The sequence below is a fragment of the Quercus suber genome, unplaced genomic scaffold, assembly GCF_002906115.3.
Source record: "Quercus suber isolate HL8 unplaced genomic scaffold, Cork oak 2.0 scaffold_553, whole genome shotgun sequence".
Classification (NCBI taxonomy): domain Eukaryota; kingdom Viridiplantae; phylum Streptophyta; class Magnoliopsida; order Fagales; family Fagaceae; genus Quercus; species Quercus suber.
In genome coordinates this window covers 29,378-84,003 of record NW_027070001.1, presented here as the reverse complement: position 1 = coordinate 84,003, position 54,626 = coordinate 29,378, and the positions used below count along the sequence as shown (strand labels likewise).

General features: G+C 37.0%; 3 protein-coding genes across 3 annotated transcripts; 1 reads left to right on the top strand and 2 right to left on the bottom strand.

The window, feature by feature from the left end:
• Positions 1–18,770: 18,770 nt before the first annotated feature.
• LOC111999951 (MDIS1-interacting receptor like kinase 2) lies at positions 18,771–22,973 on the bottom strand. Its single transcript, XM_024032057.2, has 3 exons — positions 20,037–22,973; positions 19,435–19,827; positions 18,771–19,041 (listed from the first exon to the last, which is right to left on the bottom strand). The coding sequence occupies exons 1-2, from the start codon at positions 22,492–22,494 to the stop codon at positions 19,451–19,453; spliced, it is 2,835 nt and encodes a 944-aa protein (XP_023887825.1). The 5' UTR covers positions 22,495–22,973; the 3' UTR covers positions 18,771–19,041; positions 19,435–19,450.
• A 3,936-nt stretch (positions 22,974–26,909) lies between these two features.
• Positions 26,910–36,060, bottom strand: LOC112035908 (mitogen-activated protein kinase kinase kinase 1). Its single transcript, XM_065764343.1, has 8 exons — positions 34,654–36,060; positions 32,672–32,756; positions 32,447–32,509; positions 31,234–31,391; positions 29,488–29,560; positions 29,298–29,357; positions 27,735–27,845; positions 26,910–27,336 (listed from the first exon to the last, which is right to left on the bottom strand). Exons 1-8 carry the CDS (start codon positions 35,685–35,687, stop codon positions 27,124–27,126), a joined length of 1,797 nt encoding a protein of 598 aa, XP_065620415.1. The 5' UTR covers positions 35,688–36,060; the 3' UTR covers positions 26,910–27,123.
• A 6,013-nt stretch (positions 36,061–42,073) lies between these two features.
• On the top strand, positions 42,074–45,941 carry LOC136063658 (uncharacterized). The gene is made up of 5 exons (XM_065764345.1): positions 42,074–42,181; positions 43,412–43,576; positions 43,663–43,989; positions 44,602–44,792; positions 45,836–45,941. Exons 1-5 carry the CDS (start codon positions 42,074–42,076, stop codon positions 45,939–45,941), a joined length of 897 nt encoding a protein of 298 aa, XP_065620417.1.
• Positions 45,942–54,626: the final 8,685 nt, after the last annotated feature.

Here is a 54,626-nt window from a genome sequence, read left to right as displayed (position 1 = left end):
CTTTTGAACTCCTCCAGCGGGTAAAGTGGTGGAAGCTAGGGCTTGTTCAAAGCTCTGAGAGGCTGCTCCATCTTTGGGCCTCTCACCTGCCTGGTCCGAGGACTTGTCTTTGGGCACCTCAGGCGCCTTGTGTTGCTCCTGCTGAGTGAGAGAAGGAAGATTTTGAGTTTGGGCTTCCTTGGCCGAGTCAACAGCTGTGGAAGACACATCTTGAGGCTAAGAAGAGGGTCCCGAGGCCCGTATAGGTAGGGGGAAATAAACGCTATCTGGTCTCCTCAACTCGGATGAAGGGTCAACACCGGCTCGATTGAAAGCTTCTGTCCAAGTCTGGGCACAATATATTCAGCAGACAGCTGGCACCTCCGTTCTGAATTTCTCCTCCATCTCAGCTATACCGATGTCGTACCCGTCCTGCTCAGCTTTTTCTTTTTCTTTTTCTACCTCGGCCTTTGTAATCTCTACCTCGGCTTTTGCCTTTTCAGCCTGGCTTCTAAGCTTCTGGGTTTCCTCCAATTGTTTCTTTAAACTTATTATCTGCTCGTGGGAGGTTGCCAGTTGGTCAGTAGCGTCGCGTAGACGCTTCCTCTGATCCTCGGCCTGCCTGTAAGTGCTATCCAAAGCTAAATCGGCACTCTTTCAAGCGTGCTCTTCCTTATCCAGCTTCTTCTTCAGTTGTACATTGCTGTGTTGAGCAAGGTAAGTGTTTGCACAGCTGCGGCTCGCATCTTCCTTTCTTCATCCAACTACTGGCCGTAAGAGTTGGTGATCTCCTCCATCCTGAAAGTGGCTTGGACGGCCTAGAGGGAAGGAAGTTAAAGATGCAACGAATAAAATCATGTGCAGAACATTTACAATTAAAGAGGCAAAGCAAGTAAGATGTCATACCATGCCTAAGTATCTCTTGGCATTTAGGAAAACTTCGTTCCTCCCTACACCTCTCAGCTCTGTCACATCTTTGGGAAGCAAGAGGGTTTCCTCAAGGGCTGAGGCAACGTGGCACCCAACTCCGCCGTTGAAATTCCTAAGGGATGCATCCACCCTTAGGGGCTCACCACCGAGCATGGGTGCAGGAAGCCATGCCTCGGGCTCTGAGGATGAGATGGATGTCTTCCCCGCAGCTCGTTGGGATCTGTGGCTAACCTTCTGCTGCTTTAAAGCTCGTTGAGCCTCATCTTCGGGGGTCGATCGAGACCTCCCGGCTTCCACCACCTCCTTGTCTTTGGAATCTCTCCTCCTCTTCGGATCGGTAGGTTCGATCGCTGGTGGTTGGGACGGTTGATGAGGAGGAAGAGGAGATTTGGGAGGAGGGGGACGCCTAGATTGAGTTAACTTCCTCGGCGCACCCTTACCAGGCTGGCTTTCAATCACATCCAGCAAACTTCTCTAATTCTTCCTCTGGATGCCTATTTCTTCAGAAGTAACCTCGGGAGAAGGGGGATGATTGAACACTTCAAATTCGTCCTCTGAGTCCAACAGTTGCACAAACCCCTCTGAAGTTTCTTCTTCTTCCTCTTCTTCTTCTTCTCCTTTGTCTTCCTCTCTTCCTTCCTGATGAACAGGGCACGACGAAGAAGCCCTTACAAAGGGTGTAGCCATGTGTAATGGCTCGGTGAAAGGGGTTCCTTCAGGGATCGGAACGCCTTTGGGGACAATGAACCCTTCAAAGGCTACACTAATACAATGAAGCCGAGGGTCTTTAGCCTTTATCACACACTTTGGGGCTTGAAATGCCAAGGAGATAGGCTTGTATCCGAGGATGATATGTACAACTCTAAGTTGGCCGTCAGATGGGTTCACGTATACCTCGGACCGCAGGAGCCTGTCCAAGTTTTCCCTATTGACCAGTCCGAACTACGGCTTGGTAGCGCGCTTATCTGTAAAGTCATTAAAATAAAAAGAAAGTTTTATTAGGAACAAAAATAATTTGAACTGAAAAGCACAAACCAAGTTATATAAACTTATTACCAAAGACCCCACCTGGCTTTCCCTCTCTAGTCAGGCAGGGTAAACCGTCATGCCACTTCCCAGAAAAGATTAAAAAGTCATCCTTAAAGCCCTTGTTCGATGTGGGGAGACATTGAATTAACCTAACTTCAGGGTGCCTCGACTTAAGGTTACTACCCTGGCCTTTTAGATGATTAAGGTTATACAACCAGTTCACATCGTGAAGGGTCAGGCCTAAATTCATCTTCTCGTTTAAGACCTCAATACTCCCTAATACCCTAAACATGTTAGGGGCGCACTGAGTAGGAGATAGCCTAAAAAATCTAAGGTAATTTCTAGTGAGATTACCCATAGGAATGGTCATTCCTCCCTCCATAAAGGCAATCATAGGGATGACCACTTCTCCGGTTTTTCTATCTTTCACCCACGTTTCTGGAGAAGCATACCTCATACCCACAGTTGGGGGAATCCCATACTTTGATCTAAAGGCCTCTATTTCTTCCTCGGACTCAACTAAATGTTTAAACCTACCCATTTTCTAAGAGCTATGAAGAAAAACTAACTAAAAAGGGAATGATAACTAAAAAGGTTCAAGGAGACTTACAGGTTTAAAAAGGAGATCCTCAAACAGGGTTGTGGTATTTATGAACACGCGATGAGGCGAAAGAAAGTAACAGGTTCAGTGGATGTGCACTATGATAATGTGATAGTTGTAAGTGGAAGGCAGGACGACTCAAAAAGCTATTTATAATGGTGCGGAAATCGCGAGCGGGAAAAATCCCGCTCATAAATACCAAAAACCCTCCACTGTTGGATTAGCATCTTGCCGTTGAACGTGGGGGATAGAGAAGCCGCTATAATTTAATGAGGCATGCTCCCGAGGCCGAACCGTCAAAAGGGCGCCTTGGGCAGGTAGAAAGGCGTTCTAGAAATTAGGAAAGGAAGATGATGGCAAGATATCAAAATCTCCCTTCTGCCGAGATGACGAAAAGTGAGATTTCGAGGGGCTATTGTAGGGCCAGTTATATAAGGTGGTATTGGTAAGTCTGCAGGGAATGGGCCTGTGGCCCAATGGCCCAATCCGAGGACAGCAATCCATCCGAGGATGATTTAATAAAAGCATGATATGACTAATATAAGAAGGAGAGCCGAGAATTGCACATGAGAATCCAAATTATGTCCGAGGATGAGATTCACCTCGGAACGATAGTCCGAGGTGGATGTAACTATCTGATTACCCTAGGTAGTCCATAAGGTTGAATTATAATTGAGAAACGGATATGGGATAGTTCAGGCAACAAATATCTTCTGACGTTGCTACCTCCACTTTAAATACTTCCCAGCTAACTCTCTGGCCGCATTAATGTGGAGGTGATACCTGAATAGTGATCAAGCAGCCTTATAATGACTGGTTTAGGATTCTAGAGAGGGGGGGATGGGATAGAAAAGAGTTCCCATGATAGAACCTACACGTTTACGGCGAAAACAAGGGGAGGAGCATAGTATATAACATAAAGAGGAACAACATTATAAGGGAGAGAAAGAAAGAAACTAGAAAAAGATAGGTTTTTTCCTATCATTTGGAGCTAGTTCTTTCACCCACTCTCTAAAAATTTATTGTTTGGGCTTGTTGGACCGTCTTTCCTTTTGATTTCAGAAGGCTTTTCCAAATTGAGTCCCTACATATACTAATTCAATTTTTTGATAAATTTTTTTAAGGATAGTTTTGGAAACTTATACATTTTTAAAAGGTAAACAAGATAATAAATGATGTTCTCTTAAAGAGTTTAACTTTTCAAACAGGACAAAAAAAATAGGATGGAAGGAGTACTAGATAACAATTATTGGTAGGACTTCAAACAAGTCCTGCAAGCTAAGTATTAAAAGTTCGTGTTTGTTCATTTAATTTCATGAACACAAATCAAACTCGAACTCATCACTAAAAAATATTACATATTCAAGCATGACTCATTTTTTTTGTCGAACAAGTTTGAGCTTGTTCACAAGTTTTTTTTTTTTTATTTTATTAAAGTGTTAGGAGTAGTGGCTTAAAATCCAATTTATATGACATTTTTTTAATTAATAAAAGTGTTTTATTTTCTAACATTATTTACGTATGAGCTTTTTGAAAATTAGATGTAGTTCATCAGATACATTGTATTGTATGTGATTTAAGTATGAAAATCAGATTCACATACAAAAAATTTAAATTATAGGTTCCTTATAAACTCATTTATTGGGCTTGCAGGCAGAATTAGGCTGCACTCAGGTGCTCTGGGGAGAGTAGTAAGAGGCCCAAGTTATATAGACTTATAATCATCTAGAGATACCCATATGCCTATAAATTAATAAGGCCCAAAGACGTTCGCTATGCTAATCTAGCCTGCATTTTCTAGCTTATTCTGGTTTTGGTCCAGCCATTTGGAATTGGTTTAACTTTGATAATTCAAAAATTTGCTATGCAGGTAAATTGTAAATTACACCTCTAAAGTTTGATAGTGATTAAATTTTACACCTTAAAGTTTCAGAAGTTGGATTTTACCCCCTGAAATTTGAGGTGTTTAGATTTTACATCATAAAATCTCAAAATTTAGATTTTACCCCATAAAATTTGTGAGTGTTTGGATTTTACACCCTAAAATTATGAAACTTTAAGATATAAATCCAAACACTCTCAAACTTTAGGGGTAAAATCCAAACACTCCTAAAATATAGGAGCTAAAATTCAAATTTTGAAATGTCAGGAGATAAAATCCAAATTTTCAAATTTCAGGGTGTAAAATCCAATCACTCCCAAACTTTAGAAGTGTAATTTGTAATTTACTCTAGATAATATATTGCAATGGTTATTCACGTTAAATAGCTATTTTCCTCTGAAAGGTAATATTACCAAGAATCAAGATGATTTACTATGAATCCTTAATTTAGTTTAAGTATATTCAAATTAAAAACTATTGATCCATTTTTTAAAAATATAAGATTTCCTCCCTTTTGTCCAACCGCTTGAAATTTTGCACGATAGACTCATCTAGTGGCGGAGCCAAAAAAAAAAATTCAAGAGAGGCCAAGCTAGATATAAAAAAATCATTTAGGAGCTATCCAAAACCCAAACAATTGCACAATGTATAAAATTTTTGTTCTAGACTAATTCAAAAGGATTGAGGGGTTGAAGGCCCAAATTCTAAAATCTGAGGGAGCCAATAATAACATTTTTCTATAATTTGTACTATTTTTATAATTTGAAAACTATATATAATGGAAAATTGAAAAATCTTTTTTGGGGGGTGGGCCTGGCCCCCCTTGCTTCACCTACGGACTCATCCAACATGTTCCCTAGTCGACCTTCTACCAACAATGTGCAAAAGTCATCCAACCCCATGGACAACCACATAATGACAAAGGTGTCAAATATGGAAACTCCCGCATGAGATATTAGCCCACTAACTCATGTTACCCAATCAACTGCATGAATCTCAAGAATTTCTCTACCATTATTCCCACACCTTCCATCATGCATTAGTTATGAAAAGCAAGTTTATGTAGAATTTTGAAGGTTTAAAAATTCGAGGAAGAGGACAAGCAAAACTTAAATTTGAATCAAGGCCTATATCACATTCTACAAAACAAGAAATAATGAATGGCCCTTTTTGTTTTTGGGAACCAATTTGACTATAATTATTGACAAAAGTGAGCGATTAATATAACATAATTGCTAGAAAACCTACATGCTTAAGCTATTTTTAAAGGGCAAGACTTAGGTACAGTACTAAGTGTTGTTCTTTAGATTCCCCTCTTAAAATTATGTCATGCGAATTTTTTCTTATAAGATGAAACTTTACTTTTTAGTTAAGTATCCACGTGTCAGAATCTTAAGAGAGAAATCTAAGGAACTGCATCTAAAGTATCGTACCTAAGTTTTGTCCATTTTAAAAACCCACAAGCTTTTTTTTTCTTTTTTTTTTTAAACTCAACTATAATTGTTAGAAGTACATAATATGAAACTGTGGATAAACATCCTTCATCCATACAGTTAAAACACTTGCATGTCTCGCATACTTAGTTAAATTTATGAGCTACAGAGTAACCTGATCTACGAGTATGGAAAAAAGATATATAGATTATTTTACAAAAGCAAACAAATGACTAAAGAAGATGGGTAGGGTTTTCCGGTTTGAATCAATGTGGTTAAAAGATCCAAGATGTGAGGCTATTGTGGAGAAGGGATGATGGATTACTTGGTGGGTCGGATGATGTTCTTAATAAATGCTTGGAGAGTTGCCGTGCTAGACTTGAGGTGTGGAATGGCTCAGAATTTGGCAATGTCGGGAAAACAGTGGCTGAATTGCAGAAAAAGTTGGAATGGTTAGAGTTGCAACCTTCAACACTAAATATGATTAGATCTTTGAAAAATACTAGAATTGAGTTGAATTGTTGGATGGACAAGGAAGATGATATGTGGAGGCAAAGATCAAGAATTAGTTGGCTGCAATCGGGAGATAGGAACACTAGGTATTTTCATGAGAAAGCTTCTACAAGATACAAAAAGAATTTCATAGAGGGTTTGTTAGATGAGAATGGTAGGTGGTTGGAGGGAGATGAGCACGTGGAAGAGTTGATGTTGCAGTACTATGGGAGGCTTTTTACCAGCAGTGGTCCTACAGATTTTGAAGAAATCTTAGATGCAGTCCAACATAAAGTCACCCCAAGGATGAATCAGATACTTGTTAGAGAGTTTACTGAAGTTGAAGTGAAAAATGCCATTAAGCAAATGTACCCGTTGAAGTCTCCTGGACCGGATGGCATGCCTCCATTGTTTTATCAACACTTTTGGCCCAAGATTGGTGTTGTGGTTACTTCAACTGTTTTGGCCTTTCTTAATTCAGGTATCATCCCACCTAATTTTAATCATAGACATATTGTCCTTATTCCTAAATGTAAAGAGCCAAAATCTGTGACTGATTATAGACCGATTAGTCTTTGTAATGTGGTCTATAAAATTGCATCTAAAGCTATTACTAATAGATTGAAAAAAGTACTTCCTTCTATTATTAGTGATACTCAAAGTGTATTTGTGCATGGTAGGTTAATCACTGATAATGTTCTTGTAGCTTATGAAATGATGCACCATATTAGTCAAAAGAAGAGTAGTAGATGGGTGATTTGGCTCTAAAACTTGATATGAGTAAGGCATATGATAGGGTAGAGTGGATATGGTTGGAAAAAATTATGCAAAGGTTGGGTTTTGATGAGAAATGGTGTGCTCTGATTATGAGATGTGTCACTACTGTTTCTTATTCAGTGAAGATTAATGATAAACCTAAAGGGCATATTATTCCAAGTAGGGGAATAAGGTAGGGTGACCCATTATCTTCATATCTATTCTTGCTATGTGCGGAAGGTCTTTCTGCTCTTATTAAGAAAGAGGTGGAGAATGGAAGGTTGGGGGGAGTTGCAGTGTGCCGTAGGGGTCCCATAATATCCCATCTTTTCTTTGCCGATGATAGTCTCATTTTTTGCAAAGCTTCTTTGGAGGAGTGTGATGCCCTTCAAAGGGTGTTGAGGGTTTATGAATGTGCTTCGGGCCAACAGTTAAATTGTACCAAAACTTCTCTGTTTTTTAGTAGTAATACTCCTATGGATATTCAAGAAATTATTAAAGAGAGGTTTGGGGCTCAAGTGATTAAGCACCATAAAAAATATCTTGGTTTGCCGTCATTGGTGGGAAGAAATAAGAAAAATACTTTCAATTCTATTAAGGACAAACTAAGGAAAAAGCTTGCTGGTTGGAAAGAGAAGCTATTGTCTAAGGCAGGAAAAGAAGTGTTGATAAAAGCTGTGGCACAAGCAATACCAACGTATACTATGAGTGTTTTTAAATTGCCTGATTCCCTTTGTGAGGATTTGACGTCTATGATACGTAATTTTTGGTGGGGGTAAAGAAATGAAGAGAGGAGGATAGCTTGGATGAGTTGGGAAAAATTATGTGCTCCAAAAAGTTGTGGTGGGATGGGATTTAAAAAACTTAAGGAGTTTAACTTGGCTTTATTGGCTAAGCAAGGGTGGAGGCTTCAACAAGGTCATGATTCATTGGTGTATAAAGTTTTGAAAGCTAAGTATTTTCCTACATGTGATTTTTCACAGGCTATTTTGGGTAATAATCCCTCATTTACTTGGCGGAGTATTATGTTTGCTTAACCCCTTGTTAAAAATGGCCTACGGTGGAGGCTTGGTAATGGTGAGAGTATCCGGATTTGGGGTGATAAATGGCTGCCTAAGCCTTCAACTTTCATGGTTTCATCTCCTAGATTGTTTATGCCACATGATATGAAGGTTGGAGAATTGATAAATAAGGAGGAGGCTTCGTGGAAGGCTGATGCTATAGATGCTTTGTTTATGCCGCATGAAGCAGAGGTTATAAAAGCTATCCCAATAAGTTCTCATTTGCCCGAAGATAGACTGATTTGGGCTTGGAGCAATAATGGAGTGTTCTCGGTGAAGAATGCCTACTGGGTTGCTTGCCAAATGTCAATAGTTGATTTTTCTGGTTCAAGCTCTGATGGCAGCCAAGAAAGGAGTTTCTGGAAACGTCTATGGCAGATAAATGTGCCTCACAAAATAAGGCACTTTGCTTGGAGGGCTTGTCGGGACATCTTACCATTGAAAACTAACCTTGTTAAAAGAAATGTTTTGCAGGTGGCTACATGTGATGGATGCAATGTGGAGGAGGAGGATTCGATCCATTTTTTCTGGAAATGCAGCAGAGCAAAAGAGCTTTGGTCATCGTCCAAGCTGGTTTTTCCAAATATAATGGACCGGTTGAGTTCTTTTAAGGAGATGGTATGGTGTTTATTGATGGATGAAAAAAGTTCACCTGAAAATTTGGAGTTGCTGCTAACTTGTGCGTGGGTGTTGTGGGGAAACCGAAATGAAGTTAGATGTGGCGGAAAGCGAAAAGATGGTAGGATGCTTCTTCATTGGGCGACTCAATATCTGGAGGAATACCGTTCTGTCATGGTTTTGTCACCAGTTACAAACACTTCTGTTTCTCATGTTCAAAGATGGAACCCGCCACCCACTTCATGTTTTAAGTGTAATGTTGATGCTGCCGTGTTTGCTGATATGAAGTCAGTGGGAACTGGTGTGATTGTACGAGACTGGCATGGGCACTTTGTAGCAGCAATGTGCAAGAAATTACATGCACCACTGGGACCTCTTGAAGCGGAATCGAAGGCTGTTGAAGTTGGTATGCAGTTCGCAAAGCAGCTGGGTTTATCAGACATCATCATGGAGGGTGATTCGCTAATGGTTTATAGAGCGTTGAATCAGTCATCCTCACCTTCAGCCTCAATTGATGCGGTAATAATGGGGATTAGTTTAGCTTCATTGGAGTTTCACAATGTGTTTTTTTCTCATGTAAAGCGTAATGCTAATTCCCCAGCTCATTTGTTAGCAAAATATGCCAAGGGCATAGTTAATCAATGTATGTGGGTGGAGAATTGTCCTAGTTTCTTAGAACTTGCAATTCTTCATGATGTAAACTCTAATGTTGTTTAATATTAAGTATGTGATTTCCTATCAAAAAAAAAAAAATTATTGAAAAACTGAAACAATTTGGTGTTTTTTTATTATTATTTATAATTGTACAATATATGGGTATGGGGGCATTTGTAAAAGAGGATACTTCCAAGAAATTTTCCACCCTTACGTGACGTATTTGGCTTCTCAGTACAGAACTCTCTCTTTCTCACATCAGACTATTCAGAACTATAAAGTACATAGTGTGGACATTTAAAACACCATAAATGAATTGTCAAATATACATTCATACAATATTCATATTTATTAGTGGTGATGGTGGCCACCATGTTGTTCCCATGCATAGCCATGGCTATGCATGGGAACAACATGGTGACCGGCATGGTGATGGTGGTGACCGGCGTGGTGGTGACCGGTACTGGCATGGTGGTGCTGATGATGGTGTCCTCCATCCTGGACTCCACCTCCTCCTCCACCATCTCCTCCACCGCCATAGCTGTCTCTCCTCTTCCTAGGTCCTTGGAGCAAGCAAATATGACCGTTGATCTAATAGAGAGGGACATGCATGGCACCGACCAGAACACTAAAATCTCTCGCCATTCTTGGGGTTTCCTTCTCTCTTGCTATAGCCCTAGCTCCAAGTCTGACAATGTATGTTGTGATCATTGCCATAAACAAAGCCCCATTTCTTAATTAAATTGATTAGGGCAGAGCTAGGGCTATTTTAGTAAATGAGTCTACACCCAACATTTTCTTTTGCTTTGCCCAATTCCCACCGACTCATTTTCCTAATTACCTGGTAGCCGCCTTATTATTCAGCACGTACGCATCCTAGCTATCTCGATTCTCCTTCAACGTGAATCAACGTGCATTAAGTTCACCATTTTGGAATCAAGTCAACTATCAACTATTCGCACCAGGGATTCTAATCCTCACCAGCAAGTTGAGTTCAAGACTATTGTTGATTAGATTTTGCAGGCATGTTTGAGAGGTTTTGAGGAATTTAGCGTCGAAACTAGCTAGTTCGGAGAAAATTTGGGTTAGCTGGTTTCCAATAATTAAGGTAGTGGAACTTATTACTTCACAGTTCACACATATTATTTCACAGTTCACATATATTACTCCATTTGCAGAAATTAACACAAAGCACAGTAAGAATTTTCAAATAAAGTCCAAACTCTAAACAATTAGAATTTAAAACAATTTTTTCAATTAAAATTTTTTACTTATTTTATAATTTATTATTACTATTTATTTAATATTTTTGTTTTAATTATTTTAAAAAAATAAACTTATATATGAATCTTTATCAAGTCGGCACAGAAATAATATTAGTGTGAAAAAAAGTAAAAAAATTTGAGATTTAAAAAGTTATAAATAAAAGCTAAAAATCAAAAACTGAACTTATAAACTCTAGCCTAACAGACACGTATAAACAGTGAAATGGAGGCAATGTAAACAATTACCTCCACTCTTTACAACCCAAAAAAGAAAGCTTAATTAGCAGACTAAATTAAGGACATGGGGAAAAATTCCAATATACAAGACAAAAATAACATGAAAGTAATTGTTTTTTAGCCTTCTTTAGTGTCAGCAATGCTATGGTCTTCAGTCCAGAGAGATGTCAGAAGCTTCAATTGTAGACCAAGCTCGAGTGAGTTGTCCTTTGTGGTTCTTAGCTATGGATGCCAAACATATATGATTGGAGACAAGATTCATGCACAAAATTCATATAAACATCATTTCCCTAGCTAGTGTCATTGAAGAAATGTAACATATGGGTTCTAAAAATAGGCATTTTTCTTATCAAACTGACTTTGTGAAAATCGGTTTTTTTTTTTTTTTTAGCTGAAAGACAGAAAGAGAAAATCCTCCATATGAATGTGTGTGTATGTGTGTATATATCTTTTAGGCATGACTTAGAATGAATTCATTGTTTTTTTGTGATTTATACACTTGTGTACATAAAAACTTTGGCCTGATTTAGTTGTGTGATAGCTCTGTTTAGTTTGATTGATTAGAAAAAAAATTTCTTCATTATTTGTAGGGAGCATCAATATTTTCTTTTGAAACATACTAAATGCTCTTAATTCCTAATTTGGGAAAATAAATGAAAAAATCTTGTATGCGTTGATTTTATGAGACTGACTCAGGAAATACTTTCTTAAAAGAAAATGATGTAAAGTTTAATATGATGTTCTCTGACAAATTGCTAATTTCAAAAATAAAGGGAAATGTTAACTAATAAATATTTTTTTGAAACTATTTTTAGAAATATTTTTTTTGAGAAAATGATAAAATAATAAATATTGTTAATAACTTTTATATTTTCTATGAAAATGATGTAAAAACTTTCCTATCATGATTTATTAATAATTACTCTAAAAGCATCTGTTAACATAACCCAATTTTAAAAACAAGATTTTGGATTTTGGAACACTACCCTACAAGCTTGTGGTTTTTATTTTTTTAAAACAAAAACAAAAAACAAAGCCAAAAGATAAGAAAGACATGAAAGGAGTTGGACCCAAACTCTATACTGGCGTTTTTAAAGTACACAAGCCAAGTAGCTTCACTGGAAGAGCAAAGTCAGTACCCTTTTAGAAAAGCATAGACCTCCAAGCTCCAACAGCATGGAGAGTAAAGTGGATTCTCAATTTTGTCCGAATTCGTCTCATTTCCAAGTCTACGAATGGAGAGTAAAGTAGGTTCGCTTTTAATTCTTGCTGCATTTATGAGTTTTATTCTACTGGAATTAAATGCATAGCATACGCCACCGTCAAACTAATGGGCACAAAAGCTGACCAGTCCGGATTATCAAAAAAAGCAGACCAGTCCGGATCAAATCAGATCTTTGAAAGATGGAACAAGGAGCACCTTTTACCAGTTGAAACTTGAAACTAGTTTTCAGGTTTTTGAGCGGGTAATTAGCTTTTCAACTAGGACACTGGTACACAGGGATGAACTCAGGATTTAAAGCAAAGGGGAGCAGGAGATAAGTGAAAAAATAAAAATAAAAAAAATTCACAACTACATCCATATATGGTGAATTTAAATCTTTACTTTTGAAAAAAAAATCAAATATTGTAATTGATTTTCTCATGATCTACAAATAAAATAAAAATTATATTTATTATCTCACAAAAGGACTAATCAAACATTGACAATTTTATTTTGATAAATTTGTGTCTCTCTCTCACACACACACACACATATATGTAATATTATTTATTTCATTTTGTTTCTTTATCTTTGCCTTTTTATCTTTGTCATTTTGTCTCTTTATCTTTGTCACTCATTGCCCCAAACACACCGATACCCCCACTAATTTATAATGCATTACGTGTCTTTTATCTCCTTTTTTCTCTTTATCTCTATTGCCTATTCCCAACATTGCCCCACTACCAACAAACAGTCAAAGTGTCAAACAATCAAATGCTTTATATATTATCACTTTATAAATCACAACTCACAATCAAATACTTTAGCAAAAACTATATATAAATCACAACTCACATCTCACTTTATCAACTCAAACTCTCCCACTCATAAATTGCCAAAAAAAAAAATGCACACACAATCAAAGATTCCTACAATCATCCTTAACCACAAAAAAAAAAAAAAAAAAAAAAGACCACACAATCAATCAATCACAGATTCACAACACAAACATTATATCAATGTTATATTAGGTTTTCAAGTTTAAAGAGAGAAAATTACTTGAAAGGGCAGATTGGAATTTTGGGATGGAGGTTGGAGGCTGCACTTGCCGGAGACAATGGTGGCTTGGGCAAATCAAGCTACCGGAGGCACTAAGGGCAGTGGCAATGATGTGGGTCTGTGGCGGCTGAGGCTAGGCAGCGTGATGGTGGCCTGTGGCGATGTCGTGTGAGGCTGACGGTCTGTGCAGCGCCGTGGCTGACCACTGACTCCAGTCAATACTCAGTACTCACTCTTAATCTCTCCACTCCAATCACTCTCTCTTAGTCTCTGACTCTCTGTCTCTCTCGACTTTCTCTCTCTCTCACTTTTAAAAAAAAAAAATTATCTTAATCAATTTCTAGGGTTAAAACTTAAAAGTGATAATGGGTTTAAAAAAAAAAATTGGGTTGGGCTTGGGGGGCCCAGTAAGGGTTGACTAGGCTTAAAGTATTATATATAACAAAATTTTTTAATTATTTTTTGGGCCAAGGGGCCTGGGCCCCTTCCTGGTATGGGTACGGGTACGACTCAATGATATGAGCTATTTTTAAAAAATTGTAACATAAAATGAATGGTACGACACGAATATGACATGGGTACAGCATTCTAAATGAAATTTCCATACTTCCTAAATTTTCAACTTTGTCATTGCCACATATAATGTGCATCAACAAAAATAAATTTTATTAGTTAACAACTCCTAGTAGGACTTTAAACGAGTCAAGCAAAGTTAAATATTAAAAGTTCATATTTGTTAATCTAATTTTAAGAACACAAATCAAGCTCGAACTCATCATCAAACGATATTACATATTCAAGCATAGTTCATTTTTTCTTGTCAAACAAGTTTGAACTTGTTTAAAAACTTTTTATTTTTATTTTTTTGTGTTAGGATTAGTGCCTTAAAATCCAATTGGTATGACATTTTTTTAATTAATAAAAGTGTTTTATTTTCAGACATTATTTATGTATGTGCTTATTGAAAATTAGATGTAGTTCATGAGATACATTGCATCTGATTTAGGTATGAAAATGAGATTTGCATACAAATTAAATCACAAGTTTGCTCTAAACTCACTTATTGCAGGCCGAAAATCGGCTGCAGTCAGGTGCTTTGGGGAGCGTATCAACAGGCCCAAGTTATAGACTTATAGTCATCTAGAGATACCCATAGGCCTATAAATATGGCCAAAAACGTACGTTATGCTAATCTAGCCTGCATTTTCTAGCTAATTCTGGTTCTGGGCCAGCCATTTAGAATTGGTTTAACTTTTTTTTTTTTTTTTTTTTTTTTTTGAGAAACGAACTGGTTTAACTTTGATATTTCAAAATATGCTATGCACGAATAGATAATATATTGCAATGGTTATTCACANAACCCAAACTCTCTCTAATCTCAAAATCTCATCTCCGCCACCGTTGAACTCGTTCAAGACTCAGTGATGAGGTCGCTGCTACCGTCAAAGAAAGAAAACCCATCAACCAATCGAACCCATCAAGAAGGTCCACCTCAAAGATGAGGTCTTCGCCACCGTCAAATTTGACAATAACTCACCATAGTCGCCGATTCAGTAGTTTTGTTTCTATGTAGTTATGGCTTCGTTGTATGAAACCCCTGTCACCGATTCAATACTGAAGCCCAGATCAATGGTTGTGAAACCAAGCTCAGTGGTTCTCACACCTCTTTCTACCTCGCCATCTCTCTTTTCCTCTCTTTAAGGTTTATTTGGAAGTTTTTAGCTTAGGATTTTTGTAGATTTGATGTTAAGGCTTTGCTAGTTGTTGGGAAATTTTGGAAGATTTGATTCGATGGTGTTGCTTTACTAGTTGCTGGGCTTTTATTCTTTTGCTTGGATTTGATGTTCATGTTCTGTGATTCGGTGGTGGTGATTTGGGGGTTTTTGTTTGTTTTTTCTATGTTTGTTTGCCAAGAAAATTTATGAGTTTGAAGGCTAAGGTTTGCTTTGCTAGAGATATGGGTTTGGGGTTTGGTTAAGATCTGGATTTGGGGTTTGGTTCTTTGCTAGAGATTGATTATGGGGAAGAACACGAAGAACATAAACATGTTCTTCTGAAAAAATAATGAAAGCAATAAAAATAAAAGACAAGAAATACGTTTAATTAATTTATTTTGTTTTGATGTGTTTGGTTATAAAGAAAGTACAAGAAAGACAAAGAAAATTATAGGAAAATAATGATTAATTTGCTAAGAATATGAATCATAGAGATTGGAATAAAAAAATCATTTTAATTAAAAGAAAGTAAAATTTTTGTTTGAAAAAATGTAAATTTTTTTTAATTAAATTAAAATTAAAATTGGGGAATTAAAATTTTTATAATTTAAATGCTGACATGGCATTTTAAAAAATGCCAAATAATTTTTTTAATAATATTTTAATGGCTACGTCAACGCCACATCAACAAGTAGGGCACTCAATTTGTGACGTAGGAGGTTTTCGTTCATAGGTTAACGGCAGGAATTAAAATAGAATCAATTTTCTTTTTTAGGAACTACATTAATAGCAAAATCAATTTAAAGATCAAAATGAGAATTTGCCCAAAATGCAGAGACCAAAAGTGTATTTTTGCCTACTCAAATTAGCAAAACAAACTCTAATTAAATGCTCACTACTTTATGAGCTTCATTCCGCTCCATTTAACCCATAAAGCCCTCTGGCCATTGGCCCAGTAACAAATATCAACCAACTCCAAATTTGTTTATTAAATTTTTGGGTAAAATATCATTTTCGTCCCTAAACTATCACAAAAGTTCGTTTTTCGTCCTTAAACTTTCAAAAGTTCGTTTTTCGTCCCTGAACTATCACAAAAGTTCGTTTTTCGTCCCTAAACTTTTAAAAGTTCTATTTTCGTCCCTAAACTTTTCCAAATGTATTGATTTTCGTCCCTCTCACATCAGCACACTGTCAAAGCCACGTCAGCAATCCGTCAGACGGAGGGACGAAAATCAATACGTTTGGAAAAGTTTAGGGACGAAAATAGAACTTTTGAAAGTTTAGGGATGAAAAACGAACTTTTGTGATAGTTCAGGGACGAAAAACGAACTTCTGAAAGTTTAGGGACAAAAAACGAACTTTTGTGATAGTTTAGGGACAAAAATGATATTTTACCCTAAATTTTTTTAATCACTTATCCAAGAAAAAATACATTAGGTATATCTTACCTATTTTGTTCAATTTCCAGTCTACTCCACCCCCAAATTCTGCAATATAAATTGATCAAAAGTCTAGGGTTCTCTGAGAAAATATAAAAAATTTCCTTTTTTTTTTTTTTTTTTTGGCACTAAAGTTATATGCCTTTAGCTCCTCTATCTGCCAATCAAACTACATATGCACTCCACAAAGAGATGTAAATGAAACCTTTATGTACAATTGGATATGCCAAATATTTGCTTCTTCTGGATGTTATAGTTCTATTCTTCTCAATGAGATTTACTCGTTAGTTGGTAGGGTTAACACATGGTCATTGGCTCTATTATGGAACTACGTGCTATACTTTGATTCTAATCTGTATAGACCCATTGGAGTGAATGTCATAGGTTAAAATTATCTCAAAAAAAATCTATATTGACTAGTCCTCTCTCTCAATTGGGAACAAATACTGAAGAATACCATTTCAACTAAGTGCATAATATTATTAAACGATTCAATTATGCTAACTACATTATTTTTTGATATATATATATATATATATATATATATATAGAGAGAGAGAGAGAGAGAGAGAGAGAGAGAGAACTTTGAGTTAGGGGGGACAATTTTACTATTGGCTGTGTGCGACAATTTCAACCTTTAATTTTGCTACTACTTAGCTGCTGAGATATATATATATATATATATTTTTTTTTTTGTATGGGGAAGAATAAAATTATTTTTGTTTAGAGTTTTTTAAAGGGCATGATAGTTTATTTTGGATAAAATTGGTTAATTGAGCTTAATTTTTTTAATTTACTATTGGTAATTTTTGTTGTTGAGTTTTTTTTTTTTTTTTTTTTTTGAGCTTGTATATTTTGTTTTAGATTTTAGATCTATAAATTTTTTTTATGATCACTAAAATGAGGAAAATGCTAGAGTTACAAACTTTTTTATAAATTACTGATGTGCTAAAGAGATGTGAGATTGTGATCGGAATGGAGGAAAAAAAGAGAGGTGAGAGTGGAGAATGACTGGAACGGAGGAAAAAGAGAAAGAGAAAAAATAAATAAATATTATTTTAATGAGAGGGAGAATAAAAAATATTATTTGATTTTAGTAAAATTTTTACCTATACCACCATCAATGTAGCACACTTTTTGTATATTGTAGTGCTAAAAATAGCAATTTAGCTTTTTAGCACCACCAATACTAATGCTCTTAGAGAGTAGAGTTTTCACTTTCCATTCTGAGTCTCCTGTCTAAAAGCACAACATGACTTTACCGATGAAACTCTTTAAATGAAAAGGAAAAAGAGACAAGTTGACTCAACAAGTCACTATTTTTAATGTGACTTGTTAAATTACTCGTTCTTTTCATCATTATTTAACATAGGACTTCACTCACACGTGTATATTCAACATAAAAAATCTTCAAACTAAATAAATTCAATCTCATAATAAAGCACATATTTATTCATCTAATCTTTAAAATATCCAAATGATCCAAACTTCACAAGATTTAAACATATACGAAAATCTTAGATAACTCCTCACAAAACAGTCTTTTAAATTAAAACTTAAAATCCTAACATATAAGAAACTTCTTCAAGAAAACCTAGGTGCTTAAAATCTCAATAGCTACGAGCCTACGATCACGTTCTAGCACGCACTTGTCCCTATGAACGTGAGCTGCTTATCTAGCACTTCCTCACTCAAGTTTTTTCTCTGCTTTTGCTCTTTACCCTCTTTGTTCAATGGCTCCCAAATTGAATTATGAACAAGCCCCAAGTGAAACACAAATTTTAATAAATTGCTTCTCACTTTTGTCTACTATATTATGGCCGTGAATATCGACAATGAATAACGGAGAGAAAAAAAAAAGTCTTAAATTGAAACGAATTCGTAAAGTTGGTGCTTTAATCTATAGAATTGGGATAGAAGGAGCAAAACAGTAAAGCTCTGTTTCCTTCTATAGGTGTTACTGTGACCGGGTCAAAAAATATTCTAGTGATAACTACTCTCACTTGCTCACAGAGTCACAGTGTACATTTTTCTTAGCCTTTTGTAGCCACTCTTGGCGTGGCCTCACGTTCAAAATTTTGAGGACCTTGTTAAATTTTCTAAATTGTTGTATGAATTTTACTTCAACACTGTAATTTGCTGTTTCTTTTTATGAAAATATTTTTCATGAAATGTGATTTACGTATTACTGGAATATATATTAACTATGTGCTTGTAGCTTGAAGACAATGCTTTGAAATTTGCATTAGAGAGTTTGGCATTGAAACATGGAACTATTAGGTCTTAGGCTTTTGTGGAAACTTTCTTGTTGAAGGCACTGAGATGAATAGTACCTGATGGCAATCAAATGAATACTGTTGTTGCAGTAGATGAAGCTGTTAGGTACCTCAAGTAAAGAAGCCAGCAGTGATATCAATTTAATTAATTTAGTTAGGCGTAGAGGACGTTATTAACGAATTATTGTGGTAATAAAAAGTCACACATTTGCAATCCTGGGAAAATACAACTTATCAGCATCCTGGTGGTGTAGTAAGGACAACAATGGTATGAGGTATAAATATAGAAATATACAACAAAATCATTATTCAATAGTCCACCCCTTTTAGGTAATTGGTCAGTGCTAGTGTTGTCTTCCCGGTATGGATGGCTTTGTCTACTGCACCTACTGAAGATGGGTCACCAAAGACCTGCAATTAGAAATTAGAGCAGGAAGGAAGCTATTATAAGAGCCTTGATTAGTTATAAAATCAATAACAGCTTTGCAATCAATTATGATTTCTAAAGTTCGTTTATTTATGTTTTTCTGATAAGATGATTTCTAAACTTTAGATGTGAAGGGTAATACAGCAATGCCTAAAGTTTGGGTTGGATACATGAAGCGGCTCCAACAATTTTTTTATAGGCTTTATTATGCTTTCATGTTGCGTCTTGAAGTTTTTTTAAAACCTACTAGTAGTACTAATGGTTGGTACAGCTTCCTTTGTGTCTACAACAATGTAGTCATGTAATTAGTATTGATGGCATAATCCATTTTGCTATAATATATTTAGATAACATCCAAAAGAAAATAGATTACTCACCTTATCTAAACATTTTCTAATTTTTGTCTACCAAATATACTTCTTGATTCATCAACTCCCACATTGAAATTTCATAAAACGGCTTGAGTAGTGGCGGCTTCCGAACAAGGATTTCTTGTGACACATGTTTCATTGTAGGGCGAGATTTAGGATTTGAACGTAGGCAGGCCAATGCTAGTGTCACAACTAAAACCACATTTTGAGCAATTGTTTGGTTAATATGAGGTGAAAGGCGAGGATCTAAGACATCTTTCAACATGATATGTCGAGCAGATGACGATGCTAACGAGGATATAAGCTCTCCCGGATGCCTTCCCATTATTGTTTCAAGCACCACTACACCAAAGCTATAGACATCACATTTTTCGTTCACAACCATGGTGTAGGCAAGTTCTAAAACATGACACAAAAAATTGTGAGCACAACTAAAAGACTCAAAGAAAGAAACCTGTAAGAAATATCCTCCTATACTAGGACAATTATGTAGCCAATTTGGCACATATCATCAATTTAATCTTTCTAATATATATGTGAACATATGATCAATCATTAATCTCATGTTTCCTAAAAAGTGTTTGTGTATGTAGTAGCTAAATATTTACCTGGGGCAATATATCCGTAGGTGCCAGCAAGTGTGGTCAAATTGGAGGAATCAGGATTTAGGGGTCTAGCAATGCCAAAATCTGCAACAATAGCCTCAAATTCTGAGTTCAGCAAAATGTTGCTTGTGGTCAAGTCTCGATGGACAATTGTTGGAATGCAATCATGATGCAAGTATGATAAAGCATTTGCTATTCCTTTAATAATATTCACCCGCTTCTTCCAATTCAGTTCCTTTGCTTCAACATCATTGCTTATGGCATAAAATAAGCTTCCTCTTTCAATGTATTCATAAACCAAAAACATGCATCGGTTGTGTAGACAAAACCCATAAAGCTTCACGATGTTTCGATGACGAACTTCAGACAAGACTTTGGCTTCATTCCTAAAACTCTTGTCAAAAGCTGGCTCCTGAGCTTCTAAACGGTGAAGTTTTTTAAGGGCAATCACTTTTCCACTTGGTAGTGTTGCTTTGTAAACACTGCCATAACCACCAGTTCCAATGCAATATTTGATATCAAAGTCCTCTGTTGCTATAATGATGTCTTCGAATGCAATATTTCCATCGTAATTCCATATTGAGAATAAATTTCCATTCCTCGTTGCTTTACACTCATTTTGATTATTCCTAATTACCTTTCGGCGAGAGAGGAACACAATTCCAACTCCAAGTAATAAGAAGCCAAGGATAACAGGGGCAAGAATGATCTTAATCAAATTTGAGAATTTCTTAATCCATGTGGAGCAATGAGGTATTCCTGGGATGTGGTCACTGCATAAATTCTTGTTGCCCATGACTGACGTGAGTGTATTATATCCCCAAAAACCATCTGGGATATGACCTTCCAAGTAGTTGTAAGACAAATTGATTTGACATTGGAAAAAAAATGTGCTAGGAATGTGCCCAGTAAGAGTATTAAAGCTGAGATCCAGGTGTCCAAAGTTTTTGCAGTACCCAAGTTCAAGAGGTATATTTCCACTAAACGAGTTATGACTAAGGTCAACAATAGTCAGGTTATATGAGTAAAAAACTTCAGGAGGAATGGTTCCACTAAACGAGTTATGACTAAGGTCAACAATAGTCAGGTTATATGGGTAAAAAACTTCAGGAGGAACGGTTCCACTAAAGCGGTTGTAGCTCAAAAACAATTGACCCAAAATACGGCAATTACGAAGTTGAATTGGAATGGATCCGCTCAGATTGTTGTGGGAGAGGTCTAGAACAGAAAGACTAGAGAGATTATCTATATTAGGCAGTATCTCACCAGAAAGTTTGTTCAAGGAAAGATTAAGATACTCCAATCGGGTTAATTGAGTTAACTCATGTGGAAGGATTCCAGATATGGAGTTATTTGATAGATCCAACTTTTGCATAGATTGCAAATCTCTCATTGTTGAATTTATGGAACCATTTATTTGATTTGAATGAATATCCAAATATCTTAAATTGGTTAAATGACCCACGTATGGAGGAATTTCACCAACAAGATTGTTGACACCAAGATTTAAAAAATCCAATTTGGTCAAGTTCCCCAGAGTTGAAGGTATTAAACCAGTAAGGATATTATTATGGAGATCTAAGAGCCTCAACTTTCTCATGTTTCCTATTTCTAGGGGAATGGGGCCACTGATTTGGTTGGAATCAAGAGAGAGAAGGGTCAAGTTTGTCAAACAACCCAAAGTATGAGGAAGTGGACCAATGAGCAAGTTATGAGAAAGGCTTAGAGAAACCACATTTTTCAGGTTTCCAATTTTTGAAGAAATAGGACCAAAAAGATTGTTATTATCAAAATGCAGAGCCATCAAATTCTTCAAATTATATAATTCAGAAGGGATAGTACCGTTGATTTGATTTGAATGTAAATCAAGATAAGTGAGACAAGTCAAAAGACCAAGAGTTGAAGGGATCGTACCATTGAAGTAATTTCCACCCAGGTATAATTCAACAAGACTTCTCAGGTTTCCCAATTCTAAGGGAATTGGACCGCTCATTTGATTGAAAGAAATATCAAGCTTCTCTAATTGAGTGAGTTTTGCGAGTGAGAGAGGTAGTTCACCAGAAAGACTACTCCAAGATAAGTTAAGGTGAGTGAGTTTAGAAACACTACCAATCTCTGGTGGGATGCGCCCATATAGGCAGATTCCTGCTAGCTTGAATCGGACCAAATTTGGGAATGAAGAGAAGTTAAAATCGCTTAAGTAGAGTTGCGGATGGTATTCTGTATTGTTTATGTTGATCTCTATCACGCTTCCACCATCATTGCAAACGATACCGTCCCACTTGCAAGGACTTGAGGTTATTTTTTCATACCACCACCAATGAGTCTGGTTCAGAGCCTTTAATTCCTGGGCTAGTGAAGATGATTGAGGTTTTGCAACAGTAGTACTCGCATGGTTTATGATTATGATAGTAGTAATCCAAACGTATATAACAAGGGAAATGGAAACAGAGGATGGCATGTTTAGTGGATGATTGATGATTGCTTGGGTTCAATACAGTTTTACTAAGCAAAACAAGTATAGATTCTGATCAGAGCAAGGAAGACAATCTCGTACCGTACCGGCTGGTATTTACCGTGCCAGAACCTTCGCCGGTACAGAAACGCTAGCATTTCGTACCAGTTTAAATACCGGACGTACCGGAGATGTTTCGGCCATACCGCGATATATACCGGATTCCGGCCGGTTAATTGATACCAGACCGGTACAAAATTACACAAAATGCTTCTTTCCCTCCCCCTCACGCAGCCATACTTTCTGCCTCCCTTCGTTTCTAACTCCTCTTTACACTAACGATGAAGTAATGCCATTTGGTGGAGAGCGGCGGTACCGGTAAATATGCAGCAAGCTTTGAGTCCTTGAGAAGGGGCTGAAGGTCTGAAGCTTTAAGAGAAAGAGAGAGTCTGAGGTGAAAGATAGAGAGAGCTGTGATGGAGGTGAAAGAGTTGAGCTTTAAAAAAAAAAAAAAAAAAAAAAAGGTGGAAATGCCCAATTCTGAAATGAAAAGAGACATAAAAAGAATTTGTAAGGAAACAACGAGTTGTAGAGACTCAGCAAAGTCAGAACCACAGAATAGAAAGTGTAAATGCCCAATTCTGAAATGAAACAAGTAGTTTTTTGGCCTGAAAAAGTTGAGGAATTTGAAAAAAAAAAAAAACCCTATAGAAAAACTAGACTGTGAAACTGTTACTCATGACAATAGAAGAAAGGAAACAGAGCAACATAATGAGGTGGTAGGGACTTCTGATGTTTTAGCAGTTGAATCTCAGTGGATTTGCATAACAGGCAGTTCTTTAAACATCAAGTGTGGTTCACAGATTGTTTTTAATAGTCATGTGATTGGTAAAAAGTACTTGGAAAATCTAAAGCTAATTGATATTTCAAAACTCAGCAAAGCCGCCTGAATTGAATGCTTATTTTTGTTCTGTTCTAGTCTTTTCTTTTCTTGTCTTTTCTGTTCTAGTCTTAAGGTGATTATAATTTGTCTTAAGGCGAAGAAGTGGCTATCTCTCAAATTTTTAACCACTAAGAATATTGCACACAATAAATTTGAGTAAAAAAATAGTATGGGCAATTCTTTATCATTGAATCCTTAAGAGTAGAACAGATTTTCTTTTCATATAAAACCTTTAGCAAAGGAAGATTCTCTTATTCTTCTCTTCAAAACTAGTTTTGATTTGAAAGTTGTTTTATTATTATTATTATTATTATTATTATTGTGGGGTTAGGATTTGTGACCCAAGCCCAAAACAATAAATTTGTAAAGCGTGGATGATAGAGCTAGGTTGATTATGGAATTAACAATGATTGGTTACAACCTCCAAGTATAAACCAGCAGAAAGATACACGTAAAGCCGAAATGAATTGAAGTCCGAAGAGGTTCATGTTAAATTGAGTAGTGATTTCAGTTCTTAGAGCTACAGTAAAGCCTCTCTCCCTTTCCTATCGTATATTTTCCTCTCCCCCTTTTATCAAGAGCCCTTCTTCTTTATATAGCATCCTTCCCCATCATCCCCATCGTTCACTTGTTCTTCATCTGGGTACCTACTTGAATGTATGCCATGTCATGTATCTTCTTTAACTTTTTGTGAGTGGCAGTAGCTGAGGTTACACTGTTCAGGAGTTTTCTCCACATAAACGCAGCCAGAAAAGTTGCTGCAATGCATTTAATACGGTGGTAGCAGCTTTTCCTTTAGATATTTCTTCGTTCTTATTATCTCCAGACATACTCAGAGCTTATCTTTATCATTGGGGTTGCTAGGAAGATCATTCGGACTTTTCACACGTTTGATTAATCAAGACTATTCGTATCCAAGGAGTAAGACCTTTTCGAACCGCTGGTGACCTTTTCGGATTGTACTCCTCCTTCGTTTCTAGGTATCTTTCTTCCAGATGGACTCCATCTCAACCGGTTCCTTCTCTTTGGACACACAGTAATCCCCAAATAGGACTTTGGGCTCAATATATAAGTTTGAGTTTCTACCCTCCACAATTATTATTATTATTATCAAGATTTGAAAGTTTCAAGGATATAAGTTAGAGAGAAACGCATGAAAAAAAATTTAGGCTTTTGTGTATTAATCAAAGCTCTTCAAAAGATTGGTGCTTTGATGTTCAAAGGAGTGTACCTATATTTATAGTGCTGTTTAAGGAGTTTGATATGATTTAGCCATCTGTTTAATTATTTCAATTGTAAATATGTTTAAATAGTTCTAGGGAAAATTACACATTACCACCCTAAACTATACACTAGATTACACTTTGCACCCTAAACTATTCAAATGCACATTTTGTACCATAAACTATCACATCTGTTACACTTTGCACCCCAATGTAAGTTTTACCATTAAGTTAGACGGAAATTAATAGCATGTGCCTGGCATGTGATTTTTGCTTGGGTGACACATAGTTTAAAGACAAAAATACCCTCAACACAGACAATTAAAACAAAGCACTCTCACATGTGTAGCATCTCCTTCTCCCCTAAATCAAAATCTGTCTAACCCTAAATCCCCAACAGCTCTCACGCAGTTTTGACACCAAAGATTCATGACTATCCGTGGACTGTAGTCTATTGACTACAAATTAAATAATAAGTCTTTGGAATTTGATATGTAAGATGGATTATTTTCTTTGGCTAACAGAGAAGAAAATAAATTTAATAATAAGTCCTTGGAATTTGATGTATATGATGGATTATTGTCTTTTGCTAACGGAGAAGAAAATATTCAATCATTAGATTTCATGATGGATTTCAATATGGGAGTGCTTTGCTTCGATAAACTTCTCATAAGCTCTTACCTTTCAAACTCATCATGTGTCTTCGAATGTAGCAATGACTATGATAATAGATTATCGCCCTCTTCAAAAAAATATTTAATATTCTCCAATAGATGTTTAGCAAGATTTGGGGAGAGAAGCAACTGAACAATGAAAGCTGCTGGCCTAGAAAGAGGGAAGAGCTGTTGGCCGAGAGAGGGAAGGTCTGTTGGCCATGCGTGAGAGCTGTTGGGGATTTAGTGTTAGACAGATTTTGATTTGGGAGAGGAGGAGATGTTACTCACGTGAGAGAGAGATTTTGTTTTAATTGTTTGTGAGGATGGTATTTTTGTCTTTAAACTTTGTGCCACTTAAACAAAAATCACATGCAAGTCACATGTTATCAATTTCTGTTTAACTTAACAGTAAAATTAATATTGTGGTGCAAAGTGTAACAAATGTGATAGTTTAGGGTGCAAAACGTGCATCCGAATAGTTTAGGGTGCAAAGTGTAATCTGGTGTATAGTTTAGGGTGGTAAAGTGTAATTTCCCCTAATTATTTTAAACTAACTTATTTTGTATATCCTAAAACAAATATTTAACACCTTGATTTGAAAATTTCAAGAATTTGAGTTCAACAAAAATAAGAATAAAGTTAGCCGCACAACAAAATGTCACAAAATTTTTAGAATATTCTTAAATTAGCTTACCAATTAACACATGGGCCCACCATAATCTCTAATTAATTTTTTTGTTTTTTTGGTATACTAATTTAGAAATGTGAAATTGTTGTGACATTTTGTTGTATACCTACTTACAAAAATAATATTGGCACCTAAACATAATCCTTAACCTCCTATAAAAAGGAGAACAAATAATAACAATAAAAAATAGTCCAAATAACAGTAAAAATAGCTCAAACAACAATAGATGACCAAAATATTTAACAAAAGTCCGTTCAAATATGTAACTTGTTCAACCCATTCCATATAATTAATCCCTAATTTTATTTTTCCTAAAAAATGTTATCAAGAGAGATACTGTGATCATTCTCAAAAAAAAAAAAAAAAAAGAAAAAAGAAAAAAAGAAAAAAAGAAAAGAAAAGATACTGTGATTGTGAGTTCTCCTTGGCGGCCATGACAACTTTATTCTCCTTGCCAACTCGGCTCATAGTCACAATAGGTGTCATTGTTGCTCTCTGTCTCTTTCTCACATTCTCTATTTTTCTCTTCTCTATTGTCATTTTTATACTANAGAATAATATCATGCATAAAATTTCTTGAATTAACCCAGAATGTGATAGTAACATACGAGTTTGTCGGCAGATATGGGAAAACTATGAGTAACTCTCAGGTATCTTTTTGGCCCTAGGAGGATGGATAAATCTCTCACGTTAATTAATGGGGAATTTTTCAGCTCAACAACTCCAATCCAAACGACAAAGACAGGACAGTTTAAATCCAATGCCCAGCTTAGTAAATATAATGATCATAGTGGTGGAAATTCAGGTTCCTAAATAGAAAATATTAACAGTTATTCCAAGTGTCTTAGGGTTCTTCTCATGTCTTCTAGTAAGGAAAAAGGTTCTCATGTTGTGACAAAGATGAACACCCATGACAATGTCTGATACTCTAATTAATAGAAAGGAATTTCTCAATTATTCAGGTTTCAACAACATGCCAGAGGTAACATTCATGTTCAATTTTCCTATTCTGTTTACTTCCACTGTCATGGAGTGTCAGGAAGAAAGAGCAGGCTACATAAAGATGTTAAAATAAATAATAACTTTCACCTTATCATCTTTCATGGATTTGTGAAGGAAAATATTTCAACCCCGTCTACCAAGACTGCGAGGAGATGCTGAGCCTGAGGATGTGGAGAGTGGCCTCTTTACAAAGGGATGGTCTAAGAGCTGAACAGCAGTGGGACGATGATCTGGATTAACTTTAAGGCACTGCAGGATAAAATCCTGTGCATCTTTTGAGAGAGACTTAGGAATAGGGGGTGCCTCACCCTTTCCAATTTTAAATAATGCTGCAAACTGCCAAGTCACAAAAGTAAACAACACTGTTAATCTCACAAAAGCAACAGTCATGCAACAAATAAAATTGCATGAATAAAAAAAGGAGTAAGATATATCATGCAGGTTCCACTCAAGGGCATTGCATCAGCAAAGAGAAAATTATATAAATTTTTTAATAAAAATTACAAAAATAGAATACATGCATACGTGCATGTGTGTGCATGCATGCGCGTGCAAGAAAAATTGACTTCAAACTGAAGTGTTGAATACCATAGAATTTTCTCAAAATCAACCAAACAAGTATATCTAAAAAATTATAAGAGAAGAACATGTTTAACCAATACATAAACCACATCACCATCATCATAACAATAAACACCAAGGAGAAAAAAAGAAAAGAAAAGCATGACACGCACACATTCCAATTCTGCATATGGAATCTGACGGGTTAACATCTCCAATACAGTGCATCCAAGACTCCATATATCAGCTGGAAGTCCATAACCCTGGTTCTTCCTATTAACAACCTGTACGTGCACAGCATGATAATCAGAAACAATTGATACTTTTTTTTGTAGATATGAATAAAAATGAATTCCTTAGAAAAGTGCAAATAGGTGTAATTGATAAAACTTACTAGACATTATATACTCCATACAATCAGCATGCAATCTCCCCAAAAACAAATGGCAAAGTTTATAAAATGTGTAATATCTTTTAAGTTCAATTCTTTCAAAGGCAAACAAATGTCCACTAAATATATGTATGCCTCCAAAAAATAGCATTAGGACATCTAAACAAAAAAAATTCTAATTGGAGATAAAGAAAAGGCTGGTATTACACAAATTTTGTGATACTCCACCAAAAATGCAGCAGTATAAAACCCATCATCAACCTTCAATGTCCATCAACTTATTGAAATGATCTAGCTCAAATATATATGATGTAAAATTATGGAAAAGATAAGTTCAGATGCATGACGGCGAGCTTATATATATGACCTATTTTTTCAGTAGCCTATGAAAGATACAAAGAAGGCCTATGAAAGACTCAATAGTAACTAAAGCAGCCTATGAAATACAAAGAAGGCCCCACATCGAAACAAGACAGCAATTATTGAATTGTTTGATGTTCAATGTTGTTTTCCTCAAACTCTTTATTGTTTGCATCAAGTTGGTACTAAAGGTTAGTTAAGTTGTGCTTTCCCTGTGTAGTTCATTTCTAGAAAATAATTTCACATTAAATCCAAATGATCTGAGATGGGACAATCCACAACTCACAAGGAAGGTCACCACACCAGACAGGCTCTTAGGTAAGTAGCCAGGTCAAATGCATAAGGTAAGGTCCATATGGTTACCGAACTGCAGCACTTTAGATTCAATTAGGATGAGAAACAAGGTTATCAAGTACAAACACAAAATATCAAGATTCTGTCAGAACTGCAATAACGAAATAACATAATCATAATGGTACCTCAGTCTGATACACACTATTTCACAGCACACTTTGGATTGCCTACATTTTCTATGATTTATAAGGCTATTTTAGCTTTCAATCCAATTGTCTGTTACCAATATGAACTGGTGAACTCAGCAACAGGATTGAGTCTATGAAATGAATCTATCAAATTTCAGGAAGAAAGGAAAATTTAAGAGCCATCCAAAAAAGGTTTTCCTAAAAGTGCCAAACTCAATGCTTCCAACTGCAATTACCATCGATGCTGGTTCCTAACTGAAGCAGTCAAGCTATACAGACATTATAAAGAATGCCAGTCCATGACTTACACACAAGTCCTAACAAATAAAAGAGCAAAATTATAATGCATCAGCAATAACTGTTAACAGAGCTGACATGCACTCAAATAAGATAATATTTTAAACCATGTTTTCTCCAGTGTTTGAAACTGACCATAAGAGAATTCATTGTTACAGGAACCACTTGTTAGTCTAAAAACATAAAAGAAAAGAGCAAAGCCAAACCTCAGGGGCCATCCAGAATGCAGTCCCCTGGCAAGATTTTACATCATTCAATTTGGTAGCCTGAAAAATGGTACACACAGCGATATTAGATAAAGAAAAGAAAACCGTTTCAGAAGTTTTTTAAGATGATGGAAAAAAACATGATAGAGGAAGCAAAAAATAAAAAATAAAAAATAAAAATAAAAAAAACCTTTGCCAATCCAAAATCTGCAAGCTTCACAGATCCGCTTGCATCCACCAAGATATTTGCACATTTAATATCCCTTCAAAACATGAAAGAAAGAGATAAGTGTCTGTGTGTTTATCTCTACATAGTGGAACTGCCAATCACCTGTCAACCTTTGCTCTAGAAAAGGCATAAAAAATAGTGATTTCCTAAACAATGGTTTTTTTTCAACAAGTAACCAAGAATGTTATTAGATAAGAGGAAGCTCACACAATAGCCTACTAACATTCACAATAGTAGATTCCAGCGGTCCATGAACTCCACCAAAGAATTACAAGATACTCCCCCAACAATGGTAAAACATTCAAACAAACAAAAGAAAATAGACTTTTATCTCAATAGTAGTCACTAGATATCCCTGTGCCTTCAAAGGTTTGTTGTTTTACTCTCTCCAACTTGTCCACATAACAATAAGGAGTTGCATTCCAAATGACACTATTACTATGCTGGCCATACAACCCTTCCAGCAAAATTAAACATCTATTAACTTCTTTGGCATCACCCAATGAAACCAAATGCAGAAAACACGACCACATCTCGTGAGCAAGTGAGAAATGTAACAATTGATTATCCACAAATTCACATTTGCCCTTAAACATGCAATGCCGGTTAACCAGAATATTATTATATTTAATAGATTAGCCATATTAAAAATTTTACCCAATGCAGTTGTGGCCACAAGGAAAGCCACTTTCTTAGGCACTTTGCTGCCCCATACACACCAAATGGCTACTACTAGCACCTCTTAAACATTCATAATGAGAGCATACAACAAATTAACAGTTTGGAACCTATCACAAGTAACAGTTCCACAACAAACATAAAATTAGGATACAACAAACCCATTAGGGAAACCACCCTCTCCAATTTCCAATCATGAAAAGCTTGAATAAATCAATAAAAAGGGTTTTCAAAGTAACTAAATTCAGTACTTCAGAGATCAGGTGAGAAAATGGATAATCTAGAGCTGAAATAAGTGTTCATCAAGAAAAACCAATCACTCAATTCCAGGGACCTCTGATGGAAGTACCAAAGGCTAAGGATAAGCAAGTTTAAATAACAAAGAAATTTCAAAATGAGGTATAAATTCAATATGAGGCCTAATTCAAGGCCTCCATGCTAATACTGCTTATTATGGTTAAGCAGGGGATTATGTTAGCAATTTCTAGATTTCCCAAACATGGACCATAGTTTCCTATTTCAGGTCTTTTACATATTTTTGTTTGGCTTCACTGACTATATTAGGAGACCAAGACTAGGAGTAGTAGAAGTCAGGATGAATTAATGAAACACTTCAATTTTATAAAGAACTTTGGTTGAAAAGTTTGGGGCATATGACACTTTCTTTTGAGGCTGAGGTTCCAATTAAATTCACCTAGGTGAGGCCTCTAGAAGGCCATGAAGCAATCACATCATGTATGTAACACAGCATCCCCCAACTTGAAAGGGGGGGGGGGGGGGGGTGGTGGAGGAGGGGAGGTTGAGACACCCAAAAAAACAATTGGTCTGGTTTGTGGCAATGGATCTGACTTATGATGCAGCTCACTGGGGGCAAAGATAAACATAGAACTTGAGAACAATAAAACCAGATATAAGGAACACATATCTAAGCAATAAAACAATGTCAAAATCAGGTGAGAACAGGATAACCAATATAACTTAAGGATCACATGTAAATGCAGCACAAATGACAGAGAGAATGATTTTCACCTGTGAACAACTTTTCTGTCATGAAGATACTTCAAACCATGCAGAATCTGTCTTGTATATGCGGAGACTTGGGAATCTCGAAGATGATACCTCCTATAAAGCATTTGGAGGGAGCCCTTGGTTACAAGCTCAAGAAAGATATATAGTTTTGATTCATCCTGCAACCACCATAGATCAGAATGTCAGATAGGCTTTAATGGGAAAATTTATGTAAAACAAGAAACTATAACTAAGAAATGTGACTATTGTGGATGGAGCAAAATAGTTGGATTTTTGAAGATTCGGAAAGATCAAGGTCCCAGTTGGAATTATTTTTTATTAGATCTTTGTTTGATTTGAGTTGTGCATACAAATTGCTACTCCCTTTTAGAATTCACTTAAATTTTGTGCATAATTCTTTTAGGTTACAGTATGCTCATTATTGTGAGCATGAAGTAATTATTCTTTTTAATATAATATCATACTTATAAAAATAAATAAATAAAAAAAGATGATCAGGCATCCTGCAAAGTGCTTGGCAATGCAGTATCATCCTTATATAAATCCTGATACATGTGGATACAAACACAAGGATAGAAGAATGACTGACACCACAGCTGAAGTCATCACAAGCCGGGAATTAGATGTGAGACAACAACATATGAAATTCTGTACTTGCATGTCCATCCACCTATATTGCATGTATATTTTTAACCATATTTGTATTGGTAACTGGCAAGTAACTATGAAAGAGGATGAAATTATGCAGTAATAACTTGATAATAAATTATATAGCAGACAGTACTACATATTAATATTTTTCACTATCAATACATAAAGTTGGACTCTTTTATACAGGTGCAGACAGGCACCACAGGGCAGGAGTATCAAGCCAAGAAGAGCATGACAAGTCACTGTGAGGAGTTTGCTTAAATATCATGACATGAATATAAGCAATTTAAACTGCCACTCAGCTCTAGGTCAAATGACAACTCTTCCCCTTATAAAAGCAAGGTGATGTGAGGTCGTGCATTGTAGACCCACTAGATGTGCGTGTAACTACCAATCAAATATATATATATATATATATATAAGGAATTTAAACTTTGAATAGCGATTTTAAGAAGCATAATTAGTTCCAACAGTGGGTGCATGGTATGATGAACTGTAACGACAACTTTCATATTATGTGGTCTAGATTCAAGACTCAGAAAGAGCATGGGAAAAAACGTACCTTATCTGTGCCATAGTATTGAACTATGTTCTCATGTTCAAACTGACTTAAAAGACTGATCTCCTGAAAAGGAATCACAGGATGAAAAAAATAAGAATCTCACCAAAAACACAGGAATAGAATACTTTTTAGTCCCAAAAATTTACCAAGATTGTCAGAATATCAGAGAATATCAATACTCAGGTCCAAAACATTGCACCAGATCAATATAAAAACCCGACTCACCTGCTCAAGGTAATAAACACTTTGCTTTCCCTGACTTCCTTGATCAAGAAGTGAAACTTCCTTCACAGCAAAGAAGAATCCATCGCTGCAGAGGGGGCAGGGAGAATTAATTATAACCAAAGAAGCACAAATAACAAATCAAGATCCATTCATAATAGAGTGACTAAATTTTACGCTGGCCGTCAACCTACCAAACCCTCCTCCTTTTTCCTGGGCTTGGGACCAGTTGTGAACCAATATATAACACTATGCACAGACACAGGTGGAGTTACAAATAACAGTTTAGGACCAACAAAAAATAAAGAAAGTTCTTGATTTGATAATATAAAGATTCTGGCATTTTAATCCATCTTTTGTTTAAGTAAAACCATGGTTTTTATAGAAAAGCCAGGAAACTATTCATTTTGACACAAGTATAAAAAATTTATTGGAAATAAAAGTATTACAATGGATAGAAGATATAACAGAAGTGGGAGGTGAGCAAAAGAAAACGTTAGATGGGAGTATATACCCTAACCCCAAAAATAAACAAAAGGAAAAAAAATAACAGAGTATGATCCCTCTTAAAGCATTTCATCATCAAAATGCCTTAAGACAACGAAGTAATAACTTCAAGACATGTTGAAGCCTAATGAAATGGGAAGACAGAAGGGAGGGGAAGGAGCAATCTTATGTCTACAACAACTAAGCCTTAGTTCCAAAACTTTGGAGTCATATCCTCAATAGACTAATCACAATCGTCACATGTTTTTTTTTTCTTGCATTGTAGTAATTGATATGTCTTTTTTACTTTTTTGACCAGTAAGATGTTCTTTTTTACTATTTCTACTAATGTTATTTTAGACCTTCCTCGACCACTTTTTTCATTTCCTTGAATTGAATCAACTCACTCTTCCTCACTTGCTCATCAAAATTTTGTGTCTACTATCTAAAATTCTAGTACCTTCTGAGAACCTAACAAGGCAAACAAGCCTAAAATCTCATTATCAACCACATGGCCTTCAATATAAGGGCAACAAGAGGTAACCAATGAGTCTTGGCAGGTAGTAATAGGGTAGGATGGTTTTGTAGTAGATCTTAGGTCCAAATAATAGGTTCAAACAATGATCCGGAAACTTGAAGATTGCAGTCATAAACCAACGAAGCCAACCTACCAAATATAGCATGTGCGCACCAATCTGCTATGCAGGTGGTAATGGGGTAGGACAGTTTTGTAGTAGGTCTTAGGTTCAAATAATGACCAGGTAACTTGAAGATTGCGTCATAAAACCAACACAGCCAACCACCAAAACATAGCATCTGTGGATCAATCTGCTTTTTCATCACTTGTAGGGATCTAATCTAAGCTTTCTAAAAGCATCAGCAAAAGGTTCCAATTTATATCATCAATGCCAAACAATCTCTCAATCTAGATCTTTCTCTCAATTGGACTTCGTCTATCATAACGTACTCACCTTAACTAGGTTTTCATGAGCTGCCTCAACTTTCACAAAAATAGTGACACATTACAACTATTGCGGTTTCATGTTTTGGAGAAACTACATGGGTTTTTTTTATTACTTTTCCTAATAAAGAAATAATCAATCGCTAGCTTATACGGAAGAGGAAGCCAAGAAACTTGTAGCTCAACTAATTGGCACTCCTAATGTTTCCAAATGAGACATCCAAGGTTCAAATATCCTCTCCACCGTTGTAACTATCAAAATCGATTTAGAGGAAAATCCCTAATTTTAGTCGCATGACATTTTTAATAAGTCATGTTACTTATTCAAATAATAACGTGGATAATAACGTAATGGGTTGGAAGAGATTCCTCCCAACGAGTTTATAGGTGCTCAGTCATCTAAAAATCATCCACGTAATGGGGTTGGAAGAGATTCCTCCAAACGGGTTTATAGGTTAAAACTTTGTCATCTAAAGAATGCAGAGCTAAATAATGTATCATAGTCATAGCATAGTATAAACAGCATTGGAAAACTTACTCAGAGATTCCTTCGTACACAGATCCAAAGGAGCCCCGTCCCAGAAGTTCACCCTTTTGCCAATACGCAATAGAACGCCTAAATCTCCCATTGGGAGAAATACTAGACGTAGGGTCCGTGGTAGTGCTAGACGAATCGTCATCATTCGTAGTAAACGAACACGACGACTCCGATAGCAACTCTCTCTTCACCGTAGCCGCCGCCGCCGCCGCCTCAACTTCTTTTTCTCCTCCTCCTTTGTCCTCTTCCTCCTCTTCCTCGTCCTCCTCCTCCTCCTCCTCCTCTTTCACTTCTTCATCTGATGAAGAACTTAACAATCCGCTATGAACCGTTACCGGACCACCATCGCCCGCAAAGTCCTTCAACAGGTCCCAAGTCGAGCAAGCCATATCGATAGCCGGAAGTCTCATCCCAGGCGGTGGCTTTAGCACCGGCGGCCGAGTTCCTTTAATTCCACCACCACCACAACCGCCGGTCACACAACAGCCACTTGACTCGGCTGGATCAGACCGAGTCAACTCAGTTTCATCCACTATTCTAACAGTATCAACAATTCTCTCACAAATCAATTCAGCTACAGCTACAGCTACAGTTTCAGCTTCGGCTTCAGCTTCGGACTCGGTCCTCACCGCCGTATCTTTCACTTCCTCTATTTTCGGACTATCCAACCCTTGCAACCTAGACCTCGGTAGGAGATCCGAAGACGATCGTATCTTCCGTGCTTCCCACGCCGCCGCGGGTATCGCAAAGTCTTCGGGTCCCGATAGCCCTAACCTCTTGCATATCACATCGAACTCGCCCTCGATTCCTTCGATTCGGAAGCTCGTGCGGTCCGATAAATCCAACGATCGCGTGTGGAGAGAAGAAGAAAACGAAGAAGACTCTTCCAGAGAGGAAGAGGACGATGCGGCGTCGTACTCAATGTGCTTCACAGCATTGCGGCGCTCTAGCTTCGGTTTCCTTGAGTTCTTTCTCCGATCCATGCCTTTGCTTTGCTTGCTACTATGGCCGAAAAATCGAGGTAGGTGATGCATCGCGAGCCAAACCCATCGAAAGTTCACCACTAGGGTTTTTGGTGGAAAGTGCGAGAAACTTCTCTCTGAGTATCCTCTCTCTCTCTCTCTCTCTCTCTCTCTCTCTCTTCCAAGAAAATTTTTAAAATGAATCAAAAAAAAAAAGAAAAAGTAAGAAGTAATTTATGTACTAGTTGTGTAACTTTACCGAGAAAATTTGGAGAGAAAAGTGGTAGAAAAAGTTTATGGTATTGAGAAATGGAGGAGAGGAAAAGAGAAGAGGCTGACCAAAGAGACGCGAAATGGTTGAAGAATGAAGAGAGAGAGACTGGTAAACGCCGTCGAAAGAGAGAGGGAAAACGCGGTGCCACATGGCCGCATTGTGTATGACTAGGATCACTGAATTGGGATAAATAATTTTATTAAAAAAATATATATAGTAAACTGTATTTTTTTTTCTTTTTCTTTAAAGGGTTTTAATAACGAAATATAACTATTTATCTTCAGACACCAACCAATTTAGAGTGGAAGTCAAAATTGAGTAATAGTAAACTCTAATTAATTGTGCATGTTGAGTTACACACTATCAAATACAGTCCACTTAAAAACAATATTTCACCAATATCAAATAATTGTAGTTAACTTAACTGATAAAATTTTTTATTTTTTAAATCAAATAGTGATGTCTTGGACTTAAATAATAGTCATTTCAAACCTATTTTTAAAATAGTAATAAATAAGTAATGTGTACCATATACACAGCATGTATGTCAATGTGTAACTAATAATTATCACCCAGTTATAATTGTAAAAGAGTAATACTATACAAATATTTTGATAACTATTTTTTATATAGATTGAATTAACAAATTTTTACTGGTTCTTATTTAAGTTCATTATTAATATTATTTTATTTATTTATCACTAATAATTGGTTGATATTAATATTTGTGTGATTTATACTTTTTCACGGTAAAAATATCGCAAGTATACAAAAATGTGTAACTATCACGGCTCACTTTTATTCTTCTTTTGTTTGCTGGTTCGTTGGAGGTTCCTTTTATAAAAAGAAGAAGAATCGACTTTAAAATTCACGCCCAACGCCCACGGAACGCAGGCTGTTCTTCAAAATCAGATTTTTTTTTTTTTTGTCAATTTGTGGTTTGCTGATATTTTTGTAGGATAACATTTTCTTAAAAAAGGAAAAAAGAAAAATAAAAAATTGGCTGGTAGGTAGAACGAGGTCTGAAACTGTGGTCAAACGCAACCCCCACACGATAAAATATAGTTCCCACGTGATAAAATACAGCTCATTTTGGAGCATAGTGTTATGCATTTTTATTATTATTATCTTCTGTCTATTATAAGAAAATTCTAAAGCTTAATTATGACTTCTTAAAATATTAAAAATTATTTCTAATTTAATTAAATAATTCTTATTCTTAAATAATAAAAATATTTTTAAAATAATAATTTTAAAAAAAATTATAAGAGAAACTTTTTTTTTTCTAAAAATTAGCACAGTCTATTTTTTCTTAAAAACTAGCACACACTAAATCTAGTAGATAAATTTAAATTGAAAAATTATGTCAAACTCAAAAAAAAAAAAAAAAAAGAGCCTCATTGCACGTGTAAAGCGCATGTAATGAGGCTAATTATTTATACTATTACTCTATATTTCTATACTATTATTTAAAGGGTTTCTCATGTTTGGATTCTTTAACTTCCACTAAAACGTTATCTAAAAAATAGGATCACTCTCCTGATAATTTTTAAAATTGCTTTATCCACTTATCAATTAGATTTTTTTTTTTTTTTTTAAAAAGCACTGAGCTTTTTCTTCGATGAGAAACCCATCTCTACATTTCTTTTCTATTTTCATTTTGTAGTTTGAATATTGAAAATGGGTTTTACTATTTGAGTGTTGTTGCTTAAAAGATGAAAATTTTTCAGGAACCTAGAAGAGATCCCATGGGTCAGGCTGGAGTCGACTTTGTGGTTGAGTCCACTACTGTTTTTACCAAAAGGAAAAGGTTGCTGCCCATTTGAAGGTTTGCCTTTCTTTTTTATTTAGTTGTAAGAAACTGTGTGTTATACATCAAAAAATGTGTTTATGTTTTAATATCATTATATAGGGTTGTAAAAATATGGGCTTTTCTTAGTTTTTTAATAAAATTCAATTGGATTTGTTTTTGAAATTCATTTTGTAATTTTGTGATATTAATTGGCAGCACAAGAACAATAGTACACCTTCCTTTTTCTTTTTCTTATCTTTTCCTTAAAAATTGAATTCTTCATAGTCATCCTTAGTCTCCAACAATGGAGATTCTGTTTTTAGGGGCTTCTCCTGTTTAGATTCCTCAATTTTTTGTTCAAAAATAACCCTACACTCCTATGTTTAAGTAGAGACAAAACTAAAGGACAATCTGGTAAAAAGACAACTTTAACTTCCACTAAAATGTTGCCTAAAAAATAGAATCATTCTCCTGTTAATTTTTAAAATTGCTTTATTTACTTATCAATTAGATTAAAAAAAAAAAAAAAAAAAAGCACAGAGCCTTTTCTTCGGTGAGAAACCCATCACTGCATTTCTTTTCTATTTTCATTTTGTAGTTTGAAGATTGAAAATGAGTTTTATTGTTTGAGTGTTGTTGCTTAAAAGATGAAAATTTTTCAGGAACCTAGAAGAGATCCCATGGGTTAGGCTAGAGCTGACTTTGTGGTTGAGTCCACTACTGTTTTTACCAAAAGGAAAAAGGTTGCTGCCCATTTGAAGGTTTGACTTTTCTTTTTTATTTAGTTTTAAGAAACTGCGTCTTATACATCAAAAAATGTGTTTGTGTTTTAATATCATATGGGGTTGTAAAAATTTGGGCTTTTCTTAGTTTTTAATAAAATTCAATTGGGTTTGTTTTTGAAATTCTTTTTGTAATTTTGTGATATTAATTGGCAGCACAAGAACAATAATACACATTCATTTTTCTTTTTCTTATCTTTTCCTTAAAAATTGAATTCTTCATAGTCATCCTTAGTCTCCAACAATGGAGATTTCGTTTTGAGGCACCGAGTCACCATCAGTGGAGATTAAGAAAGTGGTTTGCAATAAGTGTATCTCTCTCACTCTAAGTACGATTTTTTTTTTTTTTTTTGGGTTATAGTAATGGGTTTTCATAGGTACTTTTTGTGAACAGATGTATACATTTCTTATTTGTTTTAATTTCATGTTATTATTGGCTCCTTAGATTTCTACTTACTATTTGTAATTAAGGAGGCCCAGAAGTTATTCAACAAAATATCCCATTGGATGAGTATTTTTTCCCCTTACTATGTTGTTTAGATTTTTATATCATTATATTCATTGGATCTGGTATTTTACATTTTTTGTTTGAATGGGTGGGAATTCGAGGAACAAATTGTTTCTCAACATGGTTTTTAGTAGGGTGATTTTTTTTGCTAGCACTGATTGAAGACATTGTAGTTTGGTTAATATTTTGTTATTCATTTTCATTATTCCTATTTTTTTTTCATGACTTTTGTTTACTCTAATTATAATCTATCGAATAATAGATTTGGGTTTAAACATTTCGAAATTTTGCTGTGAGTGAAATAATTTTTTGGTATAAAATCATCACACCCCTTGATATTTTATGATTTGAAAATGTCTTCGAATTATGATGAATGAACACTATTAATTTTTATACAAAAAATAGAAGAGTCTCTATTATTATTATTAATTTGATTGAGTAGTGTTCTATTTCAAATTTTCAATCCTACTCCTAATAATAATGGTGGACAATAATTTCACGTACACATTTTTATTTTTATTTTTTTGATACCCATTTCACGTGCACTTCAAAAACTCTCACACCATATAGTGTACTTTAATAGGAAAATGTTTGAAGTTATAGGTAGTGGAGTAAATAAACTCAATTGTTTATAAATAGTTTATAATTCAGGTGATGCTACATATTCAATAACTTTTACAATTTTTTCGCAACAGATAGATTGGCAACGGCAACTCAGCAAGTATATATTGGTTCACACTCATCGCTGACCACATTTTTACCTATTAATAATAATTTGTTACTTCAACATTTTGTGAATTTTTATTTTACTCTAAACTTATGATAATAATTTTCGTTTGGTTTGAGAAAAAAAATTTATATTCATTTATTTAACAAATAAGTGTTTCTCAAAAAATAAAAAATAAAAACAAATAAGTTAAGCTCAATCCTAATTTAAGCTTGACTATCAAAGAACGCAAGTGTTTCTGCTAACTATTAAACTAATTAAGTTCTAACATAATTGATTCTCAAAAAAAAAAAAAAAAAAATTTCTAACATAATAATGTGCTCATAAGTATGAAGCTCAATTATTTTATATGTTTATATGTACAAATATTTAAAATATAATTATTTAATAATACGAGATTGGGAATCTGATTTTTATAAGTTTATAAAAAGCATTCTATCTTATTAATTCAATTAATAAAATTTCAATTATAATTTAGTTATTAATTACTGTATTAGCATAGTGTGGGGAGTGGAACAGTCGCCACTCGAGTTTTAGGCCCAAGAAGTAATTAGGCCACGGGGAAAGAATTGGGCCAAGCCTATGTATTGAAGGGAATGCTCAATGGGTAATAAACCATGAAAGAAAGAAAGCTAGGTCATCCCAATTACTACAGAAAAGATGAGTGACACAAGAAATCAGTTCCCGTGGAAAAGGTAAGGTGCCAACTTACCCAAGGTATGGCGTATTGATAATCCATGTGTGATTTTTAGGAGATTCCTAGAACCACAAGAAAACTTCTAGAACATGCAAGAAGGTTGAATATATTTGCCTCCGCATTAATGATGGGGTTCTTACCTAACCTGTGCCACATAAAATACAAGTAAGACAGCTTGAATAGTATAAACGACCCCCAAAAGTCAAAGTTTCAGGATAAGGGTAGGGAGGAATCCGATAAAATTAAAGAAAATATCCCTGAGGCTCTGTCAAGCAATAGGACAACTATGGTGATAAGAGTAAGGATTGAAGCTATAAAGGGAAGAAGAGAGGCAAAAGGTGGGGATCTAAAAAACAGAGAGGAAAATAGGAGCATAAAGAAGAAAAATCAACCAAAGAAAGAGGGAGTAAAAATAACACCGTGGGAACGTGAGAGTTATCTATTGTAATATATGAGTTAAGAAAAATCAATTGCTTGAGTTTCCCATTGTGGAGTGTTTTCCCTTGTTATTTACTTATATGTATGTTGTTTGAATAGTTTGAGTGAGAATTCGTGAACTCCACGGGGACCAGTTTTTATGTCCCCACAATTGGCGATGTCTGTGAGAAATACTTTACTAAGCAGAAGACTCAAGAATTGATTTGTTTTAGACTATGGCGATCTGATCACAGAGTGGCCCTGCTCATCTGAAGCAACCTAGCTTTTTAGAAGAATCTATTCATTTGGATCGACATATGAGATCTGAAGTTCATAAAGAGAATCAACGGCAACCTAGCCCACCTCCGCAAAGAGAAAGGACTGCTACCAATACAGAAGGTCCATCCTTCTATGATAGGGATGGGGAGTTGGAAAGGTTGAGAGAGTAGGTGGTGTTGCTGCAGAGGAACGCCGAGAAGGATAAGGAGTTGCTCCGCCGTAAAGATAGAGCTTTATCATCGGAGAGGACCAAGCTCGGCACCTAGTTACTCCCGAGCAGATGAATGCGTACTAGAGATCACCCCCTACCCACAGAGAGCAAGGCAATCTCCCCACAGGGAAAGGACAGTCTCTCACCTCACAACAAGAATAGAAGGGAAGAGCAAGACAAGGAGTAGTATAAAGGACCAATTCCTCAATGCTCATCAGCCCCTCAATCTCATGTCCCCCCGGTGCTAATGGTCTCCAGTGATGATGCCATGGGTAAGGCACTGCATCAGATATCTCAATCCCTCTTCTCCGAAAGAGATTGAGAAAACTGACTTACTACAAAGACTCACAAGGCCAACTTTCACTATTTATGATGGTAAAACGGATCCCATGGAACATGTCAATCATTATAACCAAAGCATGGCCATATATTCTAAAAACGAGGCTCTAATGTGTAAAATTGTTCCTTCAAGCCTGAGGCCAATAGCTATAAGATGGTTCGATGGGCTAGAAAAGGAGCTATTTGAGGATATGATGAGCTAATCTGAGCGTTCGGGACGAGATTTGTGATGTGCAGTAGGACCTTGAAGCCTTACACCTCACTCCCTCTCATTGGCTTTGAAGGAAGGTGAAACCCTCAGAGCTTATTCGGATCGTTACTGGGAATTATACAACGAGATCAGGGGAGATAACGTGGGAATTGCTGCAAGTACCTTCAAGGTAGAGCTCCCCATCGATTCCAACTTTAGGGCTTGTGGCTTTGAAGCCAATCATGGATATGAATAAATTAATGGAGCAAGTGGAGAAGTATAAGAGGTTAGAGGACAACCAGTTGCAAGATAAGGCTAAAGCAAAAGCACTCATCGTAGAGAAGAAAGAGGTTAAGGCAGATCAAGCTCCCCAACCTTAAAGGGACTTTTTCTTTCAGGCTCAGAAGATAAGGCCTGAAATAGTTAGTTCATTATACAAAAAGCCTGTATACCAGATTGTGGAAAAAACAAAGAATGAGCCATACTTTCGCTGGCCAAACAAGATAAGTGGAGATGTAACGAGAAGAAACCAGAGCCTTTATTGCTCATATCATCAGGATCGGGGGCATACAATTGAGGATTGCCGAACCTTAAAAGACCATTTACACCAGCTTGAAATGGCAGGTTATTTGGGAGAATTCTTAGTACGGGAAGATTCTCGTCCACAAGACTTGAAAAGGTCAACCACTTTAAGTACTTTGACACCAATTTAAGGGCTCATAGGGGTAATACACACGATCAGGAAACAGGTGGAGACTGTGAGAACTCTACCAAGGATATTGACCATGAACTCAGCTTCTGACTCAGAGTTAGAAGGCCTTACACCTAAGAAGAGACATTAGGAAGACAAGTGCATTGGCTTTACGGGAAAGGACCTTATGGATACATTTTAGCCCCATGAAGATGCACTGGTAGTTACACTGTAGATTAAGGGTTTTGATGTAAAAAAGGGTTATGATAGATCAAGAAAGTGGGGCAAAAATAATGTACCCTGACCTATATAAAGGATTAGGACTTACCCCCGAAGATTTGACAGAATATAACAGCCCCTTGGTGGCCTTTGACGGAAGTATCGTTATGCTAGCTAGACAGGTGACTCTTCCTATGGAAGTAGAAGGAAGAAAGGAAATGGTCTACTTTATAGTAGTGCACTTCTACTCCCTTTACACAGCAATTCTTGTACGTCCTTGGATTCACTCCATAGGTGCAATTCTTTCTTCTTTACATTAGAATGTAAATTCCCTACCGAGCAAAGCATTGCAGAAATATGCGGAAACTAGAGTGTGGCATGGAGATGCCAGACAGCCGTTGCGGGTCACGAGAATGAGGGAAAGCCTGGACCGGCAAATCCCTTGTAGTAGCTATAGCTTCCACCCAAGGACATAAGTGAACAATTGGAGAAAATACACATTGACCTCAGGGATAAGTACTTCCAAGTAGGAGATAACCTTCCTATCTTGGAAAAAGTAGAATTAGTCTTGTTTCTAGTAAGCAATCTGGATGTGTTTGCATGGAGTTCATATGAAGCACCTGGGATAGATCCAAATTTTATCTGTCATTGACTTAATGCTAACCCCTAGTGTCCACTAAAGAAGCAGAAACCTCGCAGGTCCTCGGATGTACACACCGGGGTAGTAAAGGAAGAGGTAGATAGACTCAAAGAAGCTGGGGTAATTAAGGAGTTCTTTTATCCCGAATGGCTAGCTAACACAGTAATGGTGAAGAAGAAGAATGGAAAGTGGCGAGTATGTGTAGACTTCACGAATCTGAACAAAGCGTGTCCAAAAGATCCTTTTGGGCACCCTAGAATGAGTTTCTTGATGTGTTTCAGGGGTACCATCTGATAGCTTTGGCCCCCGAAGACCAAGAGAAAACCTCTTTCATTTCCCCTACAGGTAATTTTCATTACAAAGTCATGACATTCGATTTGAAGAATGCGGTGTCTACTTATCAAAGAATGGTTACCAAGATGTTCAAGCAGCAATTGGGAAGCAATATGGATTCTTATATAGATGACATGGTGGTAAAGAGTAAGGTCGTGGAGGATCACCTTAAAGATCTCGTAGAAACCTTCAAGACATTGCAGAAGCACCGTCTGAAATTGAATGCTTCTAAGTGTGCCTTTGGGGTCAGCTCGGGAAAGTTTTTAGGTTATCTGGTGACTCATCGAGGTATAGAAGTTAATCCAGATCAAATTGTAGCTTTGTAAAGTTTGAAGTCTCCTAGGAACCTTAAAGAGGTCCAGCAACTTACTAAGATGATTGCAGCTCTTAATCGATTCATTTCGCAGTCTGCGAATAGATGTCGACCTTTCTTCCAACTGCTGAAGAAATGGAAAGGCTTTCAGTGGACGGATGAATGCCAGCAAGCATTTGATGAACTAAAGTTGTATTTATCTTAGGCTTCCATCTTGTCAAGGTGGGTACCTGGAGAAACATTGTATATGTATTTAACTATAACTGATCATGCAGTGAATGTTGTCCTATTAAAGTTAGATCAAGGAGTTCAGAAGCCGATCTTTTATGTTTGCAAGACTCTTGTAGAAGTAGAAACACATTATCTCCCTTTGGAAAAAACTGCACTTGCAATAATTCATGCCATACAAAGATTGCCCCATTATTTTCAAGCCCATACAGTAGCTATGCTAACCAAGCATCCCTTGCAAGCATTGCTCAGGAAATCAAATTTCACGGGAAGGATAGCCAAGTAGGGGGCCTTTTTGGGAGCTTCTGATATTCAGTATAGGCCTTGTACTTCCATCAAATGGTAGGTTTTAGCTGATTTTGTTGCCGAATTCACTCCCGGGAAAACTGAAGCTTTGTTAATAAAGGGAAGCAGGGCAATGGAACCATGGGAACAAATATGGCAGGTGTATGTGGATGAAGTGTCAAACTGCCAAGGGGTAGGGGTTGGAATTATACTTATCTCTCTGGAAGGAGTCAGAATGGAAAAGTCATTCAGGTTGGGTTTTCCTGCCTCAAATAATGAAGCAAAGTATAAAGCTCTCCTCGTTGGGTTCAGAATGTCTAGATAAGACAAAGTATAATTGCATTGTGATTCATAGCTGGTTGTTAGCCAGATTACAGGCAAGTTCGAAGCAAAGGACCAAAGAATGATAAGCTACTTAAAGGAGGTTGGGATACTTAAGTATCAATTCAAGAAGGTAGAGATCTCACATATCTTAAGGGGCGATAACAATCATGTCGACTCTCTGGCTACCCTAGTTTCTTCAGTGGAATATCCCCTTCCGAGGATTGTGATAGTTGAACTTTTGCCTTTTTCCAACCTAACTCCTTCCGACAAGAGCTTAGTCCTGAGCATAGATCCATCCGCCGTTGGTTGGATCCAATTGTAGATTATCTCCAAAAAAGGATTTTACCCGAGGATAAGAAAGAGTCTAAGCGGATCAGATGTAGGTCTCAATGGTACTAAGTCTCCAAAAAAGGGAAATTATATAAAAGGTCATATTCAGGGTCCTATCTGCTATGTGTGCATCTCGAGGCAGTTGAAACACTTCTGGAAGAGTTGCATAAAGGGATATATGGAAGTCACATGGGAGGCAGGTCGTTGGTACCCTAAGTCCTTACTCAAGGGAATTGGTGGTTAAACATGCAGAAACAATCATTGGAGTACTCTAGAAAATGTGATCAATGCCAAAGGTTTGCTCTAAGCATTCATTAACCCGGGGGTCCTCTCAACCGTATGTCCAATCTATGGCCTTTTGCCCAGTCTGTGGCCTTTTGCCCAATGGGGCCTAGACATAGTGAGGCCTTTTCCGAAACCCACAGGAAGTAGAAGATAGCTCCTAGTGGGGACAAATTATTTCACCAAGTGGGTGGAAGCAAAGCCCCTTGCCAATATCCGAGACACAAATGTGAAAAGGTTCGTTTGGAAGAATATTGTGTGCGGTTTGGTATGCCAAGGGTTCTCATATCAGACAATGGATTGCAATTTGATAACAAAGCCTTTTGGTGATACTGCTTGGAATTGGGAATTGTCAACAGGTATTCTACTCCGTCTTATCCACAAAGCAATGGTCAGGCAGAGGTGACCAACAAGTCCATTGTAAATGGCATGAAGAAGAGGCTGGATAACTCAAAGGGACAATAGGCGGAAGAGCTTCCAAGTGTACTATGGGCGTATTGGACCACTCCACAGCGCTCCACAGGAGAGACTCCTTTCTCGATGACATATGGTGCAGAAGCGGTAATACTCATGGAAACTAGGCTCCCTACTTCTTAGATTGACATGTTTCAAGTGGGAGAGAATGGTCAATTACTCTACAAGCATTTGGATCTAATTGAAGAAAGCCAAGATATGGCATTGATAAGGCTGGCTAATTATCAGCAGAGGATTTGTCAAGGATACAACAAGGGAATCAAGAATATGGAGTTCATTCTAGGAGATTTGGTATTGAGGAAAGTTTTGAGAAATACCCGAGACCTAGCTATGGGAAAGCTAGGCCTAACTTGGAAAGGGCCTTATAGGGTCACATCCACTGCTGGGATTGGTGCTTATCGGCTGGAAGATTTGGATGAAAGACTTGTAACTAGGCCATGGAATGTATTTAATTTAAAGAAGTATTACTTTTGAATGTCATATATAATATATGCACTACTTACACTTTTTTTTTTATCTCAATTCAGTAAACAATAATAGATCCTATGAAGGCCCATTTTGGGACACCCAAATAGCAAGGGATTTTAAACCCCGAGGTACTAAACCCTATCTTTGCCTTAGTCTGACTTTAGGGTCACTAATAAAGAATGAAATTAAAACTTCATTGAAAGATAACCCCATGGTACTAGTCCCTGTCCTTGCCTTGGGTAGGTTTTAAGCTGAATTTTCTGCCTTAGCCTGACTTCAGGGTTACTAACAAAGAATGAAATTAAAACTTTATTGAAAGTAAACACAAGGGTACTAGACCTTGTCATTGCCTCGGGAGAGTTGCGAACTAAGTCTTCTATCTTAGTATGATTCTATACTTACTAATAGAAAGCTAGGTAAGGACTTTACATAAGAAGAGAAACAAGCTCAGTAGTAATGGACTTCATCTTTGCCCCGAATGGAATTTAGACTGTTACTTTACTTAATTTGTACAATGGGACATTAGTAAAAGGTATGCGTAAGACTTGATAGTGTATAAGAGATGAGTACCACATAGCAAGTATCTCAGGTAAGTGATTAACTAGATTTATTGTCTTAATTTGATCTAGTAGCCAATTATAAGGTGTTATCAAAGCTTGGCAAATTGTTAACATAGTAATAGAATAATGGGATCCCCTCCATGAGAAAAAACCAGGAAAAGTAGCAATTAGATGTATGAATACATCAGGAAACATAAGCATGAGGCATAGATTGATAAGAAGAAAATACTTAAGAGATATTTTCATAAATAAAAGTTTCAAACGCTTAAAGTAATTAAGTACAAAATAAAAGCGTCCAAAACCAGGCAAACTATAGAATTGTTTTTAGAGAAATAAAATTCAAAGAAAGTTAAACACGAGGAGGCTCCTCGATTGAAGATAATGCAGCAGAAGTGGTCTCCTCTCCTCCTAATGCAATGGTAGGCCCAGCCCCTTCAACCCCTCGGACAGGAGATTCGCCATTGATGATGGCCTAAATCTCAGGGTTTGGTATGATGACTAGCTCTGCGAGGATAGGAACATTACACTCTTGCCTCATGGAAGATGCAGCTTCCACTTCTAACTTGTCCAAAGCTGCAATCCACCCTTTAGTAAAATAGACTTGAAGGTTCTGCTGCACTTTGGGCTTTATAGTTACTGACCTTGGTAGTAGGCCTCTTGAATTTTGGCATCATCAGCTGCCACACAGCTTTTCAGCTCAGCATCTTTCCTCGCGAGAGCAGTCATGGCCTCCTGCAATTCCTTCTTCAAAGCCTCCACCCTTTCAGTAATGGCTTTCGTGTTCTCCTCAGCTTCAAACCGCAACCTTTCAGACTCGAAGACTTTGTTCATGACATCCGAGATCTTTCTTAGGAGATCCTTGTTGTCATTACTCAGTTCCTCAACTCTAGCCTTGGCAGCTTGCTACCTCTATTCAATCACCACGGAACACTAATATTCCTGCCATATAACAAAGATAGAGTTTTTAACAATTTTTTAATAAAATAACAAAAAAGAAGTGAAAAGAATAATAAGGAGGCAAGGAACAATTTGTTACCATGATGGCTTCCCTCTTTATGTTGAGCAAGAGGGATTCATCATCCCACTTGGCCCAGTGGTTCATATCCGCGGGAAGCAGGAGAGCTTCACCAACACTCTTAGCTACTTTGCCTCCGCGGCCTTCTCTCAAAGGCCTAACCCTATCCGTTGTAGGAAAGGGAACTTCGTCCACCATAAAGGTGTGGACATAAGCAAGGGCCCCTACGGCATTAAGTTGAGAATCCCCAAGGTCGAGGGGGGTAAGGGGGAGTTTTCAGAGCTAGGAGTTGTAGAGGATTGGCCTGCCCTCCTAGGATGCTTTCAGCTAGCCCTAGTCTCTCATGTAAAGATGAGAGTCGTTTGAATGGCCACGGGAACATTGGCAATTGGAGCAGGAGGAGTTTGAGTTCTGGGCACGGTAAGAGTGGCCAAAAGTTGTGCAAGAGTCACTCCACTTTGTTGGAATGTCATCTCAGCTAGAGATTTGTCTAAAGGGATGGCTTCCTGAATGTTAGATTCTTCTCGGGAGGGGGGGGGGGAGGACTACGGGGAGGAGCATTACTTGTTTTCTTCTTCTTCCTTTAGCGTTGCGGGTGGTCAATTGGAATTGGCTCTGTGATAGTGACCCCAAGGTTTGTGGGAGTGAAAGGAGGAGGAAAGTTGCTTCAATACCTTCCTTCTTCTCGGCGGGCTCGTTCGGAAGGGGATAAAATGTATCCCTTGCTGTGAACGTCAATGTAAGGGAGTAGAGAATGCTTCGCAGTTATAGCCTTTCCCGCAGCTTGGTAGCTTCGATTCACGGGGGAGTAGCCAAGTATCAGGTAGGCTGTGCGGGTAAATTGGAGATCTCAGCAACTTGTTCAAGTCCATGGAGTTGATTAGTTGCCTCTTCTTCTTGAAGGCATGGCTCTCTGAAAAAGAAGCGAGCAAAGGTTAGTCATGTAGAGTATGAAAGACAACTTGGGAAAAAAGGCGAAATAATAATAGTAAGTCAGTTGAAAGTAAATCCTATTAAGTCTACCCACTTGCTTTACTTGCACTAGTGGGGCAATGGATTCCGCTAGGGTACCAATTCCCCGAGACGACCAAGTAGTCTCTTTTTGTTTCCTTGTCAAAATCTGGAAGGCTTGAGATAAGGTTCACGTCCCTATGCCAAATCTTAAAGTAAAACTCGGAGGTTTTACTATCTTGAAAACTATAAATATAATTGATATCATGCTCGGTGAGCTTCAGTCCAAGCTTCTTGTTAAGGGTATCTACACTACTGACAATCCTAAATACATTGGGGGAACATTGGTCAGGACAAACCTTAAAGTGGCGTAGGAAATTCGTGAGTAGGTCACTCATGGGAATCCTAACTCCTCCTTCCACAATAGCGATGAGTGGGATTACCACTCTACCCTCCCCCTAAAGAGTATTGCCTCAGATTCCGACAGTACCTCACTTTAACATCTTTGGGGAAGTTGTACTTCCTTCTAGACTCTTTTAAACTCTCAGGAGTATCTACCATAGGCTTAAACTTCCTAATAGACTAAAGAAAGCTTTACGATATGGGTTGAAATGAAAAGAAAAGGAGGAAATAGAAAAAGCTAGGAAAGAAGGTGATGAGGCGAAGCTAAAATTTGTAAGAAAAATGAGGAGATGCACTTACAACAGGAAGGAGAAGTAGGAGGAAGAGAGTCACTGAAGGCCGCCTGAAGTTCGTCGGAGAAGGGAATGGTGGAGAGAAAAGAGAAAAAGAAGTTTTTCTTAAAGTTCTAATAGGACAATAATGGAGGAGCTTGAAACAAGGTCTAGACTCTCCTTTATATAGGAGAGGTGAGGGAGAGGAAGGGATAGATGAGACCCTTCCTTTCCCACCCATTTTCAATTTTTGAAAAGGCCCATCTAGTCACCCATTCAGCAACACGCGCTGATGGTTGTGGGGCAAGAACCACGGGTGTATTTGTGACATTTATTGCCTGACACCACCACTGTTCATAAATGCCAATTCTCGAACCATGATCCCCACATCAGTTATTATGATTTGCAGATCGTGGGGGGCTATTATGGGGAGTGGAACAGTCACCATTTGGACCTTAGGCCCAAGAAGTAATTGGGCCATAGGGAAAGAATTGGGCCAAACCTATGTATTGAAGGGCATGCTCAATGGGTAATAAACCATGAAAGGAAGAAAGCTGGGTCATCCCAAGTACTACAAAAAAAATGAGTGACAAAGGAAATCAGTTCTCATGGAAAAGGTAAGGTGCCAACTTACTCGAGGTATGGTGTACGGATAATCCATGTGTGATTTTCAGGAGATTTTTGGAACCACGAGAAACTTCCGAAACATGCAAGAAGGCTGAAGATCTTTGCCTCCACATTAATGATGGGGTTCTTACCTAACCTCTACCGCATTAAACACAAGTAAGACAGCCTGAACAGTAAAAACGGCCCCCAAAAGTTAGAGTTCTAGGATAAGGGTGGGGAGGAATCCGATAAAGTTAAAGAAAATATCACTGAGGCTCTATCAGGCAACAGCACAGCTGTGGTGATAAGAGTAAGGATTGAAGTTATAAAAGGGAGAGGAGAGGCAAAAGGTGGGGATCTAAAAAATAGAGGGGAAAAAATGAGCATAAAGAAGAAAAATCAGCCAGAGAGAGCGAGTAAAGATAACACCGTGGGAACGTGAGAGTTATCTATTGCAATATTTGAGTTAAGAAAAATCAATTGTTTGAGTTTCCCATTGTGGAGTGTTTTTCCCTTGTTATTTACTTATGTTTTTTGAATAGTTTGAGTAAGAATCCGTGAAGAACTCCACGGGGACCAATTTTTACGTCCCCACATATAGTTATATGAAATGGTAAAAAATAAAAAATAAAAAAGTTTATTATGGTGCTATTTGGATCCATGTTTCTACGTCCATGTTTGCGCGTTTTCTCTCTCTTTTTTTTTTTTTTTTTTTTTTAAGAAGCCGTAGTTGTTGACTTTTCTCCCATGAACAGTGCACGGGTACACTGTTCACAGGACCCACAAACTTCACTTTTTAACAAATTTTTCATTAAAAATGGATTCCATTGCACTATTCACTCATTTAAAAATTATTTTGCTACAGTATTTTCAGTTTTTAGTTTTCAGCAAAAATAAGTTGTATTCAAACGGACACTATATTTACAAAAAAGAATAAGTTTTTAAGTAACTCGAAAACAAACTCAAGGTTATTTGAAAAAAAAATAAACATTAAATTTAAATATATAATCTAGTTTAATAATGGGCTCAAACTCAACTTGTATTCATTGATAAATTCAAATAAATAAGTCTAAAATTTAACATTTGACTCGACTCAACTGTAAATTTAAATAAATAATTCTAAAATTTTAACATTTGACTCGACTCAACTTATTTATCACCCTAGTTGTAAGCATGCGGCAGTTAACAGCACACATAACTCATGAAACATGTCTGATTGACTATAGTGCAAAATATAGCCTACTAGAAGCCTGACTTAAAATAAATAGAAAATGATTGACAGACCTTTCCAAGTTAGGTATGGAGGTCCTTTTCAATTTGTTTTTGCTCTTTTTTTCTCCAAGCAAACTGATGAATGAGAGAAGACAAAATTTATAGATATTAGTCTAGGGTCTACCTAAAAAAAAAATTATTATAGAAGTCTGTGGGGGCCTTTTTTGCTATGTTGGGCCGGGCTGCCCCTTTGTGAATGTAGGCCCAAGTATTCTGGGTTGTAGGAGTCGAGATCGGACCAACTGGAACTCAACTTGGCTGGTTTGTGCGCGAACTATGCCTCGTCTTTCAGGAGAGTGCTCACCGCGGATTGAGCTGTTCCAGAGAAAAGCTTGCGGCAAGCAGATACAATTGATAAAACAAAATCATGTATTGTGGAATGACCAGATAGTTCTTTTAATAAGAAATGACCGAACTACAATAATATTTAACAATCTTTGACAAATAAATAGTAAGGGCAGATGGTAATAAAGATTTAATCCACAGCTTGTGTAAATAAATTCAATTCTGTCCGCAAGAGTAAGGCCAAAGAGGAAGAACGCCTCTTCTCAACGCAATTAACCTCCGAGGAAAGGAAACGAGATTCTTGCCACAGAGGTTAATGGGTTTGAGGGAGGCGGACCTGAATGGACACTTCCCAAAATAGTTATAGAAGAGAACAGGGATTCGAGAGGGAGAGAAGGGAAGGGGCCTATCGGTGCATGCCACTATCACTTACTCCTTTTTCTCTCTTTCTTTCTTTCTTTTCTAGTCTTTTCTTTTAGTAATTTCCACAATGGTTGTTTTTTTAGTGTTATGCTCCTCTGTTCTTCTAAGTAAGTTACAGAGTATTTTCTTTAAGTTGCGTTGTATTGCTTTCGTGCCTATTGTTTTTGCACACGGCAGAGGCGTCCTTTTATAGTGCCTGCCGTGACCGATTTTTTTACTATTCTACCCCCTAACCGTTTTTCGTCTGGTCTGAGCGCACTCGTAGACCCTTAATGTTCTGTCTGCGAGTCCCTCTGTCACAGACACAGACAACATTTTGTCTGTTAGTCCGCCGCGGCACCTTGTCCTGTCACGGTGATGTTTCTCTCTCTCTCTCTCTATCCCTCATGGCATGCACCTATTGGTTCCCACTCAGCCTTGCCTCTTTTGGGTGATATGCCATCCCAGCAGGACGTATTCCCCAAAAGAGTCTGAGCAGGAACCTCAAAACAGGCCTTCCCCTCTCCCCACCTCCAAACCATGCCCTCTTACCTCTGACCCATGACCCCACCATGTCCTGTATTGGCTGGGTACAGGCTGGTGGTGCCTGGGCCTTGCGCATGGTTTATGTCTGAAGTCTGCCTGCTGTCCATGTATCTGCCGCGTACTGGACATTTTGCTTGCATTGCCAGTCGTCCGTTCTTGGCTTTTCTCAAGCTGTTACTCTGATTTCCCACCCCATAGGGTCTGGACTTTACCGAGTACTGGGCTTTCTGTTCTCTTTAGCCCAATTATTTAATTGCCTTAGCTTCCCACCGTGTTACTCGGCCTTTCCTGCCTTGGCGATTTTTGTTTCTGCTGGGCCTTTTTTCAGGCCTGCCGTTCCTTTCTTTCCTCCAGTGGCTTAAGAGAGCCTACTGGTGTTCTTACTCATGGGCTCCATTGTCCCTTTCTTTTTTCCCTTTGGGCCTACAGCCCTTTTACTTTCCTTGGACTTCCTCAGCCCATTTACTGACTTTGCTTTCCCATGGGCTTTTACTAACTTGATTGGGCTTCCCCGGCCCAATCTCCTCATACTCATCCTTGGGGTTCATGGGCTTGCCATCAACCCCTACTTTCTTTGTTTACATTGCCTTGGGCCTGCCGCGGCCCATTCTCGCTTTTTCATACCATACATTGCCCATGGGTGTCATTTCTCTCTTTCCAGGCCCTTTGGGCCCATTTGCTTCCTCAAGACCCATTTATTCATATTATGGGCCCGTGTTCTATTTTTCCTGCCACTTGGGCCTAACAGTCTTATTCTATGCCTGCCACTCTTATTGCCTGCTTTGCTAGGTTGGGCTGGCTTTACAAAAATGACCCTCAACAAAGTCTAATTTCCAGTGCAAAATGAATGGCAGTGAAAGTAATTGATGATTAAATCACTAAATATAAACAAGATTGTAGCGAGGGTTGACGACATCAAGTATTGCATTCAGTATACTTTTCTCATAACTATGAACTTAAAAGAGTATTCTTACAAGTTAGTGCAAAATAGAAAAATGTTCAATTTTACATATTTTTGTTCAAAAACTACTTACATAAGTTCATCTATAAGATCGTACATTCACAATATTGTTATAGTAATTATGTATATTTACACAGTTTTATGATAGTAACTAACCATTATAATGCCTTTTTTTTACACCACAAAACCAAGTAGTATTTTGGTGTGATGATAAAAGTAATTATCATTAAACAGGTCATATATATATATTCAAACTTATTTTATTTAAAAGTGAGAGGGAAAATTTGAATTAAGATTCTTTTTATTGAGAGAATCGAACCATACTATGATGTTACAATATTTGATTCTTGAAGTTTTCTTTAAGAAAAAAACAAATAAAATATGTGAGTAATTTAAAAATTGTTCAAAAATTATTATTGAGAGTATCGAACAACGCTACTAATTTTATTACTTTCTCACATACTGCGTGGGCTTATGGCATAGAATGTATTTTTAGGAAAACTCGAATGTTTCTCTGGAGTATAACAAATTTTAGGAACCTTTGGAATGAAAATAAAAAATAGTGGAAGGAAAATGTTTATTTAATTATTGTATACAATAATAAAAAAAAAAAGAAACACTAAACCCATAAATTATCTACTAACTACTGTTGAGGGTCATTTCTGTAAAGCCAGCCCAACCCAGCAAAGCAGGCAATAAGAGTGGCAGGCATGAAATAAGACTGTTAGGCCCAAGCGGTAGAAAAGGTAGGACACAGGCCCATAACATGAATAAATGGGTCTTGAGGAAGTAAGTGGGCCCAATGGGCCCGGAAAGTAAGAAATGACACCCATGGGCAACGTATGTTATGAAAAAGCAAGAATGGGCCGCAGCAGGCCCAAGGCAATGTAAACAAAGAAAGTAGGGGATAATGGCAAGCCTATAAACCCCAAGGAT

Excerpts from the sequence above, each read along its gene's own strand:
- LOC111999951 (XM_024032057.2), bottom strand. The coding sequence starts at position 22,494 with ATGCCATCCTCTGTTTCCATTTCCCTTGTTATATACGTTTGGATTACT. Across the intron at positions 19,828-20,036 it reads CTACGGATATATTGCCCCAG|AACTTGCCTACACCATGGTT; the intron begins GTAAATATTTAG and ends GTCATGTTTTAG.
- LOC112035908 (XM_065764343.1), bottom strand. The coding sequence starts at position 35,687 with ATGCATCACCTACCTCGATTTTTCGGCCATAGTAGCAAGCAAAGCAAA. Across the intron at positions 32,757-34,653 it reads GTGTACGAAGGAATCTCTGA|CGATGGATTCTTCTTTGCTG; the intron begins GTAAGTTTTCCA and ends CCCCCTCTGCAG. Across the intron at positions 31,392-32,446 it reads AATACTATGGCACAGATAAG|GATGAATCAAAACTATATAT; the intron begins GTACGTTTTTTC and ends TGGTGGTTGCAG.
- LOC136063658 (XM_065764345.1), top strand. The coding sequence starts at position 42,074 with ATGGATATGAATAAATTAATGGAGCAAGTGGAGAAGTATAAGAGGTTA. Across the intron at positions 43,990-44,601 it reads GAAAGTTTTTAGGTTATCTG|GTTTTAGCTGATTTTGTTGC; the intron begins GTGACTCATCGA and ends ATCAAATGGTAG. Across the intron at positions 44,793-45,835 it reads AGAATGGAAAAGTCATTCAG|GTATTCTACTCCGTCTTATC; the intron begins GTTGGGTTTTCC and ends AATTGTCAACAG.